The sequence below is a fragment of the Aulostomus chinensis genome, chromosome 1 (genome assembly GCF_037954235.1).
Source record: "Aulostomus chinensis isolate RoL2024-O1b breed Wild chromosome 1, RoL_Achi_v1.0, whole genome shotgun sequence".
In the NCBI taxonomy this organism is placed as follows: domain Eukaryota; kingdom Metazoa; phylum Chordata; class Actinopteri; order Syngnathiformes; family Aulostomidae; genus Aulostomus; species Aulostomus chinensis.
Genome location: NC_141320.1, coordinates 46,980,815 through 47,052,903, shown reverse-complemented (window position 1 = coordinate 47,052,903; position 72,089 = coordinate 46,980,815). Strand labels below are relative to the sequence as shown.

The 72,089-nt window shown below is 39.9% G+C and overlaps 5 non-coding genes across 5 annotated transcripts; 1 reads left to right on the top strand and 4 right to left on the bottom strand.

The window, feature by feature from the left end:
* Positions 1-29,725: 29,725 nt before the first annotated feature.
* trnaa-ugc (transfer RNA alanine (anticodon UGC)) lies at positions 29,726-29,797 on the bottom strand. The gene has a single exon. It is a non-coding gene; the product is annotated as a tRNA-Ala (tRNA).
* A 1,611-nt stretch (positions 29,798-31,408) lies between these two features.
* trnae-uuc (transfer RNA glutamic acid (anticodon UUC)) lies at positions 31,409-31,480 on the top strand. The gene has a single exon. It is a non-coding gene; the product is annotated as a tRNA-Glu (tRNA).
* Positions 31,481-33,607: 2,127 nt separating this feature from the next.
* On the bottom strand, positions 33,608-33,689 carry trnal-aag (transfer RNA leucine (anticodon AAG)). Its single transcript has one exon. It is a non-coding gene; the product is annotated as a tRNA-Leu (tRNA).
* A 2,028-nt stretch (positions 33,690-35,717) lies between these two features.
* Positions 35,718-35,790, bottom strand: trnak-cuu (transfer RNA lysine (anticodon CUU)). The gene has a single exon. It is a non-coding gene; the product is annotated as a tRNA-Lys (tRNA).
* Positions 35,791-39,561: 3,771 nt separating this feature from the next.
* On the bottom strand, positions 39,562-39,643 carry trnas-gcu (transfer RNA serine (anticodon GCU)). The gene has a single exon. It is a non-coding gene; the product is annotated as a tRNA-Ser (tRNA).
* Between the last annotated feature and the right edge of the window lie 32,446 nt (positions 39,644-72,089).

The window sequence follows — 72,089 nt, the reverse complement described above, 5'->3', positions numbered from 1 at the left end:
GTTCCCTTGACCAGAAGCCAGTGGGATCGTTCCATTCTGACATCTTGATTGACATTTGTCCTTCTCTTAGCTAAATAGCTGGCAATCATTTGAAAAAAACCTTGATTTACTTTTTGTATTTTGATCTTCAGCTCATTTGCATACTTTTGTTAAAATTCTGCCCTTTTTGTCTTTTTTTTCTGCTGTTTTTCGCACAAAGTCCACCTGGTGCCTAAAGACCAGTTCAGCATGGACTACGTTGAACCTTCAGTCCGCTGCATCAGCACCCATGGACGGTTCCCCCCTGACAGGAGGATTCTGGTGAGGAACATTAGTGGGACAGCGCTCTTGTTAGAAGGGTTCTGATCCACCTTCCCTCCCCCTGTAGCTCCTCCTGTGTCCCCTCAGAGCTCTTGTTAGAACGGTTCTGATCCACCTTCCCTCCCCCTGTAGCTCCTCCTGTGTCCCCTCAGTGCTCTTGTTAGAACGTTTCTGATCCACCTTCCCTCCCCCTGTAGCTCCTCCTGTGTCCCCTCAGTGCTCTTGTTAGAACGTTTCTGATCCACCTTCCCTCCCCCTGTAGCTCCTCCTGTGTCCCCTCAGCGCTCTTGTTAGAAGGGTTCTGATCCACCTTCCCTCCCCCTGTAGCTCCTCCTGTGTCCCCTCAGCGCTCTTGTTAGAACGGTTCTGATCCACCTCCCCTCCCCCTGTAGCTCCTCCTGTGTCCCCTCAGCGCTCTTGTTAGAAGGGTTCTGATCCACCTTCCCTCCCCCTGTAGCTCCTCCTGTGTCCCCTCAGCGCTCTTGTTAGAAGGGTTCTGATCCACCTTCCCTCCCCCTGTAGCTCCTCCTGTGTCCCCTCAGTGCTCTTGTTAGAAGGGTTCTGATCCACCTTCCCTCCCCCTGTAGCTCCTCCTGTGTCCCCTCACGTTTCCAAACTCCCTCCCACTGGCTGGTGCTGAAGGAGGGCCAGAGCTCCTCCTACAGGAGCCCATCCTGGCCTCCCCCGCTGCAGCTCCTCCACTGACCTCCCACCAGAGAGATGAGCCCCCTGGTTCAGAGGTGACAGACCACCTCTGGGAGCAGACAACAGAGACCACATCAGGCTGGACTCCGTGCAGGTACGGAGGCTGACGGCTGCTGAGTGAGTGAGTTTACGACGCTCCCACCACTGCTGCTGGATTGATTTCACACATCTGGAATATTTAGATTGATTCTGGGTCAACATCTGCATCTGTTGAAGTCCTCAGTCTCCATGCAGGTGGTGTTGTTCCAGATAAAAGGTCTCAATAACAGCATCACTCCAGGTGAAACCATTCCAAAGAAGGCTAAGTGGAGCTGGCATATCAGCCCCCAATGGAAGCCTGCTGCTGCTGCCAAGCTCTCCATGTCATCATGGAAAAGTTGATTGTTCAACTCAATGTTTTTCCCATTGGGAGGAGATTTGTTGTTCCACCATGAAGTCTTTTCTGGTGATGAGTTTGTGTGTTGTAGTAGCATGAAGATATCTTGTTATCATGATCAACTCATCTGGCCTGGTGGAAGAACGCTGCTGTGTTTGGATTCAGACGAGTCAAATCTGAACCAGGGACTTGTAGTTTTATCCTCGGTCTCCGGACTCATAAAATGGAGACCGGCCCAGTTTGACACTTTTGAACTCCTTCATGATGTTCAAATCTCATGACTGAGATTCGTGATTGGAAACATCGGCGGTTCAGGAAAGAAAACATCTACCATTGAACATCGCTCTCATCCTTCTACTCAGAACGCTGCGGTGGACTCCACCGTGTCCAGGCTTTGGGCAGATACGTCTTCATCCTCCACCACCACCAGCCGCTCCACCCCACCCACCCTGTGCAGGTCTACATTACCAGGGTCGGATCTGGCAGGGTGGAGGATCTTTGATTCATCTTAGCTTTCCTGCTCCGGCTGTTTGAGAAACATTCAAATGGAGATGGTTGTTTGTGTCTTTCAGGCCACGCCAACGCCTCCTTCTGTCCCCACGCTTACGGCTGCCGAAACGTGCCGGTGTCTGAAAACCAGATCATTCTGGATGTGCCGGGCCACCAGGTCCTCCTCACCTGCAGGTTCGTGCAGGCAGAGCCCTGTGGTGGTAGGTTTCCTGCTCCTCTGCTGGACTGATACCCTCTCCCTTTCCCCACACGTATCTGCTGTTTCTACTCTGTGCCTCCTTCTCCTCTGTCAGGCCTGGACTTCTTCCTTCTGTCTCTCCAGGATCACGTCCTGGTGGTGCCTGAGAGCAGCTCCAGCTCCAGCTCCCTTAACCAAGAACCACTGGAGAAATCTGACCACTTCATCAGCAACTGTGGCCTCAACAGCTTTCATGTCAAGTCGGTGTCTCTCAGCCTGAGTTGGTCCCTGTTCTGTATCCCTGAATGTTCTAGAGGAACTAAACTGGGCCTGACTGGGACGCTTCTGTCTGCTCAGATTTGGGTTGTGAATGCATTCAGATGTCATTTACAAGCATTGGAACTAAAGACCTGAGCCTCAAGAATATTTAGTTCTTGATTTACTTTCTCTTGCAGGGTTTCATTTTGTGCAATTTTTCTTTTGAAGATCTTTGTTTTTTTGTTGTCCTTCCATTTAGCAAGTTTGGCTAAGAACCGTTTCCCCACTAAACTAATTTTCCTAAAGTGTCTCGCTAACGTTTCCTTTTTCTCTGTCGTCCCTCCTGTCCTTCGTCTACATTCTGTCTCAGCTCAGCTGTGTCTCTTGGGCGCTCTTCACCAATGGCGCCCTGCCTTGTGCCTGCCATGAGGTTGGAGCTGAGAGTGACACCTGCGAGTCATTTGGTGGTCGGTGCCGCTGCAGGCCCCATGTGATTGGCCGAGACTGCTCCATGTGGGCCGCGGGTTGCTGGGGATTCCCCACTGCAGACGTGAGTGTCAGATTGGATGAATGATGAGTAATAAGGGCTTTTAATGATGAGTGACAGGACGGACCAAAGCAACCTGTCCAAACATCAGAGGACAGTTTGTTGTTCTCGTTTCAACTCTTACTACATTACTGTCAGCATCACTTTGAGTTTATTATCAATTCTTAATGCATCACTGTCAGCATCATTTTTGAATTCATTAACAATTCTTCCTACATCACTGTAGCATTATTTTGAGGTTTTTAGCAGCTCTTACTAAATTACTGTCATCATTTTGAGGTTACTCGCAACTTTCACTACATTACTGTTAGCATCATTTTGAGTTCATTTGCAATTCTTACTACATCACTGTCGCATCATTTTGAGATCATTAGCAGTTCTTCTGACATCACTGTCACATTATTTTGAGGTTCGTAGCAACTCTTACTACATTATTGTTGCATTATTTAAAGGTTCGTAGCAACTCTTACTACATTACTGTCAGCATCACTTTGAGTTTATTAGCAACTATCACGACATTACTGTTAGCATCATTTTGAGTTTATTAGCAATTCTTACGACATCACTGTAGCATTAAATTGACTTCATTAGCAACTCTTACTACATGACTGTCAGCATCACTTTGAAGTTGTTCGAAACACTTACTATATTACGATCAGCATCACTTTGAGTTAATTAGCAACTATCACTACATTACTGTTAGCATCATTTTGACGTTAGAAGCAACTCTTACTACATGACTGTCAGCATCACTTTGAGGTTATTCAAAACGTTCACTCCATTACTGCTAGCATCATTTTGTGTTCATTAGCAATTCTTACTAAATCACTGTCGCATCATTTTGAGATCTTTAGCAATTCTTCTGACATCACTGTCGCATTATTTTGAGGGTCGTAGCAACTCTTACTACATGACTGTCACCATCACTTTGAGGTTATTCGAAACACTTACTACATTACTGCAAGCATCACTGAGTTGATTAGCAACTATCACTAGATTACTGTTAGCATCATTTTGAGTTCATTATCAATTCTTACTACATCACTGTCGCATCATTTTGAGATCATTAGCAATTCTTCCGACATCACTGTCGCAATATTTTGAGGTACGTAGCAACTTTTACTACATTACTGTCGCATTATTATGAGGTTCGTAGCAACTCTTAGGACATGACTGTCAGCATCACTTTGAGGTTATTCGAAACGTTCACTCCATTACTGTTAGCATCATCTTGAGTTCATTAGCAATTCTTCTGACATCACTGTCGAAATATTTTGAGGTTCGTAGCAACTTTTACTACATTACTGTCGCATTATTTTGAGGTTCGTAGCAACTGTTTGTACATGACTGTCAGCATCACTTTGAGGTTATTCGAAACGTTCACTCCATTACTGTTAGAATCATTTTGAGTTCATTAGCAATTATTACTAAATCACTGTCGCATCATTTTGAGATCTTTAGCAATTCTTCTGACATCATTGTCGCATCATTTTGAGGTTAGTAGCAACTCTTACTACATGATTGTCAGCATCACTTTGAGGTTATTCGAAACGTTCACTCCATTACTGTTAGCATCATTTTGTGTTCATTGGCAATTCTTGCTTAATCACTGGCGCATCATTTTGAGATCTTTAGCAATTCTTCTGATATCATTGTCGCATCATTTTGAGGTTCGTAGCAACTCTTACTACATGACTGTCAGCATCACTTTGAGGTTGTTCGAAACTCTTACTACATTATTGTAAGCATCACTGAGTTTATTAGCAACTATCACTACATTACTGTTAGCATCATTTTGAGTTCATTAGCAATTCTTACTACATCACTGTCGCATCATTTTGAGATCATTAGCAATTCTTCTGACATCACTGTCGCATTATTTTGAGGTTCGTAGCAACATTTACTACATGACTGTCAGCATTACTTTGAGGTTATTCGAAAGTTTCACTCCATTACTTTTAGCATCATTTTAAGGTCATTAGCAATTCTTACTCCATTACTGTAACATCACTTTGAGATCATGAGCAATTCTTCCGACATCACTGTCGCATTATTTGGAGGTTCGTAGCAACTCTTCGTATATTACTGTTGCATTGTTTTGAGGTTAGTAGCAACTCTCACTACATGACATTCAGCATTACTTTGAGGTTATTCGAAACTTTCACTTCATTACTGACAGCATCACTGAGTTTATTAGCAACTATCACTCCATTACTGTTAGCATCATTTTGAGTTCAGTAGCAATTCTTACTACATCACTGTCGCATCATTTTGAGATCAGTAGCAATTCTTCCGACATCACTGTCGCAATATTTTGAGGTACGTAGCAACTTTTACTACATTACTGTCGCATTATTTTGAGGTTCGTAGCAACTGTTTGTACATGACTGTCAGCATCACTTTGAGGTTATTCGAAACGTTCACTCCATTACTGTTAGAATCATTTTGAGTTCATTAGCAATTATTACTAAATCACTGTCGCATCATTTTGAGATCTTTAGCAATTCTTCTGACATCATTGTCGCATCATTTTGAGGTTAGTAGCAACTCTTACTACATGATTGTCAGCATCACTTTGAGGTTATTCGAAACGTTCACTCCATTACTGTTAGCATCATTTTGAGTTCATTGGCAATTCTTGCTTAATCACTGGCGCATCATTTTGAGATCTTTAGCAATTCTTCTGACATCATTGTCGCATCATTTTGAGGTTCGTAGCAACTCTTACTACATGACTGTCAGCATCACTTTGAGGTTGTTCGAAACTCTTACTACATTATTGTAAGCATCACTGAGTTTATTAGCAACTATCACTACATTACTGTTAGCATCATTTTGAGTTCATTAGCAATTCTTACTACATCACTGTCGCATCATTTTGAGATCATTAGCAATTCTTCTGACATCACTGTCGCATTATTTTGAGGTTCGTAGCAACAATTACTACATGACTGTCAGCATTACTTTGAGGTTATTCGAAAGTTTCACTTCATTACTGACAGCATCACTGAGTTTATTAGCAACTATCACTCCATTACTGTTAGCATCATTTTGAGTTCAGTAGCAATTCTTACTACATCACTGTCGCATCATTTTGAGATCAGTAGCAATTCTTCCGACATCACTGTTGCAATATTTTGAGGTTCGTCGCAACTTTTACTACATTACTGTCGCATTATTTTGAGGTTCGTAGCAACTCTTACTACATGACTGTCAGCATCACTTTGAAGTTTTTCGAAAGTTTCACTCCATTACTGTTAGCATCACTGAGTTTCTTAGCAACTATTACTACATTACTGTTAGCATCATCTTGAGTTCATGAGCAATTCTTCCGACATCACTGTCGCAATATTTTGAGGTTCGTAGCAACTCTTACTACATTATTGTTGCATTATTTTAAGGTTCGTAGCAACTCTTACTACATTACTGTCAGCATCACTTTGAGTTTATTTGCAACTATCACTACATTACTGTTAGCATCATTTTGAGTTGTTGAGCAATTCTCATGACATCACTGTAGCATTAAATTGACTTCATTAGCAACTCTTATTAAATGACTGTCAGCATCACTTTGAGGTTATTCGAAACTCTTACTACATTACTGTAAGCATCACTGAGTTTCTAAGCAACTATCACTACATTACTGTTAGCATCATCTTGAGTTCATTAGCAATTCTTCCGACATCACTGTCGCAATATTTTGAGGTTCGTAACAACTTTTACTACATTACTGTCGCATTATTTTGAGGTTCGTAGCAACACTTACTACATGACTGTAAGCATCACTTTGAGGTTATTCGAAAGTTTCACTCCATTACTGTTAGCATCATTTTGAGTTCATGAGCAATTCTTTCTGAATCACTGTCGCATCATTTTGAGATCATTAGCAATTCTTCCGACATCACTGTCGCAATATTTTGAGGTTCGTAGCAACTTTTACTACATTACTGTCGCATTATTTTGAGGTTCGGAGCAACTCTTCCTACATGACTGTCAGCATCAGTTTGAGGTTAATCGAAACGTTCACTCCATTACTGTTAGCATCATTTTGAGTTCATGAGCAATTCTTCCGACATCACTGTCGCAATATTTTGAGGTTCGTAGCAACTCTTAGTACATGACTGTCAGCATCACTTTGAGGTTATTCGAAACGTTCACTCCATTACTGTTAGCATCATTTTGAGTTCATGAGCAATTCTTTCTGAATCACTGTCGCATCATTTTGAGATCTTTAGCAATTCTTCTGACATCACTGTCGCAATATTTTGAGGTTCGTAGCAACACTTACTACATGACTGTCAGCATCACTTTGAGGTTATTCGAAAGTTTCACTCCATTACTGTTAGCATCATTTTGAGTTCATTAGCAATTCTTACTATATTACTGTTGCATTATTTTAAGGTTCGTAGCAACTCCTACTACATGACTTTCAGCATCACTTTGAGGTTGTTCGAAACACTTACTACATTACTGTCAGCATCACTGACTTGATTAGCAAGTATCACTTCATTACTGTCGCATTATTTTGAGATCTTTAGAAATTCTTCTGACATCACTGTCGCATTATTTTGAGGTTCGTAGCAACTCCTACTACATGACTTTCAGCATCACTTTGAGGTTGTTCGAAACACTTACTACATTACTGTAAGCATCACTGACTTGATTAGCAAGTATCACTTCATTACTGTCGCATCCTTTTGAGATCATTAGCAATTCTTCTGACATCACTGTCGCAATATTTTGAGGTTTGGAGCAACTTTTACTACATTACTGTCGCATTATTTTGAGGTTCGTAGCAACTGTTACTACATGACTGTCAGCATCACTTTGAGGTTATTCGAAACACTTACTGCATTACTGTAAGCATCCCTGATTTGATTAGCAACTATCACTACATGACTGTCAGCATCACTTTGAGGTTATTCGAAAGTTTCACTCCATTACTGTTAGCATCATTTTGAGTTCATTTGCAATTCTTCCGACATCACTGTCGCAATATTTTGAGGTTCGTAGCAACTTTTACTACATTACTGTCGCATTATTTTGAGGTTCGGAGCAACTCTTCCTACATGACTGTCAGCATCAGTTTGAGGTTAATCGAAACGTTCACTCCATTACTGTTAGCATCATTTTGAGATCCTTTCCAATTCTTCTGACATCACTGTCGCATCATTTTGACGTTCGTAGCAACTCTTACTACATGACTGTCAGCATCACTTTGAGGTTGTTCGAAACACTTACTACATTACTGTAAGCATCACTGACTTGATTAGCAAGTATCACTTCATTACTGTCGCATCCTTTTGAGATCATTAGCAATTCTTCTGACATCACTGTCGCAATATTTTGAGGTTTGGAGCAACTTTTACTACATTACTGTCGCATTATTTTGAGGTTCGTAGCAACTGTTACTACATGACTGTCAGCATCACTTTGAGGTTATTCGAAACACTTACTGCATTACTGTAAGCATCCCTGATTTGATTAGCAACTATCACTACATGACTGTCAGCATCACTTTGAAGTTATTCGAAAGTTTCACTCCATTACTTTAGCATCATTTTGAGTTCATTAGCAATTCTTACTACATTACTGTTGCATTATTTTAAGGTTCGTAGCAACTCCTACTACATGACTTTCAGCATCACTTTGAGATTGTTCGAAACACTTACTACATTACTGTCAGCATCACTGACTTGATTAGCAAGTATCACTTCATTACTGTCGCATTATTTTGAGATCTTTAGAAATTCTTCTGACATCACTGTCGCATTATTTTGAGGTTCGTAGCAACTCCTACTACATGACTTTCAGCATCACTTTGAGGTTGTTCGAAACACTTACTACATTACTGTAAGCATCACTGACTTGATTAGCAAGTATCACTTCATTACTGTCGCATCCTTTTGAGATCATTAGCAATTCTTCTGACATCACTGTCGCAATATTTTGAGGTTTGGAGCAACTTTTACTACATTACTGTTGCATTATTTTGAGGTTCGTAGCAACTGTTACTACATGACTGTCAGCATCACTTTGAGGTTATTCGAAACACTTACTGCATTACTGTAAGCATCCCTGATTTGATTAGCAACTATCACTACATTACTGTTAGCATCATTTTGAGTTCATTTGCAATTCTTCCGACATCACTGTCGCAATATTTTGAGGTTCGTAGCAACTTTTACTACATTACTGTCGCATTATTTTGAGGTTCGGAGCAACTCTTCCTACATGACTGTCAGCATCAGTTTGAGGTTAATCGAAACGTTCACTCCATTACTGTTAGCATCATTTTGAGTTCATGAGCAATTCTTCCGACATCACTGTCGCAATATTTTGAGGTTCGTAGCAACTCTTAGTACATGACTGTCAGCATCACTTTGAGGTTATTCGAAACGTTCACTCCATTACTGTTAGCATCATTTTGAGTTCATGAGCAATTCTTTCTGAATCACTGTCGCATCATTTTGAGATCTTTAGCAATTCTTCTGACATCACTGTCGCAATATTTTGAGGTTCGTAGCAACACTTACTACATGACTGTCAGCATCACTTTGAGGTTATTCGAAAGTTTCACTCCATTACTGTTAGCATCATTTTGAGTTCATTAGCAATTCTTACTATATTACTGTTGCATTATTTTAAGGTTCGTAGCAACTCCTACTACATGACTTTCAGCATCACTTTGAGGTTGTTCGAAACACTTACTACATTACTGTCAGCATCACTGACTTGATTAGCAAGTATCACTTCATTACTGTCGCATTATTTTGAGATCTTTAGAAATTCTTCTGACATCACTGTCGCATTATTTTGAGGTTCGTAGCAACTCCTACTACATGACTTTCAGCATCACTTTGAGGTTGTTCGAAACACTTACTACATTACTGTAAGCATCACTGACTTGATTAGCAAGTATCACTTCATTACTGTCGCATCCTTTTGAGATCATTAGCAATTCTTCTGACATCACTGTCGCAATATTTTGAGGTTTGGAGCAACTTTTACTACATTACTGTCGCATTATTTTGAGGTTCGTAGCAACTGTTACTACATGACTGTCAGCATCACTTTGAGGTTATTCGAAACACTTACTGCATTACTGTAAGCATCCCTGATTTGATTAGCAACTATCACTACATGACTGTCAGCATCACTTTGAGGTTATTCGAAAGTTTCACTCCATTACTGTTAGCATCATTTTGAGTTCATTAGCAATTCTTACTACATTACTGTTGCATTATTTTAAGGTTCGTAGCAACTCCTACTACATGACTTTCAGCATCACTTTGAGATTGTTCGAAACACTTACTACATTACTGTCAGCATCACTGACTTGATTAGCAAGTATCACTTCATTACTGTCGCATTATTTTGAGATCTTTAGAAATTCTTCTGACATCACTGTCGCATTATTTTGAGGTTCGTAGCAACTCCTACTACATGACTTTCAGCATCACTTTGAGGTTGTTCGAAACACTTACTACATTACTGTAAGCATCACTGACTTGATTAGCAAGTATCACTTCATTACTGTCGCATCCTTTTGAGATCATTAGCAATTCTTCTGACATCACTGTCGCAATATTTTGAGGTTTGGAGCAACTTTTACTACATTACTGTCGCATTATTTTGAGGTTCGTAGCAACTGTTACTACATGACTGTCAGCATCACTTTGAGGTTATTCGAAACACTTACTGCATTACTGTAAGCATCCCTGATTTGATTAGCAACTATCACTACATTACTGTTAGCATCATTTTGAGTTCATTTGCAATTCTTCCGACATCACTGTCGCAATATTTTGAGGTTCGTAGCAACTTTTACTACATTACTGTCGCATTATTTTGAGGTTCGGAGCAACTCTTCCTACATGACTGTCAGCATCAGTTTGAGGTTAATCGAAACGTTCACTCCATTACTGTTAGCATCATTTTGAGATCCTTTCCAATTCTTCTGACATCACTGTCGCATCATTTTGACGTTCGTAGCAACTCTTACTACATGACTGTCAGCATCACTTTGAGGTTGTTCGAAACACTTACTACATTACTGTAAGCATCACTGACTTGATTAGCAAGTATCACTTCATTACTGTTAGCAACATTTTGAGTTCATTAGCAATTCTTCCGACATCACTCGAAATATTTTGAGGTTCGTAGCAACTTTTACTACATTACTGTCGCATTATTTTGAGATCTTTAGCAATTCTTCTGACATCACTGTCGCATTATTTTGAGGTTCGTAGCAACTCCTACTACATGACTGTCAGCATCACTTTGAGGTTCTTCGAAACTTTCACTCCATTACTGTTAGCATCATTATGAGTTCATTAGCAATTCTTACTACATCACTGTCGCGTCATTTTGGGATCATTAGCAATTCTTCCGACATCACTGTCACATTATTTTGAGGTTCGTAGCAACACTTACTACATGACTGTCAGCATCACTTTGAGGTTATTCGAAACTTTCACTCCATTACTGTTAGCATCATTTTTTGTTCATTAGCAATTCTTACTACATCACTGTCGCATCATTTTGAGATCATTAGCAATTCTTCCGACATCACTGTCGCATTATTTTGAGGTTCGTAGCAACTGTTACTACATGACTGTCAGCATCACTTTGAGGTTATTCGAAACACTTACTACATTACTGCAAGCATCACTGAGTTGATTAGCAACTATCACTCTATTACTGTTAGCATCATTTTAAGTTCAGTAGCAATTCTTCCGACATCACTGTCGCAATATTTTGAGGTTTGTAGCAACTTTTACGACATTACTGTCGTGTTATTTTGAGGTTCGTAGCAACTCTTACGACATGACTGTCAGCATCACTTTGAGTTTATTGGCAAATATCACGACATTACTGATAGCATCATTTTGAGTGAATGAGCAATCTCACGACATCACTGTAGCATTAAATTGAGTTCATTAGCAACTCTTACTAAATGACTGTCAGCATCACTTTGAGGTTGTTCGAAACACTTCCTACATCACTGTCAGCATCACTGAGTTTATTAGCAACTATCACTACATTACTGTTAGCATCATTTTGAGGTTCGAAGCAACTTTTACTACATGACTGACAGCATCACTTTTAGGTTATTCGAAACACTTTCTACATTACTGTCAGCATCACTTTGAGTTTATTAGCAACTATCACTCCATTACTGTTAGCATCATTTTGAGATCATTAACAATTCTTCTGACATCACTGTCGCATCATTTTGACATCTTTAGCAATTCTTCTGACATCACTGTCGCATTATTTTGAGGTTCGTAGCAACTCTTACTACATGACTGTCAGCATCGCTTTGAGGTTGTTCGAAACTCTTACTTCATTACTGTAAGCATCACTGAGTTTCTTAGCAACTATCACTCCATTACTGTTAGCATCATCTTGAGTTCATTAGCAATTTTTCCGACATCACTGTCGCAATATTTTGAGGTTCGTAGCAACTTTTCTACATTACTGTCGCATTATTTTGAGGTTCGTAGCAACTCTTACTACATGACTGTCAGCATCACTTTGAGGTTATTCGAAAGTTTCACTCCATTACATTTAGCATCATCTTGAGTTCATTAGCAATTCTTCCGACATCACTGTCGCATCATTTTGAGATCTTAAGCAATTCTTCCGACATCACTGTCGCAATATTTTGAGGTTCATAGCAACTTTTACTACATTACTGTCGCATTATTCTGAGGTTCGTAGCAACTCTTAGTACATGACTGTCAGCATCACTTTGAGGTTATTCGAAACACTTACTACATTACTGTAAGCATCACTGAGTTTCTTAGCAACTATCACTACATTACTGTTAGCATCATTTTGAGTTCATTAGCAATTCTTCCGACATCACTGTCGCAATATTTTGAGGTTCGTAGCAAATTTTACTACATTACTATCGCATTATTTTGAGGTTCGTAGAAAAACTTACTACATGACTGTAAGCATCACTTTGAGGTTATTCGAAAATTTCACTCCATTACTGTTAGCATCATTTTGAGATCATTACCAATTCTTCTGACATCACTGTCGCATCATTTTGAGATCTTTAGCAATTCTTCCGACATCACTGTCGCATTATTTTGAGGTTCGTCGCAACTCTTAGTACATGACTGTCAGCATCGCTTTGAGGTTATTCGAAACGTTCACTCCATTACTGTTAGCATCATTTTGAGTTCATGAGCAATTCTTACGAAATCACTGTCGCATCATTTTGAGATCTTCAGCAATTCTTCTGACATCACTGTCGCATTATTTTGAGGTTCGTAGCAACTCTTCCTAATGACTGTCACCATCACTTTAAGGTTATTCAAAACTCTTACTACATTACTGTAAGCATCAATGAGTTTCTTAGCAACTATCACTACATTACTGTTAGCATCATCTTGAGTTCATTAGCAATTCTTCCGACATCACTGTCGCAATATTTTGAGGTTTGTAGCGACTTTTACTACATTACTGTCGCATTATATTGAGATTCGTAGCAACTCTTGCTACATTACTGTCAGCATCACTTTGAGTTCATTCGCAACAATCACTACATTTCTGTTAGCATCATTTTGAGTTGTTGAGCAATTCTCACGACATCACTGTAGCATTAAATTGAGTTCATTCGCAACTCTTACGAAATGACCATCAGCATCACTTTGAGGTATTTCGAAACTCTTACTACATTACTGTAAACATCACTGAGTTTCTTAGCAACTATCACTACATTACTGTTAGCATCATCTTGAGTTCATTAGCAATTTCTCCGACATCACTGTCGCAATATTTTGAGGTTCGTAGCAACTTTTACTACATTACTGTCACATTATTTTGAGGTTCGTAGCAACTTTTACTACATTACTGTTGCATTATTTTGAGGTTCGTAGCAACTCTTAGTCCATGACTGTCAGCATCACTTTGAGGTTATTCAAAGTTTCACTCCATTACTGTTAGCATCATTTTGAGTTCATTATCAATTCTTACTACATCACTGTCGCATCAGTTTGAGATTATTAGCAATTCTTCCGATATCACTGTCGCAATATTTTAAGGTTCGTTGCAACTCTTACTACATTACTGTCAGCATCACTTTGAGTTTATTAGCAACTATCACTACATTACTGTTAGCATCATTTTGCGTTGTTGAGCAATTCTCACGACATCACTGTAGCATTAAATTGAGTTCATTAACAACTCTTACTAAATGACTGTCAGCATGACTTTGAGGTTGTTCGAAACTCTTACTACATTACTGTAAGCATCACTGAGTTTCTTAGCAACTATCACTGCATTACTGTTAGCATCATTTTAAGTTCATTAGCAATTCTTCCGACATCACTTTTGCAATATTTTGAGGTTCGTAGCAACACTTACTACATGACTGTCAGCATCACTTTGAGGTTATTCGAAACTTTCACTCCATTACTGTTAGCATCATTTTGAGTTCAGTAGCAATTCTTACTACATCACTGTCGCATCATTTTGAGATCATTAGCAATTATTCTTACGTCACGGTCGCATTATTTTGAGGTTCGTAGCAACTTTTACTACATTACTGTCGCATTATTTTGAGGTTCGTAGCAACTCTTAGTACATCACTCTCAGCATCACTTTGAGGTTATTCGAAACGTTCACTCCATTACTGTTAGCATCATTTTGAGTTCAGTAGCAATTCTTACTACATCACTGTCGCATCATTTTGAGATCATTAGCAATTATTCTTACGTCACGGTCGCATTATTTTGAGGTTCGTAGCAACTTTTACTACATTACTGTCGCATTATTTTGAGGTTCGTAGCAACTCTTAGTACATCACTCTCAGCATCACTTTGAGGTTATTCGAAACGTTCACTCCATTACTGTTAGCATCATTTTGAGTTCATTAGCAATTCTTCTGACATCACTGTCACATTATTTTGAGGTTCGTAGCAACTTTTACTACATTACTGTCACATTATTTTAAGGTTCGTAGCAACTCTTAGTACATGACTGTAAGCATCACTTTGAGGTTATTCGAAACGTTCACTCCATGACTGTTAGCATCATTTTGAGATCATTACCAATTCTTTTGACATCACTGTCGCATCATTTTGAGATCTTTAGCAATTCTTCTGACATCACTGTCGCATTATTTTGAGGTTCGTACCAACTCCTACTACATGACTGTAAGCATCACTGACTTAATTAGCAACTATCACTACATTACTGTCGCATCATTTTGAGATCATGAGCAATTCTTCTGACATCACTGTCGCAATATTTTGAGGTTTGTAGCAACTTTTACTACATAACTGTCGCATTATTTTAAGGTTCGTAGCAACTCTTAGTACATGACTGTCAGCATCACTTTGAGGTTATTCGAAACACTTTCTACATTACTGTTAGCATCATTTTGAGTTCATTAGGAACTCTTCCGACATTACTGTCGCAATATTTTGAGGTTCGTAGCAACTTTTACTACATTACTGTCGCATTATTTTGAGGTTTGTAGCAACTCTTAGTACATGACTGTCAGCATCACTTTGAGGTTATTCAAAGTTTCACTCCATTACTGTTAGCATCATTTTGAGTTCATTAGCAATTCTTACTACATCACTGTCGCATCAGTTTGAGATTATTAGCAATTCTTCCGACATCACTGTCGCAATATTTCTAAGGTTCGTAGCAACTCTTACTACATTACTGTCAGCATCACTTTGAATTTATTAGCAACTATCACTACATTACTGTTAGCATCATTTTGCGTTGTTGAGCAATTCTCACGACATCACTGTAGCATTAAATTGAGTTCATTAACAACTCTTACTAAATGACTGTCAGCATGACTTTGAGGTTGTTCGAAACTCTTACTACATTACTGTAAGCATCACTGAGTTTCTTAGCAACTATCACTGCATTACTGTTAGCATCATTTTAAGTTCATTAGCAATTCTTCCGACATCACTTTTGCAATATTTTGAGGTTCGTAGCAACACTTACTACAGGACTGTAAGCATCACTTTGAGGTTATTCGAAAGTTTCACTCCATTACTGTTAGCATCATTTTGAGTTCATTAGCAATTCTTACTACATCACTGTCGCATCAGTTTGAGATCATTAACAATTCTTTTGACATCACTGTCGCATTACTTTGAGGTTCGAAGCAACTCTTACTACATTACTGTCAGCATCATTTTGAGCTTAGAAGCAACTCTCACTACATGACTGTCAGCGTCACTTTGAGTTCGTTCGAAACACTTACTACATTACTGCTAGCATCACTGAGTTGATTAGCAACTATCACTACATTACTTTTAGCATCATTTTGAATTTATTAGCAACTATCACTACATTACTGTTAGCGTCATTTTGAGTTTATTAGCAATTCATAGACATCACTGTCGCATTAAATTGAGGTTAGTAGCAACTCTTACTACATGACTGTCAGCATCACTTTGAGGTTGTTTGAAACACTTACTACATTACTGTAAGCATCACTGAGTTAATTAGCAACTATCACTACATTACTGTTAGCATCATTTTGACTTCATTAGCAATTCTTCCGACGTCACTGTCGCAATATTTTGAGGTTCGTAGCAACTCTTACCACATGACTGTCAGCATCACTTTGAGGTTATTCGAAATTTTCACTCCATTACTGTTAGCATCATTTTTTGTTCATTAGCAATTCTAACTACATCACTGTCGCATCATTTGGAGATCATTCGCAATTCTTCCGACATCACTTTCGCATTATTTTGAGGTTCGTCGCAACTGTTACTACATGACTGTCAGCATCACTTTGAGGTTATTCGAAACACTTACTACATTACTGTAAACATCACTGAGTTTATGAGCAACTATCACTACATTACTGTTAGCATCATTTTAAGTTCATTAGCAATTCTTCCGACATCACTGTCGCAATATTTTGACGTTCGTATCAACTTTTACTACGTTACTTTCGCATTATTTTGAGGTTCGTAGCAACTCTTAGTACATGACTGTCAGCATCACTTTGAGGTTATTCGAAACGTTCACTCCATTACTGTTAGAATCATTTTGAGATCATTACCAATTCTTCTGACATCACTGTCGCATCATTTTGAGATCTTTAGCAATTCTTCTGACATCACTGTCGCATTATTTTGAGGTTCGTACCAACTCCTACTACATGACTGTCAGCATCACTTTGAGGTTGTTCAAAACACTTACTACATTACTGTAAGCATCACTGAGTTGATTAGCAACTATCACTACATTACTGTTAGCATCGTTTTGAGATCATTAGCAATTCTTCCGACATCACTGTCGCAATATTTTGAGGTTCGTAGCAACTTTTACTACATTACTGTCGCATTATTTTGAGGTTCGTAGCAACTCTTAGTACATGACTGTCAGCATCACTTTGAGGTTATTCAAAGTTTCACTCCATTACTGTTAGCATCATTTTGAGTTCATTAGCAATTCTTACTACATCACTGTCGCATCAGTTTGAGATTATTAGCAATTCTTCTGACATCACTGTCGCAATATTTTAAGGTTCGTAGCAACTCTTACTACATTACTGTCAGCATTACTTTGAGTTTATTAGCAACTATCACTACATTACTGTTAGCATCATTTTGAGTTTATGAGCAATTCTCACGACATCACTGTAGCATTGAATTGAGTTCATTAGCAACTCTGACGAAATGACTGTCAGCATCACTTTGAGGTTGTTCGAAACACTTACTACATTACTGTAAGCATGACTGACTTGATTAGCAACTATCACTACATTACTGTTAGCATCATTTTGAGTTCATTAGCAATTCTTCCGACATCACTGTCGCAATATTTTGAGGTTCGTAGCAACTTTTACTACATTACTGTCGCATTATTTTGAGGTTTGTAGCAACACTTTCTACATGACTGTAAGCATCACTTTGAGGTTATTCGAAACGTTTACTCCATTACTGTTAGCATCATTTTGAGTTCATTAGCAATTCTTACTAAATCACTGTCGCATCATTTTGAGATCATTTGCAATTCTTCTGACATCACTGTCACATTATTTTGAGGTTCGTAGCAACTCATACGACATTATTTTTGCATTATTTTAAGGTTCGTAGCAACTCTTACTACATTACTGTCAGCATAACTTTGAGTTTATTAGCAACTATCACTACATTACTGTTAGCATCATTTTGAGTTTAGGAGCAATTCTCACGACATCACTGTAGCATTGAATTGAGTTCATTAGCAACTCTTACTAAATGACTGTCAGCATCACTTTGAGGTTGTTCGAAACTCTTACTACATTACATTTAGCATCACTGAGTTTCTTTGCAACTATCACTACATTACTGTTTGCATCATCTTGAGTTCATGAGCAATTCTTCTGACATCACTGTCGTATTTATTTTTAGGTTCGTAGCAACTTTAACTACATTACTGTCGCATTATTTTGAGGTTCGGAGCAACTCTTAGTACATGACTGTCAGCATCACTTTGAGGTCATTCGAAACGTTCACTCCATTACTGTTAGCATCATTTTGAGTTCATTAGCAATTCTTACTAAATCACTGTCGCATCATTTTGAGATCATTAGCAATTCTTCTGACGTCAGTGTCACATTATTTTGAGGTTCATAGCAACTCTTACTACATGATTGTTGCATTATTTTAAGTTTCCTGGCAACTCTTACTACATTACTGTCATCATCACTTTGAGATTATTAGCAACTTTCACTACATTATTGTTGCATCCTTTTGAGTTTATCAGCAATTTTCACGACATCACTGTAGCATTGAATTGAGTTCATTGGCAACTCTTACTAAATGACTGTCAGCATCACTGTGAGGTTGTTCGAAACTCTTCCTACATTACTGTAAGCATCACTGAGTTTCTTAGCAACTATCACTACATTACTGTTAGCATCATTTTAAGTTCATTAGCAATTCTTACCTCATCACTGTTGCAATATTTTGAGGTTCGTTGCAACTTTTACCACATGACTGTCAGCATCACTTTGAGGTTATTCGAAACACTTACGACATTACTGTAAGCATGACTGAGTTGATTAGCAACTATCACTACATTACTGTTAGCATCATTTTGAGTTCATTAGCAATTCTTCCGACATCACTGTCGCAATATTTTGAGGTTCGTAGCAACTTTTACTACATTACTGTCGCATTATTTTGAGGTTCGTAGCAACACTTACTACATGACTGTAAGCATCACTTTGAGGTTATTTGAAAGTTTCACTGCATTACTGTTAGCATCATTTTGAGTTCATTAGCAATTCTTACTACATCACTGTCGCAACATTTTGAGATCATTAGCAATTCTTCTGACATCACTGTCACATTATTTTGAGGTTCGTAGCAACTCTTAGTACATGACTGTCAGCATCACTTTGAGGTTATTCGAAACACTTACTACATTACTGTTAGCATCATTTTGAGTTCATTAGCAATTCTTACTAAATCACTGTCGCATCATTTTGAGATCATTAGCAATTCTTCTGACATCACTGTCACATTATTTTGAGGTTCGTAGCAACTCTTACTACATTATTTTTGCATTATTTTGAGGTTCGTAGCAACTCTTACTACATTCCTGTCAGCATCACTTTGAGTTTATTAGCAACTTTCACTACATTACTGTTAGCATCATTTTGAGTTCATGAGCAATTCTCACGACATCACTGTAGCATTGAATTGCGTTCATTAGCAACTCTTACTTAATGACTGTCAGCATCACTTTGAGGTTGTTCGAAACACTTACTACATTACTGTAAGCATCACTGAGTTGATTAGCAACTATCACTACATTACTATTAGCATCATTTTGAGTTCATGAGCAATTCTCACGACATCACTGTAGCATTGAATTGCGTTCATTAGCAACTCTTACTAAATGACTGTCAGCATCACTTTGAGGTTGTTCGAAACTCTTACTACATTACTGTAAGCATCACTGAGTTTCTTCGCACCTATCACTACATGACTGTTAGCATCATCTTGAGTTCATTAGCAATTCTTCCGACATCACTGTCGTATTTATTTTTAGGTTTGTAGCAACTTTAACTACATTACTGTCGCATTATTTTGAGGTTCGTAGGAACTCTTAGTACATGACTGTCAGCATCACTTTGAGGTTATTCGAAACGTTCACTCCATTACTGTTAGCATCATTTTGAGTTCATTCGCAATTCTTACTAAATCACTGTCGCATCATTTTGAGATCATTAGCAATTCTTCTGACATCACTGTCACATTATTTTGAGGTTCGTAGCAAGTCTTACTATATGACTGTCACCATCACTTTGAGGTTGTTCGAAACACTTACTACATTACTGTTAGCATCACTGAGTTGATTAGCAACTATCACTACATTACTGTTAGCATCATTTTGAGTTTATTAGCAATTCTTACTCCATCACTGTCGCAACATTTTGAGATCATTAGCAATTCTTCCAACATCACTGTCGCATTATTTTTAGGTCAGTAGCAACTTTTACTACATGACTGTCAGCATCAATTTGAGGTTATTCGAAACTTTCACTTCATTACTGAAAGCATCACTGATTTTATTAGCAACTATCACTACATTACTGTTAGCATCATTTTGAGTTCATTAGCAATTCTTATGACGTCACTGTAGCATTATTTTGAGGTTATTAGTAACTCTTACTACATTACTCTCAGCATCACTGAGTTTATTAGCAACTCTCACTACATTACTGTTAGCATCATTTTGAGTTTATGAGCAATTCTCACGACATCACTGTCACAATATTTTGAGGTTCGTAGCAACTTTTACTACATGACTTTCAGCATCATTTGAAATTGTTCGAAACACTTACGACATTACTGTAAGCATCACTGAGTTTATTCGCAACTATCACTACATTACTGTTAGCATCATTTTGAGTTCATTAGCAATTCTGACTCCATCACTGTCACATCATTTTGAGATCATTAGCAATTCTTCCGACATCACTGTCGCATTTTTTGGAGGTTCGTAGCAACTCTTACTACATTACAATTGCATTGTTTTGAGGTTAGTAGCAACACTTACTACATGACTGTCAGCATCACTTTGAGGTTGTTCGAAACTTTCACTTCATTACTGAAAGAATCACTGAGTTTATAGCAACTATCACTGCATTACTGTTAGCATCATTTTGAGATCATTAGCAATTCTTCTGACATCACTGTCGCATTATTTTGAGGTTGGTAGCAACTTTTACTACATTAGTGTCAGCATCACTTTGAGTTTATTAGCAACTATCACTACATTACTGTTAGCATCATTTTGAGTTCTATAGCAATTCTTCCGAAATCACTGTCGCATTTTTTGGAGGTTGGTAGCAACTCTTACTACATTAGTGTCAGCTTCACTTTGAGTTTATTAGCAACTATCACTACATTACTGTGAGCATCATTTTGAGTTCATTAGCAATTCTTCTGACATCACTGTTGCATCATTTTGAGATCATTAGCAATTCTTCTGACATCACTGTAGCATTATTTTGAGGTTCGTAGCAACTCTTACTACATGACTGTCAGCATCACTTTGAGGTTATTCGAAACTTTCACTACATTACTGTTAGCATCATTTTGAGTTCAATTGCAATTTTTACAACATCATTGTAGCATTATTTTGAGGTTATTAGCAACTCTTCTTCCATTACTGTCGCATCATTTTGAGATCATGAGCAATTCTTCCGACATCACTGTAGCATTATTTTGAGGTTTTGATGTACCTTTGTTTGTAACCTCGTCCCCACTGATCCTGGATCTGCTCGACGTTCCTGCCTTTTAAAAGGAAGGTTTTTATCACCACTGTTGCAGGATGTGCTGCTGATGGAGAATTGTTGGGTGGAGGTTCATTGAAGGAGTTTGGTGCTGGACCTGCTCTACTAGTAAAGAGTCAGGAGAGAACTTTGTTGTGATTTGGCGCAATACAAATAAAATTAACTTGACCAGTTTCATTTATGGTCTTTTGTTAATTGCATGCCACATGAAATTATTGTTGGTCACTTTTCTAGCAACAGTCTCACAGCGTCAAGACAAGAACACTTCTACTTTTGATGATGACAGTTTGTTCAACACTGAACTTCATCCAGTACCATGTTGTCAAACAGTGGAACCTCCACAGCACCTGAACAGGGACTTGAACCCTGGACCCTCACATTAAAAGTCTGATGCTCTACCCTCTGAGCTCCTCAGGCTCTTTCTACAGCATTGAGACAGGAACAGAAACACCTGTGAAGGTCAAACTGATGCTTTCTTGACTTGTTCAGTCCTCCATGTTGAAGTCCACCATGCTTTTGATTGGCTCTGATTCTCTGTGGCAAAATCCAACAAGAGGCTCCAAAAATGTCCTGAATGTCACAAGAATGCACAGGACAAGATGTTAGTTTCCTTCATGTCTGCAGTTCCTCCACTGGAAAGTAAAGTCAATGCTGCTCCTCTGCTGAAACCTGGGATCGGACCAGGGACCTTTAGATCTTCAGTCTAAGGCTCTCCCAACTGAGCTGGTTCAGTTCTGAGTGAGGGCCCTGCTTCTCTCATTTATAATCTCTTCCACTCTCACTGGACCTTAGAGAGGATTGGAGCTTCTGAAGTCATGACACATTGAACAGTTCTACAGGACCAAACTGAACGAACTGAAGAAGCTTCTTGGAACTCTAAACTTCTTAACTCTCTTTCTCCAAGAACTGTGCCTGGACGAAGGCCGTTTCCAGCTGTCCTTCAAGCTGACGAGGGCCAAGTTTGATGACCTGTTTGTGAGGATATCAAGGATGGACACCAACTACAGGCCCCAGGTCCGTTGACATGACTTCCCTGACACCAGGGGAATGTCAGCGCTGACAGGCTCTCTGGACTCATTGTCATGAGAATTTGTCACATCAGTTGAATATCTTCACATACGTGAATTCATTGAAGGAGTGTGGTTCTGGACCTGCTCTACCTGTCAAGTGTCTTGAGAGAACTTTTGTTGTGATGTGGCACAATATAAATAACACTGACTCGACAATAAATCGACTCTTTCCCCAACCATTTAAAGCAAACAGCCGTTCCCACTGATCCTGGATCTGCGCAACGTTCCTGCTTTTCAAAAGGAAAATTGTCATCATTGCTTTTGCAGGATGTGCTGGCTGATGGAGAATTGTTGGCTATAAACTCACTGAACTCAGTCCAAGTCAGTAGTTTTGAGCAAACTCATGACTCCTGATGTTTAACTCAATTGTTTATTAAACACAGAGATCCAGGTGTAGTTCCTCTATGTTCATCCACTAAACTAGAATAGAGTTCTCCTCTTTCCATGGTGGAACAAAGAAGGGGGAGGGTCAATAAGAATATGATCTTTGGACGTTACAGCATCTAAAGACTCAAATCTATATTTAAGGATACATATTTGAGAGGGAGGAAACAGTGATGGGAGGCTGGAGGCTTGAAGGGCTTGATTTCTAGCGGCCAGTGAAGCCACCTTTTGCTGGCTGAGTCCCAGAGACTCATGGAGGCTCTTTGTGGAGGATTTCCACGAGAGAGTCCAGCATGGAAACTTGTTAGTTTCCTGTCAACCGAGTCCAGGATGTCCCCGAGGTCCTTATTGGGTGATGAGGGTGCGCTGGACGGTCGGCTTCTTTTGGGAAGTGGGGTCGCCACGTTACCGGTCCTCCCCACGACGGGTCGGTGGCAGCACTCGTCTACGTTCTCCTGCAGACTTTCTGCGGTTCCTTCTTCCAGATTTTATTGATGAGGATTGTTGTGGATGAGAGAATTGAAAATTCTTACTGCAGTTTGAGGTTTTGATGATTCAAACTGTGTAGATTGGCGTTAAGAAGTTAGCTTGTTAGGATAAATTCAGGTGTGAGCCACCACACTGAATCAGGCACAGGTAGGACGTTCACCCTGACATAGAACATCAACAGCTTAACGTTGTTGGCAGGACTCCAACCTGAGCAGGGACACCCCAATGGATTTCTAGTCCATCGCCTTCACCACTCGGCCACAACGACCACATTCACACACACATTTGAAGAGGATGGATATCCACAAAATGATCTTAATTTCTGTCACAAGCCCATTTGTGTGAGGTCCTATTTTCTCTTTTTCAGCATTCCTTTGTTTCCAGGTCTCTAATAAGTGCAGAATTACAAAGACAAGCAAGCTGGATCCATCCTGGGCAGGTGATATGAGCCACTGACCACTGGCCAGAGACCCTGGCACAGACGTTGGGGGTGGTGAGAGACAGCATTTCTACAATTATATTCTACATTGATAGAAGTCTACAATCCTACAATTTCATTGAGCAGACGCTTTTGTCCACAGCCACGTACGTACATCACATGTATAGAATATATATGTTCCTCTTTCATCTACTGATTAACCACAAAATGCAGTCAAATGCCAGTAAATTCTGAGTATTTATTCATTATTCATGATTATTCATTATTTTTGAATCCATTTTCACTGTCACTCTTCTGTTCATTTTCAGTTTGATTCATAAAAATGAACAAACTTTGACGTGTTTTCTTCTCTTGTGTGTCAACAACTTTGGATTGGGAATCTCCTGACAAACAGACCACATGACCAGGAGGAAGTGTTGTTGGTGAGTTTGGCCCCTGAGCTCAAGACAGTTGGGACCAATAAAGGACAGCTTCAAATGCAGCTGTGAAGCCTCATTGTCAGCTGGGAGGAACGACAGGTGTCTCCCTCTAGTGGCTCCTCACAGCAACACCAGCCTCATTTCAAACACATGCATCCACCACCTCACTACCAAAGGCCAGTTGGGCCTGGACAGACAGGTGAGTTTCAAGTGTTGGACAAAGGTCTTTAAGATGTTCTTATTAATTCTATAACATCTGAGATTAAAATCTATGGAATTACAACCAACAAGCAGCCAAACACCTGATCAGATGCTCCTTCATGAGGCTGAGAAGAATCAATCTAAACTGGGATGAAGAAAATTAACTGAGAGGAGAAACCTCCTGATTGGATGACATGGACCCACCTGATCCATGTCAGCCTTGTTGGAGCAGAAAGAGGTGGATCAGAGGAATCAGTGGATCAAGACTCAGGTGGCAGATGAAGAATCTCTGTATTCACAATGGAGTCAGAGAAATCTTCCAACGTGAGAGAACGTGACAGACCATTTTATACTGAAGACAGGCTGTGTGTGTGTGTGTGTGCGTGTGTGTGTGTGTGTGTGTGTGTGTGTGTGTGTGTGTGTGTGTGTGTGTGTGTGCGTGTGTGTGTGTGTGTGTTTATGTGCAGACTTTTCCCTGGAACAACGTTTTTTATTTGAAGCAAGAAAGCAAGAGCCTCCAGATCAAAGTCAGAATTGATGATGATGTCATCAGGGGGCTTTGATAGTGTATTTATTTGTACCTAGAATTCTCTCTTTGATCTCAGGAGGACATGAAAGGAACTCAACTTTAAAAAGTATATGAGAGCATTCAGCTTGGTTAGAAAACATTTTGACTGTTGAACAGCAGAGTTTGTTAGAAACAGTTTCCAACACTTTGAATTAAATTGAAGACAAAAAAACCTTCCACACTTAAATCCTGTCTCGAACTTCAAACTGGGGATGAACATTTTTATAATCAATCTGTCTCTATGTGTTGGCCCTGCCATGGACTGGTGACCTGTCCAGGATAAACCCCGCCCCTCACCTGAGGGCTGCTGGGATAGGCTCCACCCCCACGAACCATTGCAGATCATCAATAACCAAAGCTACTAAGGAGGATTACAGAGTTTGGGAGTCAGTGACTTAATAGAGTCTAACAAAGGGTTGAACCTGAATGAGACAGTCACCCTTCAACGTGGGGCCATGGCAGAGTGAACCAAGAACACTACAATGGGGGTGAGAGTGGAGCCATGATGGATTCACAGTTCATCACCTCCACCATCATGTGGACCACCTGACCACCTCTCCCTCAACCTCTAAATAACTCATTCCCTGACCGGGAATCGAACCCGGTCCGCAGCGGTGAGAGCGCCGAATCCTAGCCTCTAGACCAGGGACCACACTGAGCTCTCCAACAACAGAGACTATAGACAATGACTCAAGAACACAGGACTCTGTGGTCTCAGCTTGAGATGCAGAGGGTCCACCAAGACCACCAGACACCTCAGCCCCCTAAAGACAGTCCACCCCCAGGATCCTGCCCCCTCTGCTCCAACTCAGCCCTCCATTCATAACGTGACTTTCGCTACATCCAAATTGCCAAGCGGAAACCTACGTCCTCCTGCTACGACCTAAACATGGCGGCACCACTCAGACACCCTAGAAGATTGGTGGTGAAGCACGACCTCTGCTGGCAGAGCACAGACACCGCAATTAGGTAGACAGCACCAAAGAAAGCCCCACCTGCTGGCCTGACTGTGGTACTGCACTCCACTCTGAACGCACCCTTCATTCATTCTCTATTATTAAGCACGTTAACGCACCTGTACAGGTGTGTTCACATTATATACATATTATATATTTATGCTTGGCCGTTTTTGATGAACTTGGGCGGTACTCTGGTGCAGGGATGAGGTCATGGAGCTGATCTGGGAGCAGTCCTGATGTTAAATGCTGTGATGAAGGACAGTGTGGAGGAAAAATGAGTCAATTTTAAATTGTCAACAGTTCAACGTTGTTGGCAGGACTCCAACCTGAGCAGGGAGACCCCAATGGATTTCTAGTCCATCGCCTTCACCACTCGGCCACAACGACCACATTCACACACTTTTGTAGGAGACTGAAATTAGACAATGAAAGTTCATGTCAGCACAGTCAAACATTTTTTGGCCTCTCTCAAAGACAAACTATTTGTGTGTGTGTGTGTGTGTGTGTGTGTGTGTGTGTGTGTGTGTCAGTGTTGTGACTGAGCGGTGAAGAAGACGACCTTCTGACTCCATTTTCTTTGTTGCTCTTCTATCAGTTCCTCAGTTTCTCTCATCAAGTGAAGCAGCTTTGACAGGTTTACTTCTCTGTGTGCTCACAACTTTGGTCTTTAAACTCCTGACAAACTCACCACGTCACACATTTGGTGAATTAAAGCAACAAATAATGACATCATGATGATTCAGGTTCGGGGGGCACGGCCTGGAGGAAGAGTGGCCGTCTAGCAGAGTTGCTGGTTCAGTTCTCACTTCAGCTGGTGACCATGTTGAAGTGTCCTTGAGCAAGACACTGAGCCCCTCATTGCTCCTGATGACCAGCATCCAAGACCAACAAGCTTTTGATTGGCTCTGATTCTCTGAGCCAAAGTCCAACACAGGAAACAGAAACTCTTGAGTTTGTCTCACTTTTTTTTAAAGAAACTCAGCACAGGACAGTGATAGGAGGCTTTTTTCCTTGATGTGGGCTTCACCTCCACTGTTGTCCACATTTAAATGCTGGCTGATGCTGGTCCCCTGTTGAAACCTGGACCAGACCAGGGACCTTCAGACCTACAGTCTAACGCTGTTCCAGCATTGGATGAAAGAGACTGGTGCTCTCATCTTCTTCAACACTGACTTGTTCTACCAGGACAAGAGAATCTGAGCTTGGATGTCATTTAGCAGTCAAAGGCTTGTTAAACTGGTCAACATCAGCTGGTGTTCACTCTGATGATGTAGCGATGGTCTGGATTCTTCCTTCTGGAGCACCAAGCTGCTGGGAAGAAGCCTGATGATGTCAGAGTTGTGTTCAGTGGCTCCTGCTGGGTCCATTTCTGACAAATGGGCTCCAAAGAGTTCAGCTGTTTCAAAGGCTCAGAGAAAGCAGCACATCATGGTGGTCAGGAGACGAGGTGGCCGAGTGGTTAAGGCGATGGACTGCTGATCCATTGAGCTCTGCAGGCGTGGGTTCCAATCCCATCCTCGTCGTAGGAGACTTTGGTTTCTGCTCCTAGATTCTGGAACGACTCTGAACTGTGAGGCTTTTCAAGAGGAGATCCTGCAGCACCAGAGAGCTGCAGTTCCAGGACCCCACAGCAGCACCAGAGAGCTGCAGTTCCAGGACCCCACAGCAGCACCAGAGAGCTGCAGTTCCAGGACCCCACAGCACCCCCTACTGAATTGGATGATAAAATGCATTTGTTGGACTTTTGTTTTTTGGTGACAGCGCCACCTATCGAATTAGATGATAGCAAATGACTCCTTTCTCACTGTAGTATTAAAGGTTTATTCCACCAAAATACTACCTCCTGTCCTTTAATTTCTGACAACTGTATAAAAGGTTTATTCCAATTCCTCCTAAATACTTTTTTTTATAGTTTTAAAGGTTCATTCCGCCAAAATACTTTCTAATTTATAGTTTTAAAGGTTCGTTCCACCAAAATACTTTATAATTTATAGTTTTAAAGGTTCGTTCCACCAAAATACTTTCTAATTTATAGTTTTAAAGGTTCATTCCACCAAAATACTTTATAATTTATAGTTTTAAAGGTTCGTTCCACCAAAATACTTTCTAATTTATAGTTTTAAAGGTTCATTCCACCAAAATACTTTCTAATTTATAGTTTTAAAGGTTCGTTCCACCAAAATACTGCTTTCTGTCCAACTTCTCAGTTTTAAAGGTTCCTTCAGTTGAGGGCTCCTGGTTCTGTGTGAGGGGTTGAGGGTCGATATGGGATGATGAGGAAGATTTCATGTCCCGATGGTCCTGCTAAAGGAACTGAGAGTCATGACATCAAACAATGTCATCAAAATATGCTTGAACTCTTAAAATGGCAATAAAATCTACGGAATCATTTTACCACAAACACTTTTATTGTGTTTTTGTGAGCATCATTTTTCAAACATTATAACATAAACTTTAAAAAGGGTCCATTCACTAACACTCTTACTTGAAGGTAGTCACTGATATCAGTAAACAGCTGATAAAGATTTGTGTTCATGTTTTAATTCTCTACTCTGACCTGTGCTGAGACACTGGACCAGAGAGGAAGACCTGCTCAGCCTCCTGCATGGACCAGTTCTGCAGCTCAGTGATGACGACGAGGGATTCAGCATTGAGTTCATTTTTAAAGTTTTTGGAGGAAACAACTGTAAATTAACCAGCAGTTACTGGTGATGCTTCACAGTTTCCAAGCTCAAACGGCCTCCTGCTTGTTGGACTCACAATTTCCAAAAAATGTAGACATCAAAAGCCAAATCATGTTTTTGTTTGGTTTTGTGTTGTTTTGTTTTTTACTGGAGGAAAACTTCAAATTGTGATGATGTGTCTGACTTAGAAACTGAACCCCCAAAAATCAAAAAGTCTCCTTCTTCTGTGCCGTGATCTCTGAGCTGATCATGATTGATCTCATCAATAATCCTTGGCAGCCGACCAGTCACACACAGCCCCCCCCCCCACACACACACACACTGAGACATGCAGCAGCTCACAGTAACTGCCTCAGTCACACAGCAGATAGACTCCTTTCTATAACAAGATAAGCAGTAGAAATGGATGGAAGTGATGATGAACTGATGAACAGGTGATTTGTCCAAAAGTCAACATCAGATTCATTTCCAATCTGTGGAAGCAGTTTCATCTTGAGGTTCCAGGTAAGAACAGCCAGCTGTGGGCTGACACACATCTCTTCAGGAGCACTTCTATGCTCCAAACTTGCCAGGTTGAATTGTGTCTGTATTCTGAGGGCAGCAGGAGGACGGAGGAGTGAGGACACACACATTTGGAACCGAGAGCAGCTGTGTGTGGGATTTCCCCAGCAAAGATAAAACCAGCTCCTTCATGCTGGCTATGAAGGCTCACAGTCACACTGACCCAGCTACAAATACTTTGATATGCAACAGACTGGTTTCTCTTCTGCTAATTTGTTACCAACTGTTGTCACATTTATGGATCAATTTAGCTGATAAGATGAAGGCTCCAAAGGACCAGCTGGAGATGCCGGGGACTGAACCCGGGGCCTCATACATGCAAAGCATGCGCTCTACCACTGAGCTACATCCCCTCTGTCAGAGTCACTGTTTAACTGATGCAGCAACACAAACACAGACACAACATTTTTATTCTTCATTTTAGGGATAAAAAGGAAGTCAGCCTGTGATCTCAAAGGCTCTGTGATCTCAGTAGTTTCACTGTGATGTCAGCCCACACAACCTTAGACCACAGAGGCAAGTCAGGCTCCAGGAAGCTGAGGCTGCTCCGTTCTCAGTCCTGTCCAGAGTGAAGGTTTTCCTCTCAGAAGCTTTCCAATCCAGCCCAGATCCTCTCTGACTAGCAGGAGTCTTTAACCAGGAAATGAGAATTATATTGAACGTCTGCTCATCCTCTGAATGAAGTAAAAGTATTTGTGTTCCTAAAATAATCTCCAGATGCTAAGATCAATTATTAACATTGATTGACAGCTCTCAACTGAGCCACCATCACTATACAGTTGCAACTGAAATATTTAGAAATATTTCAAGGAAGCAGCAGGCCCTCATCCGCCCCGGTCCACCCGACTGTGTCCCCTGAGACAGATGACAGCTCACTTCTGGCAGAGGACCGTTGCTGTTGTCATCAACTGATGTCTCCATCACCAAAGGTGACAGACAGGATGGTCATGGACATAAAATAGAGGCCGAAGAATGAGAAAGAATGGTTGTCCTGACTGAAGTTTAGCTTGAGCTTTTTAATTTGTTACTAAAGGAAGTATTGGTACAAGTAAAGGCAGGCGAACTTTCCACAAATATTCAGAATTAACTTTGACAACCAAAACATGAACCAAGACAACAAAATAGTGAACATGAAAAAGGAACCAGTCCCACCTTCTTGTGTGTTCCTGCTGAAGTAAATGTTTATGAAGATTTGTTGTGTTCTTTTTCCAAAGGTCCAGCCAGCATTGCAGGTCTCAGGAGGAGGAGCCACTTCAGCAGGATCTGTGGGACAAATCCCCCCACGGTGAGACCTGTCCAGCTCCCTGCAGCTCTGCAAGTGTTACCAACTCTTCATTCCAGCTGTTTGGTTGAATCCCATTTTTTCACCTTTGAACCTTTTGAACACTGATGAGGAGGTGAGGCTGGAGGCAAAACCACAACCTCACGTCAGCTCACAGGATGAACCAAAATGCCAGACACTTCCTGTCACTGCTCCAGCACCACCTGTCTCCCCTCCATGTCTTTACCATCTGTGCAGCTTCCTGCTGTCCCTGGACCCTCACAGGTGATCGCTCCACCTGGAGCCTCACAGATGGGTTCTAACCTCCCAATACCTGCAGCCCAGCCTCGACCCACTCAGACACAGTCACCCATTCAAGCTGGGCCTGGTACCACACTCCAGTACAGACAGAGAGAAAGAAGACACACGGGATCCTTTGAAGAAAATGTAATAAAGACAGGAAGCCCCCATCACATTGTCAGTGTTTCAGTGACTGGCATTGTGAAGAGACTGAGACAAAGTCAGTTATGAATGGAGGGCTGAGTTGGAGCAGAGGGGGGCAGGATCCTGGGGGTGGACTGTCTTTAGGAGGCTGAGGTGTCTGGTGGTCTTGGTGGACCCTCTGCATCTCAAGCTGAGACAACAGAGTCCTGTGTTCTTGAGTCATTGTCTGTAGTCTCTGTTGTTGGAGAGCTCAGTGTGGTCCCTGATGGTCTAGTGGCTAGGATTCGGCGCTTTCACCGCCGCAGCCCGGGTTCGATTCCCGGTCAGGGAATGAGTTATTTAGAGGTTGAGGGAGAGGTGATCAGGTGGTCCACATGATGGTGGAGGTGATGAACTGTGAATCCATCATGGCTCCACTCTCACCCCCATTGTAGTGTTCTTGGTTCACTCTGCCATGGCCCCATGTTGAAGGGTGACTGTCTCATTCAGGTTCAACCCTTTGTTAGACACTATTAAGTCACTGACTCCCAAACTCTGTAATCCTCCTTAGTAGCTTTGGTTCCTTGCAGCACAGAAAGTCTGTTCACTGATGTAGGAACTGAAAATCTTAGAGCTCCGGTCCTTCGTTCCTTCCTACACTGAGCAGAACAAACACAGAACAGAGAGCAGTTCCTCCTACAGTTCTCAGAAAGTCTGAGGGCACCAAAGAAAGGAGGGAAATGCAATCAATGTTGAATTATTTTACATTTCTTATATTTGATCAAAGATAGAACTTAATAAGCGTCCATCAACCTGCAGGACAAACTCCTTCACTGTGTGTGGTTCAGAGTCCCTGGTTTGATTGCAGCTTTGACCTGAGCAGGTGTTCATCCTCATCTCAGTAACAGGGGGACACTTTATCACACCAGTGGACAAACATCAGCATTCATCACCCAGCAGCTCCTCTGATCAACAGAACAAGCTGAAGTATTCTGAGAATGAGGGCATGGATCCCTCTACCTCTCACATGCTAAGCTAGCACTCTACCATTGGAGCTAAGTCCCCTTTTGAGCTTCCATTTGAGTTTTCTGTTCCCATCTCTATGGTAACGGTCAGTTTTGACCCACATCTTCAATCAGCTGTAAAATTCACTAAAAACAATTTTCTATCATCCAAGTTGTTTCCATCTCTTGGTTTCCTTGGTAGGCTTCCTTATCCATGGAAATATTGATTTGAATATTTTGTTGTGGGCCTCTGGACCTTTTTTTAGTCAGTAAACCCTCGATTTCAATTAAAAAAATGATAAAATGAACCTTTGGGTTTGGCATAAAAGTCTTTTTTTCAGCAACAGAACTTTAATATAAACACTAAATGAAAAGCAGAACAGGCCAGAACACAAACTCTGCTCTGCCGTCCTTCCTGGTTACTGGGCATTGACTGCTGGAAGGGGCATTTTCCTCAGAAAGGGACAAGACGTTCATCCACTCTCACCGCTGGCCCTGGGTTGAATGTTGGTGCAAGGAGCTGCACCCATCTTTCCCAGACATCCCCAATGGGGGCAAGCTTGTCAGTTCTTGCTCCGGTGTCTCTGTCGTCAAATCTGAGGACTCTTGATGTTCGTTGAAAGTTCTGAAGTGGCCTTGTGGCCGGGAAAATATTTCTGCCTGTCGATGCGTCCCAGAGACGATCAGTGGCCTCACTGCAGGATCTGAACACTCCAGGAAGAAGAAGAACACCAACAGAAGCATCCAGGTGTCCCTCATCAATGTCTTTCCACTTGTCACCATGGACTTCTTTTCCTTTGAGGTTTGTCACAGCAATGCTGACTCTTTTTAGTGACAGTGGCATGAACAGAACCATCAACCATAAACAGCTCCAAACATGTCTTGATGTCACTGCCTCTCGTCACAGCAAACCTTGTGATTCCAGGGCTCATTTTGATGACATCAGCAGCTTCCCTGCCATGTACATCAGGAGATACTGAGCTCCAGCCAATGTTCCCTCTAGTGTCTGGTTATCCTCACAAGCTCCCTGAGCTCACTGAGGACCACTGTGAGCACTGAAACTGGGAGACGGTTCCACAGGAGGGGAGCCTGATAGCTGAAGGCTCTGGCTCCATTCTACTTTTAGAACTCTAGGAACCACCAGTAACCCTGCATCCTGGGAGCAAAGGGTTCTAGCTGGATAATAGGGGACTAGGAGCTCTGTCAGGTAGGAAGGAGCCTGACTGTTGAGGACTTTGATGGTAGAAGGAGAATTTAGAATTCTATTCTGAATGTGACATGCAGAGAAGCCAGTACAGGAGAGACATGGTCTCTTCTACTAGTTCTAGTCAACACGCGGGCCACAGTGTTCTGGACCAGCTGGAGAGTTTTCAGGACCTACTTCTTCTTTTGGTCACAGGTTTGAAGATACCTGTGGAAGTGAAAGGAAAGGCTGCGAGAGACCTGCCACACCTCTCCAGCGACCTGGGACATGATGGCAGTGGTGGGATTTGAACCCACGCCTCCTCAGAGACTGGAGCCTTAATCCAGCGCCTTAGACCACTCGGCCACACTACCTCACTGAGCTGTTCACTGAGTTGGTCTGCTAAAGGCATGTTGAAGAGGAAGTAACATAATGATATAAAACTTATTCTGAAGGGGGACTCCTTCCCTCCACGGTCACAGGAAGTGACGACAGCGCCGCTAGAAGCAGGAAAGAAATGGTAAAAGGACTCAGTTTGTACAGAGCCTTTCTACCTCAGCAGCACTCAAGGAGCTGAACAATGTCCTCTCATTCACACACTCACACACTGATGCTGAAGGCTGCCATGCAAGGAGCCAACCTACTCATCAGAAGTATTTAGGGGTTCAGTCTCTCACTCAAGGACACTTTGACATGGTCACTGGAGAAAGTGAGGATCAAACCAGCCACCCTTTGGTTGCCAGACGGCCATGCTACTCCTGAGTCATGTGACCTGGATAAGATGGTGAACTACAGCTGATCGCCATGCTAGCAAACCCCTTTTGTTTGGTTTGGTTGTTGTTTAGTGACTGTGGATGAATACACAGGAGAAGTTGAGCATAAATTTGTGTTCCCTGTTCACTTGAATATCTGCAGGAGTGTGAGATGGAAATAATAGTTGGAGGAGAATGAGAGTTCAGTCTCAGCGCTATGACCTGTGCTGACACTAAAACATGTCAGCCCACAGAACAAAGATGGCAGTCCTCTGGGAAAGCAAGTACACCACACATACATGAAGAAACCCTACAGGAAACAAATATGTTGCCAGAGACTTTTACTCTGTTTTTGTTGTTTACCCAAGTACAGGATTGGAGGGAGACTGATGGTCACTGTTTGGGTCATGTGACTGAAGTCATCCAGTCACGTGACTGAAGTCATCCATTCATGTCAGTGATGTCACTTGGCAGGACTCTCATTACCAAATCGGCCGCTCTGCAGCACAATACACAATCATTAGCTCAGTGCTACGTGAGCCAAGAGCAGCAGGTGAGCAGACAAGCCGCGTTACCTGTCCGAAGCAAAACATCCGGCGCGGAAATGACGTCACCCGTCAGGAGCAGCGAGAGAGAGAGAGAGAGAGAGATGGGGCAGGGAGGGAATCGCCTCTTATGAGTGAGGGCGCCTCCGGTGGGTGGCTGTGCAATTGCCAATTAGGGATGACAGCTCACAACTGTCTGTGCTGCCACACACCGATTCAGGCCTGGACTCCTGTCTCGCTGCCAAACTCCGCCTGACTCCGTAGAGCTGGTCAGCCTCCACTCAGTCCTCTTCATTTGGTTGGAGGTCACCATCGTTCATCCTACACACCTTTCCACCTGCCTCTTAGCCGTCTACTTGAAGCTCAGATAAATCCAGGCTAATTCATACCTGCTACTCAATATGGGCCTTAATTACTCTGCTGGAATTATCACTCTGTCTTAAGGGTTTTCTTAATTGTATTAAATCCTCTTTAATTTCCAAGAAGTCTTCCAACTCATTCATTCATGCAAGCCACTGATCCACAAGACCTCATTGATGAGCTTCAACCTGAGACTGAGTGTTTCTCATTGGACGAGACACCCATTCAATGAGACTCATTGTCAGTCCATTGAAATCTACTGGTGTTCCTGGTGAGTTGATTTAACAACATGAGCTGACAGAATCTACATTCAGGTAGGAACCACCACATCCAGGGGTCTGGACCTTTGAGCAGGCAGAGCCATCAAAGTAGCAGACTAAGCTAGCAGACGTTAGCATTGAGAAGAAACTGATACCTGAGCCTACTTTTGGGTCTGGTCAGGTGATGACATTATAATATGACATCATTGTCAGACTGACGCCTGCTCAACACTGACCAAACACTATGGCATTGTGGGAAATTTCTGCTTGGCTCGCGTCCATCAATACATATGAAGAAATTTCTCCAGAATCAGGATTGACAGTGGATACAATTGAGAACACACTGGTTTTTTCATTCTGAGTCGGGTGCAGGTGTGGAACTTCAGACACAGTCTGTGTTTGTGTTGTTTATTCAGTGATTTTTCTTACAATTCCCAATCACAGCTGCAGAAAGTGAGAGAACAAGCAGGGATGTTCAAGATGAACGCCCAACGTGGGGCTTGAACCCACGGCCCTGAGATTAAGAGTCTCATGCTCTACCGACTGAGCTAGTCAGGCTACATCAGAGTAGCTTCAATAGCCTGAAGTGATCACAGTGAGAGACGCTACAAGGTCTTCATCAGACTCACAGTCACATGAGCCATCACATGATTGGTGAATGACCACAAACACCTTCATCTTTGACAAAGAAGTCAAATAAAAGGTGAACCACAGATGAGACACCAGTGGTAAAAACACTTAAGTGCTGTCAAGGAGAAACATGATTCGAGCAAACACACACACAAGTTACAGAGAGAGAACTCTCCCAGAGGGAACCACTCAAAGGAGAACCTAGAGATCATCAGGCTGGATGACCTCATCAACATGAGACAGGTGGATAGGAAACAAGCTCAGAGATGTCAGGAACATGAGATCCAAGTGGTGAGAGAGCAAGAACTGGTGAGGTTCCAGAACCAGGAGTGAGGTGAAGCCTGCATCACCTACTGGGAGCTTTTAGTCTAAGGTTCAACTTGGACTTGAATGATTTCTGGAGAGACAACGTGCAGGGAGGGAATTTGGAGATGAAGAACAAGTTCCTCTCAGGCTTTAATGGAGTTTCCAGGAGTCAAACAGACCCTCCTCTGATTGGTTGTCAGATGTGTTCTCATTGCACCACAGCCTCCAGGTTGAGGGTTCTGATCCTAGTCAGACACATTGACTCTGATGCTGCTGAGCCTGAAGGGAGGATGAAGAAAGGAGTGTCTGAGAGAGCTTCACCAGACAAACTGTCCAGTTGAACAACAAACACTAGTCAGTAGGAATGTTGCTGCTGGGACCCTGATTCAAACCAGGGTTGCTGCAGCCACAACACAGAGGACTGACCACTAGAGGATCAGGGCCTCCTGGAGGCTGAGGTTGGAGCTGCTCTGTCTTTGTCTCACTGAGAGATCAAAGACAATTGGAGTCCACAAAGAAATCATTGAGAAATCAAGGAGAGATCAAAGAAAGAATTCTAAGATCAAACACAGAACTCTGTTCAACTTCAGTTTTAGCTCAGACCCTCTTTAATATCTCTGTACTGCCACTTGTCGTCAGGAGACTCAGTATAAACCTCCACAGTCCTGCTGATGTCACTCAGCTGGACATCGCCGTGTCTCCTGGTGACTCAGGACCAGTTGATGTCCATTAACCTGTCATGGAGGCAGAGAACAAAACTGAGGTCTTAATTAAAGCTGGAGGCAGTGTTGTTAGGGCCTGAGCCTCCTTCTGTCCACTGCAGAAAAGTAGCAGGAGTCGTCCTGAATCCAAGGATGTATTTTATGAGAGCGGTGGGACTTGTAGTTTAGGAGGTAGAAGCCTCAGTGTGACACCAAGTGAGAATCAGAGCTGAGCCTATAAGAGTCCCTCCCCCGCTGCTCTCTGTCAGAGTGGAGAGGAGAGAGGATTTTTGGAGAGTTTGTTGTTTGAAAAAGGCTCATCAATCCCCAGATTGTGGTCAAAAGTTGAATGTAACATATTTTAGTAGGCATTTTTGTCAGGAATGTAGTGAAGTTATTTGTGAAGTGGAGAGAGTTACAGTGTAGACGAGAGAAGCGTCAGTTTGAGGCTATGTGTGTCTGAGGAGACAGCCTCCCATTGGTTTACATTGTAGGGTGAAAAGTGGGCCCTGGACTTTGTCATGACTCAAACAATTTGTAGTTGGTTTCTGTTGGTTTGGTTTGCTTGACTGGTTGTTGTTTGTTGACCTTACAAATCCATATTTTGGGTTCTGGCTTGTTCTGCTTTTCATTTTGTGTTTGTATTAAAGTTCTGTTGCTGAAAAAATAAATCCAGGGTTTAGTGACAAAAAAAAGGTCCAGAGGCCCACAACTAAATCTTCAAACCAATATTTCCATGATAAGGAAGCCTAACAAGGTCACCAAGAGATGGAAACAACTTGGAGGATAGAAAACTGTTTTAGTTTATTTGACAGCTGATTGAAGACGTGGGTCAAAACCGACCGTTACCATAGAGATGGGAACAGAAAGCTGACACAAGAGGAAGGTTCCAGCTCTGAAAAAGGAGTTTGATCAAAATCTTCAACTGCCAGTAGAAATATCCTTTTGTATGTTGACCTTTGTTGACAGAAGTCACTTTAGCTTGGCAGTGACAAGAATGGCTGCTAGCTTGACAAAGAACTGCACAAACCAGGTTCAAGCTGGACTTTGGACCCTGGTATCTGCAACGACTCCATCAACTCCTAATCTAGCAGCTCTGCTGGGTCCAACTATTTTACAGAACATTTGACAGACCTGTGGAGCAGTGAGGACACACATGAGTGGACCTTTGCTATCTGGGTGTCCTCCAGATGTCCTCCTGACTGGTAGGCACCAGTGTGCACTGTTTGGCACTGAAGTCATGTGACTGAAGTCATCCAGTCATGTGACTGAAGTCATCCAGTCATGTGACTGAAGTCATGCAGTCACATGACTGAAGTCATCCTGTCATGTCAGTGATGTCACTTGGCAGGACTGTCACTGCCGTCTCATTCTAGAAAAGAATCCAGACTCCACCTGTGGCTCCATGATAACTGATGGATCTCTGGTTGGAGGCTGGACGATGATGTTTGGACTTGAAGGAAAACTCCTTGTCCAAATTCCATTGTGTTCAAATTTAAAGTCCCACAATCAGAAGTAGCTGAATCTGACAGGTGGAGGTTTGGAACTACAAGATGGTTGATGTTTTCTTGACTTGATGCTCTGACTGTCAGGGTGGATGACAGCTTCTTCTGCTGCTGCATCTGAGTGGCTAGGATTGGAGGTTTTACCCTCCAAGGTTGTCTGGTTCCAGGGGAAATTTTAGAATTCCAGTCCCCAACCTTGGCTGTTCTGAACCTCTTCTCCTGAATCACTCCTGAGCTGCAGCAAGAACAAATACCAGTGCCCAACCAGATCAACTTAATGGCTGCTAACAGCCTCAGACACTTGTTTTCCATCAATCTGGAGCCAAGAAGGCCCTCACCTGTGGTTCTCCTCCAGGAGGGTCCAGGTTCTGCCATTGTGGCTCCTGGTGCCACTGCCAGAGAGCCTCAGCTGCACACTGCAACATTTCAACAGGAGATTGACATTCCTTCAAATGTCCTGACATCTGATTCCAATGGTTCTGTTCCATCTTTATATTTTAAAATCAATCACACAATGAAAGCTGCCTCAGCAGGTTTAAGAGAGAACAAGCTAAGAGATCTGAAACCAGTAAAATATGCTTTTCTGTGTGCAAACTAGTGAGGGGCATGGAAGGATGTTTACCACCAATACAGAACCCAGACTTTAGTCATGTGATGAGATGGCGACTCTGATTATGAAGTTAATGGACAAAATGTGACTTGAAAGAAAACACATTAAAAAATACTAACTAAACTAAATAAATGAATAAAGAAGCAGCACAAATAACGTTTTCTTCTGCACAAATTTACTGGAATTAGACTGCATTTTTGGTTAATGAGTAGATGAAAGAGTGTCACATATATATTATATACATGTGATACATGAACATGGCTTTGGACAAAAGCTCAATGAAACTGTAGGATTGTAGAATTATTTAAACGTTCCAAGTGGACTGTTTCAGGTTTCTAGAAGACGCTTCAGCTCTCATCCAAGAGGCGTCTTCAGTTTTCTTCACTGATGGGAGGATTTATGGCTCTAAGGGGGCAGGACCTTCTCCAGAGGTGATTGACACATGTGAGCTCTGGGTGTCAGAGTTGTTTTGGTCAGGTTGTGAAAGGGAAGTTGACTCAACTGGTATCTGTGTCAGTTAAAAGCCTCACAGTTCAGAGTCTTTCCATAATCTAGGAGCAGAAACTAGAGACACTTGCGACGAGGATGGGATTCGAACCCACGCGTGCAGAGCACAATGGATTAGCAGTCCATCGCCTTAACCACTCGGCCACCTCGTCTGCTAACAGCAACCCTGACCTTTGAAACAGCTGAACTCTTTGGAGCCCATTTCTCAGAAATGGACCCAGCAGGAGCCACTGAACACAACTCTGACATCATCAGGCTTCTTCCCAGCAGCTTGGTGCTCCAGAAGGAAGAATCCAGACCATCGCTACATCATCAGAGTGAACACCAGCTGATGTTGACCAGTTTAACAAGCCTTTGACTGCTAAATGACATCCAAGCTCAGATTCTCTTGTCCTGGTAGAACAAGTCAGTGTTGAAGAAGATGAGAGCACCAGTCTCTTTCATCCAATGCTGGAACAGCGTTAGACTGAAGGTTAAAGGCAAGTTTTGAACTGAAGAAGCTTCTTGGACCTCTAAACTTCTTAACTCTCTTTCTCCAAGAACTGCGCCTGGACGACGGCCGTTTCCAGCGCTACTTCAGGCTGACGAGGTTCCTGTTCGATGACCTGTTTGTGAGGATCGGTGCCAGGATATCAAGGTCCAACACCAACTCCAGGCTCCAGGACCGTTGACATGACTTCCCTGACGCCAGGGGAATCTCAACGCTGACAGGCTCTCTGGACTCCTTGTCATGAGAATTTGTCACAAAAGTTGAATACTTTCAAATGCATGAATACGCGTCACTCACGTTGCCGGCGAGTACACACACCAGTTCAGCTCTCTACATGGACTTTACATGTGAACTTGTTGCACGAAAATTTGTGTCACGATTGATGTGAACACGCCTTCAGACTGTGAGGGCTGACATCACAGTGAAATGACAGAGATCACAGAGCCTTTGAGATCACAGGCTCAGTTACGTCCAGTTGACCAGATTTTACTTCGCTTTGATCTACGATGACCTGGATGAATGAGAACCTACACAGACATCTTGCCGAACACTATGGGAAGGACATCCTTAGTGTGGTGCGGGAATGCGAAAGGACTGCAAGGAAAATCGCAGACTACAGGAACCATCTACGTTCCAACCTCCGATGCCGCCAACACAACCTCATTCCCACTAGCCTACTACTAGGATCCACCGTGAGGGGCCACAGGGCCAGCAAGATTTTGGAACGGGCACAAAATCAGCTTCTCAACGAGAGAGTGAGACAGGTCCATTTCACCATCGAGGGACTAAAGACCAAGCTAGATCACCTTAATCAAGAGTTATCGCCATTTTTGCCACCCGCCATCTTGGACAAGGTCACCTCCTTCGTTGGGACAGCCCAACTATCTCAACATCAGAAGAGCAAGGAGAGGCAGAAAAGGACATTCGCTCGCCTCCAGTCTCGCCTCGACCGGGAACGAGAAGCAGAAGGCCCAACCCCAGCGGACTCGCAGGACAGGTGGATAAGGAACTTATCCAACAGGGAGCTCACCAGTCCTGAGAAACGCGTCCTTGCCAAAGGAATGAACTTTGCTGTCACCCCGAAACATCTCCCGACGGTGGACCTCATCACTGCCACAGAATCCGCCATCAAGAAGAACAACCTCTCCACCACAAAAGCAGATGAACTACGACTCAAGGTCACAGCGGCCCTCTCCGAAGCGAAGGTCCCCTCTGCCAACCTCTCGGTCCAGGAAAGGAAGGCCTTGAATGCACTGAGCAAAGATGAGAACATCACCATCCTTCCGGCTGACAAAGGAAGATGCATGGTGGTCCTTGACACAACTGACTACCAGGACAAGATCAGTTCTCTTCTCAGTGACATTCACACATATGAGACCTTAAAACGCGACTGAGTTGCTGCTGCCAGCACAGTCCATTAGCATCTGAGTGGTCGGTGAATCTCCCTGACACCGCACAACGACTGTCGTTTGGGGAGGCCAGGTGAGTCTCGGGAGGGTCGTTTCCACCACAATAGCACTGACCACTCCCACATAGGTTTATAAGCTGGAGTTTCCACACTCTTCACTAGAACTGAAGAAGCCTCTTGGATGAGAGGTGAAACGTCTTCAAGATAAACTTACGTCCATTTGACCAGATTTTACTTCGCTTCGATCTACGATGACCTGGATGAATGAGAACCTACACAGACATCCCTAAAATGAAGAAAATAAATGTTGTGTCTGTGTTTGTGTTCCTGCATCAGTTAAACAGTGACTCTACCAGAGGGGGTGTAGCTCAGTGGTAGAGCGCATGCTGAGCATGTATGAGGCCCTGGGTTCAATCCCTGGAATCTCCAGCTGGTCCTGTGTAGCCTTCATCTTATCAGCTCAAGTGATCCTTAAATGTGACAACAGTCGATTCACTATCAGAAGACATCTTCTCCATGTTCAAGTTGGGCTAACTTTCCACAAATATTCAAAATTACTTTTGAAAATGAAAACATAGATCAAACCTGCCCTGTCAATCACCCACAATGGGCGGGTCATCCCACTCCCTATCAGGTTCCCCACTCCGTGACCCAGGAGGCTCCCTCTCCCTATCAGGACTAGAAATCCATTGGGGTCTCCCTGCTCAGGTAGGAGTCCTGCCCACAACGTTAAGCTGTTGATGTTCTAGAGGAGACAACATCTGATCTTTGTTAGATCCACCAGTCAAAGGTTTTCTTTAAAGGCTGTAGCAGCTGAGAATGAGGGAGAGAGAGAATTAATAACCATCTTAGTGAGGACATTTTGAAAAATGATGACATTTTATTGACTTGTAGCACTGCAAAAATCATCTCCCCTCCAAAAACCCTCTTCTCCAACTCTGTACTCAAGTTGTCTCCTCATCAGGCACCACAGGATCCAGGACGTTCAGTCAAAAAATCATTAGTGATTTTAAAAATGTCCATCAAACACAAAATAAGACTTCAAACAGGTTTACAATTTTATTTTATGTTAACACATTTTGTCCATTTTGCCTCCACACTGTCCTTCATCTCATCATTTAACATCAGGACTGCTCCCAGATCAGCTCCATGACCTCATCCCAGCACCACAGTACCGCCCAAGTTCATCAAGGATGGCCAACATGAGAGGGTCTAGATTCACCTCCATCTTTGGAGGTTGTTGGATTTCCTCCTGAGGACCGTCAGGCTGTTTCCTTACTTTGCTGTGACCCAACAGCAGACAGCAACAAGGACTGTGGTGCACTTGGTAAAATCACCATCTGGAGTCTGGACCAAGATGCTGATGTGATCCTTTGATGAGTTTAGAATCAGTCAGAGATCAAAGACTGGAGCAGGAATTCAATGCACAGAACCCAGAGATCAAAGACAGAAATCAGACATCAAACACAGAATTCAACGATCAATCAATTTGAGGAACCAGCATCTCATGTGAAGATGCTTCTGAACTCATGAAGTGAAATCCTACCATATAGAGATGAATGAGTCCAACTGGGACTGGCGACCTGTCCAGGGTGTACCCCGCCTCTTGCCCGTAGATGCTGGGATAGGCTCCAGCCCCCCCGCGACCCTTAATAGTAAGGAATAAGCGGAAGATGATGATGGATGGAGTCCAACTGGACCTGAACAGGAGAGAAATAAAGGAGTTGTTATGTAATTGTTATTGATTTCCAGGCCAGGTGAGGGTTGGATTTTGTTCGTCCATGTTGAAGTGAACTGACAGTGGGACTGAGGACCTGGGCTGAAGTCCAGCTCACTGCTGGTTTAATAAAACCACCTGATTGTTTTTCCTATCAGCTCTGATCTGATGGAAGAAACAAAAAGCCAAACTTCATTCGTCCGTGTCCAAACACCAAGTCTGTTGATGTGCAGCACTCCAGTTATTTGTTTCTTTCCAGACAGAAGCAGGTTGGTGGAGGAATAAAACCTCAACAGTGAACAAACAGCAATGAGAGAAGTGAACCCTGCACTCAGAGAAGTTGTGTCTGCACTCGCCAACCAGGAAACGCGTCTATCTTCTGTGTGACTGAGGCAGCTGCTCAGAGCTGCGTTTCTCAGCTGTGTGGGGGCGGGACTCTGTGTGCCCCGGCTCAACCACGAGACCTCTGTGTACACTGTCAAGAAAAAAAACTATAAAAAAACGGTAAAAAGTCTGGCAGCAGAGTTTCCAGACGAATACCGTCAAATTACAGTGATGAACTGTTCCACAAAATTACATGGAATAAACTGTAAAAATACACAGCAGCTTTCACAGTCCCAACTCATTAAATTACAGTACATTAAAGGTGCCATAGAGAGGTTGAAGGGATATTAATTCTTGTTCTGTGGTGTGATATGTAACCCCACAAAAAATGGTTGGGTCTGTGATGGCTCAGAAGCTTCCTAAAAGGCTCTCTGAAACCGCTATGTTACCATGTTGGGTTTAGAATGCCTCATTTGTCCCTATTGGGGTCGTTTCTGACCTCATCTGGCAACCTCATTATTTATGCAAGTGCATGAGTTGACGGCGATCAGTTGCCGTTGTTTATCTGGCAACCTCATTTAACTACTACTCGGTGATTGGCTGCCCTCACTGTCACTGAAAAGAAAGTACTCCCACTTTCTCGGCTAACTGTCGCCAGTGCTAAGTGTGACGGCTACTGTCAATTGACAACATTCCATATAATACAACAACATTCGTAAGATAAGATACCAAGTAGCCACGGCCCATTCGCAGATCCAGCCGTATATGCAGCGGCGGGGTGACCGTCGGGACAACTGGGAGTTTTCCTGGTGGCCTGGCCCCTTGGTAGCCTGCCTGGCTGGCGAGATTCCTTCCCCCTCAAGCCAGGCCAGGCCAGCTAGCGACAGACAGCGCAGATAAAACAAAGGTCTCAATTCTATCGAGGCCATTCCTTCAATCAATCTGCTCAGTCAGTGCTGCTGCTGCAGGCTCCAGTTGCGACACAAGAGCGCTGCACTCACTCGGCTCGCTCGCATAATCGCCCCCGCCCCCGAAATATGTCAAAGGGGTGTGTGTGAGTGGGGGGGGGGGGGGGCACTGACTGAACTGTGACGTAACACTTCAGCCAAAATCGCATTGGTCCATTTTCCCACGGCGATTCAAAAAAGGGGAGATCCTTCAAACAGAGGTTATGACACTGCCTCACACTTGGTGTGTGTTCCCCACAGCTGGGGGACGTTGAAGAAACACCAAAAACACAAAAACAATGATTTTCATTCTAGGTGCCCTTTAATTGTTGATAAATGTGAATTAAACTGCAGGAAAAAAGGCCCATCACGTAAAAACACATGAAGAACAAGGACCTTTCAGGTTCTTCTCTAAGTTCAGGGCTCTTACTGGTTCATGTATGAAACAAACCAGTCTATGAGCAGGAATTTCCCATTAAAAAGTTCATTTGACAGTGGAAAAGCAAGCATAGTGATTAAAATTGCCAAGTTTAAGGTCAATCACTGTCAATTGAAGCTATTTAGTTGTTACTTTATGAAACTGAGCCAACTTTCTACAGTGATTTCCTGTTAGATTCTGGTTTCTCCAAGTATAAAAACTACAACAATGTATAAACACAAAATCTGTACTTTGAACAATAGAGAATTTCTACATATTTACAGTATCACTCCATCACTTTAGAGGATTGGAATGTAAAATAATCATTGGACAATGGAAATCATTTATCCTTTAACGAAACAACTTCAGTGCAGAGTTGATAACTGCACTTCAAACTTTGAACTGGTGTCCACATCAATGTGGAATTTGAGGAGGCCACAGCCACCAAATTTCCCAGAGTTCTTGACTATTTGCAGTCTCTTCCCTTGGAGAAGTCAAGTGGAACTACAAGACAAGGAGCAGAAATCCAAGCTGCTGGTGGACCACGTGGTGCTGTGTTGATGCTACTTTCCCACTCAAAGGGGATCGTGCAGGAATGTTCCACACGGTTGACCAAACTTCCATTGCAGAAGAGATTCAGGCAGTTCCACCCACGCCATGCATCCTTGTATGCTGTAAGTGTGAGGCAATACAATACAGTATGTTTCAGTGACATACATTGAGACAGAAGACCTTGGTTTATTGGGTGATGTTTATTGACATGCCAATTGGATTGTGGTGCCAATATGGCTGACTTGGTCGGTGTAAATCTTATCATCACAAAACAAAGTACACACAAATGTTCAAATTACTTTTCTAGACTTTAGTCCCCAAAGGAATTTCAGGCACCTGAAAGTGACTTTCATAAATCTGTGTGTCTGTGTACAGTACATGTCCCAAAAATGGAAAATAAAATTATTGGTCCCCAATCTCAAGGATAAAATTACGCTACAGTGATGTAGTGAGAGTTGCTACAAACCTCAAAATGATGCTACAGTGATGTAGTGAGAGTTTCTACTAAACTTAAAATAATGCAACAGTATTGTAGTAAGAGTTGCTACGAACCTCAAAATAATGCGACAGTCATGTAGTGAGAGTTGCTACTAACCTCAAAATAATGCGACAGTGATGTCGGAAGAATTGCTAATGATCTCAAAATGATGCTAACAGTAATGTAGTGAAAGTTTCGAATAACCTCAAAGTGATGTTGACAGTCATGTGGTTAGAGTTGCGAGTAACCTAAAAATGATGCTGACAGTGATGTAGTAAGAGTTGCTAATAACCTCAAAATGATGCTACAGTGATGTCGTAAGAATTGCTAATGATCTCCAAATGATGCTACAGTGATGTAGTAAGAATTGCTAATGAACTCAAAATGATGCTAACAGTAATGTAGTGATAGTTGCTAATAAACTCAGTGATGCTGAATGTAATGTAGTAAGAGTTGATACAAACCTAAAAATGCGACAGTGATGTGGGAAGAATTGCTAATGATCTCAAAATGATGCGACAGTGCTGTAGTAAGAATTGCTAATAAACTCAAAATGATGCTAACAGTAATGGAGTGATAGTTGCTAATAAACTCAGTGATGCTGATAGTAATGTAGTAAGGGTTGCAACAAACCTTAAAATAATGACACAGTAATGTGGTAAGAGTTGCTACGAACCTCAAAATAATGCGACAGTGATGTCAGAAGAATTGCTAATGATCTCAAAATGAGGTGACAGTGATATTCTTAAGACTTGCTAATAAAGTCAAAATGGTACTGACGGTAATGTAGTGATAGTTGCTAATAAACTCAGTGATGCTTACAGTAATGTAGTAAGTGTTTCGAACAACCTCAAAGTGATGCTGACAGTCATGTAGTAAGAGTTGCTACGAACCTCAAAATAATGCGACAGTGATGTCGGAAGAATTGCGAAAGCTCTCAAAATGATGCGACAGTGATGTAGTAAGAATTGATACCAATCTCAAAATAATGCAACAGTGATGTCGTAAGAATTGCTAATGAACTAAAAATGAGGCTAAAAGTAATGTAGTGAGAGTTGCTAATAAACTCAGGGATGCTTACAGTAATGTAGTAAGTGTTTACAACAACCTCAAAGTGATGCTGACAGTCACGTAGTAAGAGTTGGTACGAACCTTAAAATAATGCAACAATAATGTAGTAAGAGTTGCTACGAATATCAAAATAATGCGACAGTGATGTCAGAAGAATTGCTAATGAACTCAAAATGATGCTAACAGTAATGTAGTGAAAGTTTTGAATAACCTCAAAGTGATGTTGACACTCATGCGGTTAGAGTTGCGAGTAACCTAAAAATGATGCTGACAGTAAGATAGTAAGAGTTGCTAATAACCTCAAAATAATGCTACAGTGATGTCTAAAGAATTGCTAATGATCTCAAAATGATGCGACAGTGATCTAGTAAGAATTGCTAATGAACTCAAAATGATGCCAACAGTAATGGAGTGAAAGTTTCGAATAACCTCAAAGTGATGCTGAAAGTCATGTAGTAAGAGTTGCTACGAACCTCAAAATAATGCGAAAGTGACATCGGAAGAATTGGTAATGATCTCAAAATGATGCTACAGTGATGTCGTAAGAATTGCGAATGACCTCAAAATGATGCGACAGTGGTGTTGTAAGAATTGCTAATGAACTCAGTGATGCTTACAATAATGTAGTAAGTGTTTCTAACAACCTCAAAGTGATGCTGACAGTGATGTAGTAAGAGTTGCTACTAAACTCAAAATAATGCAACAGTAATGTAGTAAGAGTAGATACGAACCTCAAAAAATGCGAAAGTGATGTAAGAAGAATTGCTAATGATCTCAAAATGATGCGACAGTGATGTAGTAAGAATTGTTAATGAACTCAAAATGATGCTAACAGTAATGTAGTGAAAGTTTCGAATAACCTCAAAGTGATGCTGACAGTCATGTGGTTAGAGTTGCGAGTAACCTAAAAATGATGCTGACAGTGATGTCGTAAGAATTGCTATTAAACTCAAAACGATGCTAACAGTAACGAAGTGATAGTTGCTAAAAAACTCAGTGATGCTTACAGTAATGTGGATAGAGTTGCTCCGAACCTTAAAATAATGCGACAGTGATGTCGGAAGAATTGCTAATGATCCCAAAATGATGCGACAGTGATGTAGTAAATATTGCTAATGAACTCAAAATGATGCTAACAGTAATGGAGTAAAGTTTCGAATAACCTCAAAGTGATGCTGACAGTCATGTAGTAAGAGTTGCTAAAAACCTCAAAATAATGCTACAGTGATGTAGTCAGAGTTGCTACGAACCTCAAAATAATGCGACAGTGATGTCAGAAGAATTGATAATTATCTCAAAATGATGCTAACTGTAATGTAGTGAAAGTTTCGAATAACCTCAAAGTGATGCTGACAGTCATGTGGTTTGAGTTGCGAGTAACCTAAAAATTATGCTGACAGTGATGTAGTAAGAATTGCTTATCATCTCAAAAGGATGCTAACTGTAATGTAGTGAAAGTTTCGAATAACCTCAAAGTGATGCTGACAGTCATGTAGTAAGAGTTGCTACGAACCTCAAAATGATGCTGACAGTCATGTAGTAAGAATTGCTAATGAACTCAAAATGATGTTAACATTGACGTAGTGATAGTTGATAAACTCAGTGAAGCTTACAGTAATGTAGTAAGTGTTTCGAAAAACCTCAAAATGATGCTGACAGTCATGTAGTAAGTGTTGCTAATGAACTCAAAATGATGCTAACAGTCATGTAGTGATGGTTACTAATAAACTCAGTGATGCTTACAGTAATGTACTAAGTGTTTCGAACAACCTCAAAGTGATGCTGACAGTCATGTAGTAAGAGTTGGTACGAACCTCAAAATAATGTGACAGTGATGTCGGAAAAATTGCTAAAGCTCTCAAAATGATGCGACAGTGATGTAGTAAGAATTGCTAATGAACTAAAAATGACGCTAAAAGTAATGTATTGAGGGTTGCTAAAAAACTCAGGGATGCTTACAGTAATGTAGAAAGTGTTTACAACAACCTCAAAGTGATGCTGACAGTCACGTAGTAACAGTTGGTACGAACCTTAAAATGATGCAAAAATAATGTAGTAAGAGTTGCGACGAATATCAAAATAATGCGACAGTGATGTCAGAAGAATTGCTAATGAACTCAAAATGATGGTAACAGTAATGTAGTGAAAGTTTTGAATAACCTCAAAGTGATGTTGACAGTCATGTACTAAGAGTTGCTACGAACATCAAAATAATGCGACAGTAATGTCGTAAAAGTTGCTACGAACCTCAAAATATTGCGACAGTGATGTCGGAAGAATTGCTAATGAACTCAAAATGATGATAACAGTTATGTAGTGATAGTTGCTAATCAACTCAGTGATGCTTACAGTAATGTACTAAGAGTTTCGAACAACCTCAAAGTGATGCTGACAGTCATGCAGTAAGAGTTGCTACGAACCTCAAAATAATGCGACAGTGATGTCAGAAGAATTGCTAATGATCTCAAAATGATGCTACAGTGATTTAGTAAGAATTGCTAATGAACTCAAAATGATGCTAACAGTAACGGAGTGAACGTTTCGAATAACCTCAAAGTGATGCTGACAGTCATGAAGTAAGAGTTGCTATTGAACTCAAAACGATGCTAACAGTAATGTAGTGATAGTTGCTATAAACTCAAGTGATGCTTACAGTAATGTAATAAGTGTTTCGAACAACCTCAAAGTGATGCTGAAAGTCATGCAGTAAGAGTTGCTACTAACCTCAATTTAATGCTACAGTGATGTCTTTAAATAGATAAAAAACTCAAAGTGATGCTGAATGTATTGTAGTAAGAGTTGCTACGAACCTTTAAATAATGCAACAGTAATGTAGTAAAAGTTGCTACGAACCTCAAAATAATGCGACAGTGATGTCAGAAGAATTGCTAATTAACTAAAAATGATGCGACAGTGATGTAGTAAGAATTGCTAATGAACTCAAAATGATGCAAACAGTAATGTAGTGATAGTTGCTCATCAACTCAGTGATGCTGACGGTAATGTAGTAAGTGTTTCGAACAACCTCAAAGTGATTCTGACAGTCATGTAGTAAGAGTTGCTACGAACCTTAAAATAATGCGACAGTGATGTCAGAAGAATTGGTAATGATCTCAAACTGATGGGACAGTGATGTTGTAAGAATTGCTAATGAACTCAAAATGATGCTAAAAGTAATGTAGCGATAGTTGCTATAATCTCAGTGATACTTACAGTAATGTAGTAAGAGTTTCGAACAACCTCAAAGTGATGCTGTCATTTAGTAAGAGTTGCAAATGAACTGAATTTAATGCTACAGTGATGTCGTAAGAATTGCTAATGAACTCAAAATGATGCTAACAGTAATGTAGTGATAGTTGCTAATAAACTCAAAGTGATGCTGACAGTAATGTAGTTTGAGTTGCTGCGAACCTTAAAATAATGCAACAATAATGTAGTAAGAGTTGCTACGAACCTCAAAATAATGTGACAGTGACGTCAGAAGAATTGCTAATGATCTAATAATGATGCTGACAGTGATGTAGTAAGAATTGCTAATGAACTCAAAAGGGTGCTAACAGTAATGGAGTGAAAGTTTCGAATAACCTCAAAGTGATTCTGAAAGACATGTGGTTTGAGTTGCGAGTAAATAAAAAATGATGCTGACAGTGATGTCGTAAGAATTGCTCTTGAACTCAAAACGATGCTAACAGTAATGTAGTGATAGTGGCTAATCAACTCAGTGATGCTTACAGTAATTTAGTAAGTGTTTCGAACAACCTCAAAATGATGCTGACAGTCATGGAGTAAGAGTTGCTACGAATCTCAAAATAATGCGACAGTAGTGTCGTAAAAGTTGCTACGAACCTCAAAATATTGCAACAGTGATGTAGTAAGAATTGCTAATGAACTCAAAATGATGATAACAGTAATGTAGTGATAGTTGCTAATCAACTCAGTGATGCTTACAGTAATGTAGTAAGAGTTGCTACGAACCTCAAAATAATGCGACAGTGATGTTGTAAGAATTGCTAATGAACTCAAAAAGATGCTTACAGTAATGGAGTGAAAGTTTCGAATAACCTCAAAGTGATGCTGACGGTCATGTAGTAAGAGTTGCTACGAACCTCAAAATAATGCGACAGTAATGTAGAAAAAGTTGCTACAAACCTCAAATTATTGCGACAGTGATGTCAGAAGAATAGCTAATGATCTCAAAATCATGCGACAGTGATATCGGAAGAATTACCAATGAACTCAAGATGATGCTAAAAGTAATGTAGTGATAGTTGCTAATAAACTCAGTGATGCTTACAGTAATGTAGTAAGAGTTTCGAAAAACCTCAAAGTGATACTGACAGTCATGTAGTAAGAGTTGCTAATGAACTCAATTTAATGCTACTTTGATATCGTAAGAATTGCTAATGAACTCAAAATGATGCTAACAGTAATGGAGTGAAAGTTTCGAATAACCTCAAAGTGATGCTGACAGTCATGTAGTAAGAGTTGCTACGAACCTCAAAATAATGCGACAGTAATGTAGTAAAAGTTGTTACGAACCTCAAAATATTGCGACAGTGATGTCGGAAGAATTGCTAAAGATCTCAAAATGATGCGACAGTGATTTAGTAAGAATTGCTAATGATCTCAAAATGATGCTAACAGTAATGGAGTGAACATTTCGAACAACCTCAAAGTGATGCTGACAGTCATGTAGTCAGAGTTGCTACGAACCTAAAAAAATAATGCGACAGTGATGTCAGAAGAATTGCTAATGATGTCAAAATGATGCTACAGTGATTTAGTAAGAATTGCTAATGATGTCAAAATGATGCTACAGTGATTTAGTAAGAAATGCTAATGAACTCAAAATGATGCTCACAGTAATGTAGTGATAGTTGCAAATCAACTCAGTGATGCTTACAGTAATGTACTAAGTGTTTCGAACAACCTCAAAGTGATGCCGACAGTCATGCAGTAAGAGTTGCTACGAACCTCAAAATAATGTTACAGTGATGTCGGAAGAATTGCTAAAGATCTCAAAATGATGCGACAGTGATGTAGTAAGAATTGCGAATGAACTCAAAATGATGCTAACGGTAATGGAGTGAACGTTTCGAACAACCTCAAACTGATGCTGACAGTAATGTAGTAAAAGTTGCTACGAACCTCAAAATAATGCGACAGTGATGTCAGAAGAATTGCTAATGATCTCAAAATGATGCGACAGTGATTTAGTAAGAATTGCTAATGATCTCAAAATGATGTTAACGTTAATGGAGTGAAAGTTTCGAATAACCTCAAAGTGATGCTGACAGTCATTTAGTAAGAGTTAATACGAACATCAAAATATTGCAACAGTGATGTCGGAAGAATTGCTAATGATCTCAAAATGATGCGACAGTGATGTAGTAAGAATTGCTAATGAACTCAAAAGGGCGCTAACAGTAATGGAGTTAAAATTTCGAATAACCTCAAAGTGATGCTGACAGTCATGTGGTTTGAGTTGGGAGTAAATAAAAAATTATGCTGACAGTGATGTCGTAAGAATTGCTATTGAACTCAAAATGATGCTAACAGTAATGTAGTGATAGTTGCTAATCAACTCAGTGATGCTTACAGTAATGTAGTAAGAGTTTCGAACAACCTCAAAGTGATGCTGACGGTCATGTAGTAAGAGTTGCTACGAACCTCAAAATAATGCGACAGTGATGTCAGAAGAATTGAAAAAGATCTCAAAATGATGCGACAGTGATTTCGTAAGAATTGCTAATGAACTCAAAATGATGCTAACATTAATGGAGTGAACGTTTCGAATAACTTCAAAGTGATGCTGACAGTCATGTAGTAAGAGTTTCTACGAACCTCAAAATAATGCGACAGTGATGTCGGAAGAATTGCTAATGAACTCAAAATGATGCTAACAGCATTGGAGTGAACGTTTCGAACAACCTCAAAGTGATGCTTACATTAATGTAGTAAGAGTTGCGACGAACCTCAAAATAATGCGACAGTGATGTCAGAAGAATTGCTAATGATCTCAAAATGATGCGACAGTGATTTAGTAAGAATTGCTAATGAACTCAAAATGATGCTAACATTAATGGAGTGAACGTTTCGAATAACCTCAAAGTGATGTTGACAGTCATGTAGTAAGAGTTAATATGAACCTCAAAATGTTGCGACAGTGATGTCGGAAGAATTGCTAATGATCTCAAAATGATGCGACAGTGATTTAGTAAGAATTGCTAATGAACTCAAAAGGGTGCTAACAGTAATGGAGTGCAAGTTTCGAATAACCTCAAAGTGATGCTGACAGTCATGTTGTTTGAGTTGCGAGTAAATAAAAAATGATGCTGACAGTGATGTCGAAAGAATTGCAAAAGATCTCAAAATGATGCGACAGTGATTTAGTAAGAATTGCTAATGAACTCAAAACGATGCTAACAGTAATGTAGTGATAGTTGCTAATCAACTCAGTGATGCTTACAGTAATGCAGTAAGAGTTTCGAACAACCTCAAAGTGATGGTGACAGTCATGTAGTAAGAGTTGCTATGAACCTCAAAATAATGCGACAGTGATGTCAGAAAAAATTGCAAAAGATCTCAAAATGATGCGACAGTGATTTAGTAAGAATTGCTAATGAACTCAAAATGATGCTAAAATTAATGGAGTGAAAGTTTCGAATAACCTCAAAGTGATACTGACAGTCATGTAGTAAGAGTTAATACGAACCTCAAAATAGTGCGACAGTGATGTCGGAAGAATTGCTAAAGATCTCAAAATGATGCGACAGTGATTTAATAAGAATTGCTAATGATCTCAAAATGATGCTAACAGTCATGGAGTGAACATTTCGAACAACCTTAAAGTGATGCTGACAGTCATGTAGTAAGAGTTTCTACGAACCTCAAAATAATGCGACAGTGATGTCGGAAGAATTGCTAATGAACTCAAAATGATGCTAACAGCATTGGAGTGAACGTTTCGAACAACCTCAAAGTGATGCTTACATTAATGTAGTAAGAGTTGCGACGAACCTCAAAATAATGCGACAGTGATGTCAGAAGAATTGCTAATGATCTCAAAATGATGCGACAGTGATTTAGTAAGAATTGCTAATGAACTCAAAATGATGCTAACATTAATGGAGTGAACGTTTCGAATAACCTCAAAGTGATGTTGACAGTCATGTAGTAAGAGTTAATATGAACCTCAAAATGTTGCGACAGTGATGTCGGAAGAATTGCTAATGATCTCAAAATGATGCGACAGTGATTTAGTAAGAATTGCTAATGAACTCAAAAGGGTGCTAACAGTAATGGAGTGCAAGTTTCGAATAACCTCAAAGTGATGCTGACAGTCATGTTGTTTGAGTTGCGAGTAAATAAAAAATGATGCTGACAGTGATGTCGAAAGAATTGCAAAAGATCTCAAAATGATGCGACAGTGATTTAGTAAGAATTGCTAATGAACTCAAAACGATGCTAACAGTAATGTAGTGATAGTTGCTAATCAACTCAGTGATGCTTACAGTAATGCAGTAAGAGTTTCGAACAACCTCAAAGTGATGGTGACAGTCATGTAGTAAGAGTTGCTATGAACCTCAAAATAATGCGACAGTGATGTCAGAAAAAATTGCAAAAGATCTCAAAATGATGCGACAGTGATTTAGTAAGAATTGCTAATGAACTCAAAATGATGCTAAAATTAATGGAGTGAAAGTTTCGAATAACCTCAAAGTGATACTGACAGTCATGTAGTAAGAGTTAATACGAACCTCAAAATAGTGCGACAGTGATGTCGGAAGAATTGCTAAAGATCTCAAAATGATGCGACAGTGATTTAATAAGAATTGCTAATGATCTCAAAATGATGCTAACAGTCATGGAGTGAACATTTCGAACAACCTTAAAGTGATGCTGACAGTCATGTAGTAAGAGTTGCTACGAACCTCAAAATAATGCGACAGTAATGTAGTAAAACTTGCTACGAACCTCAAAATAATGTTACAGTGATGTCGTAAGAATTTCTAATGATCTCAAAATGATGCGACAGTGATGTAGTAAGAATTGCTAATGAACTCAAAATAATGCTAACAGTAATGGAGTGAGCATTTCGAACAACCTCAAACTGATGCTGACATTAATGTAGTAAGAGTTGCTACGAACCTCAAAATAATGCGACAGTGATGTCAGAAGAATTGCTAATGATCTCAAAATGATGCGACAGTGATTTAGTAAGAATTGCTAATGAACTCAAAATGATGCTAACATTAATGGAGTGAAAGTTTCGAATAACCTCAAAGTGATGCTGACAGTCATGTAGTCAGAGTTATTCCGAACCTCAAAATATTGCGACAATGATGTCAGAAGAATTGCTAATGATCTCAAAATGATGCGACAGTGATGTAGTAAGAATTGCTAATGAACTCAAAAGGGTGCTAACAGTAATGGAGTGAAAGTTTCGAACAACCTCAAAGTGATGCTGACAGTCATGTAGTAAGAGTTGCTATGAACCTCAAAATAATGCTACAGTGATGTCAGAAGAATTGCTAATGATCTCAAAATGATGCGACAGTGATTTAGTAAGAATTGCTAATGAACTCAAAATTATGCTAACATTCATGGAGTGAAAGTTTCGAATAACCTCAAAGTGATGCTGACAGTCATGTAGTAAGAGTTAATACGAACCTCAAAATATTACGACAGTGATGTCGGAAGAATTGCTAATTAACTCAAAATGATGCGTCAGTGATGTTGTAAGAATTGCTCATGAACTCATAAGGGTGCTAACAGTAATGGAGTGAAAGTTTCGAATAACCTCAAAGTGATGCTGACAGTCATGTGGTTTGAGTTGCGAGTAAATAAAAAATGATGCTGAAAGTGATGTCGTAAGAATTGCTATTGAACTCAAAACGATGCTAACAGTAATGTAGTGATAGTTGCTCATCAACTCAGTGATGCTTACAGTAATGTAGTAAGAGTTTCGAACAACCTCAAAGTGATGCTGACAGTCATGTAGTCAGAGTTGCTACGAACCTCAAAAATAATGCGACAGTGATATCAGAAGAATTGCTAATGATCTCAAAATGATGCTACAGTGATTTAGTAAGAATTTCTTATGATCTCAAAATGATGCTACAGTGATTTAGTAAGAATTGCTAATGAACTCAAAATGATGCTAACATTAATGGAGTGAAAGTTTAGAATAACCTCAAAGTGATGCTGACGGACATGTAGTAAGAGTTAATACGAACCTCATAATATTGCGATAGTGATGTCGGAAGAATTGCTAATGATCTCAAAATGATGCGACAGTGATGTCAGAAGAATTGCTAATGAACTCAAGATGTTGCAAACAGTAATGTAGTGATAGTTGCTAAAAAACTCAGTGATGCTTACAGTTATGAAGTAAGAGTTTCGAACAACCTCAAAGTGATGCTGACAATCATGTAGTAAGTGTTTCGAACAACTTCAAAGTGATACTGACAGTCATGTAGTAAGAGTTGCTAATGAACTCAATTTAATGCTACTGTGATGTCGTAAGAATTGCTACTGAACTCAAAATGATGCTAACAGTAATGGAGTGAAAGTTTCGAATAACCTCAAAGTGATGCTGACGGTCATGTAGTAGGAGTTGCTACGAACCTCAAAATAATGCGACAGTAATGTAGTAAAAGTTGATACGAACCTCAAAATATTGCGACAGTGATGTCGGAAGAATTGCTAATGATCTCAAAATGATGCTACAGTGATTTAGTAAGAATTGCTAATGAACTCAAAATGATGCTAACATTAATGGAGTGAAAGTTTCGAATAGCCTCAAAGTGATGCTGACAGACATGTAGTAAGAGTTGCTACGAACCTCAAAATATTGCGACAGTGATGTCGGAAGAATTGCTAATGATCTCAAAATGATGCGACAGTGATGTCGTAAGAATTGCTAATGAACTCAAAATGATGCTAACAGTAATGTAGTGATAGTTGCTAATCAACTCAGTGATGCTTACAGTAATGTACTAAGTGTTTCGAACAACCTCAAAGTGATGCTGACAGTCATGCAGTAAGAGTTGCTACGAACCTCAAAATAATGAGACAGTGATGTCAGAAGAATTGCTCATGATCTCAAAATGATGCTACAGTGATTTAGTAAGAATTGCTAATGAACTCAACATGATGCTAACAGTAATGGAGTGAACGTTTCAAATAACCTCAAATTGATGCTGACAGTCATGTAGTAAGAGTTGCAACGAACCTCAAAATAATGCGACAGTAATGTAGTAAAAGTTGCTACGAACCTCAAAAAATTTCGACAGTGATGTCGGAGGAATTTTTAATGAACTCAAGATGATGCTAACAGTAATGTAGTGATAGTTGCTAATCAACTCAGTGATGCTTTCAGTAATGTAGTAAGTGTTTCGAAAAACCTCAAAGTGATGCTGACAGTCATGTAGTAAGAGTTTCTACGAACCTCAAAATAATGAAACATTGATGTCGGAAGAATTGCTAATGATCTAAAAATGATGCGACAGTGATGTCGTAAGAATTGCTAATGAACTCAAAATGATGCTAACAGTAATGGAGTGAACGTTTCAAATAACCTCAAAGTGATGCTGACAGTCATGTAGTAAGAGTTGCTACGAACCTCAAAATAATGCGACAGTAATGTAGTAAAAGTTGCTAGGAACCTCAAAATATTTCGACAGTGATGTCGGAGGAATTTTTAATGAACTCAAGATGATGCTAACAGTAATGTAGTGATAGTTGCTAATCAACTCAGTGATGCTTACAGTAATGTAGTAAGTGTTTCGAACAACCTCAAAGTGATGCTGACAGTCATGTAGTAAGAGTTTCTACGAACCTCAAAATAATGCAACAGTGATGTCGGAAGAATTGCTAATGATCTAAAAATGATGCGACAGTGATGTAGTAAGAATTGCTAATGAACTCAAAATGATGCTAACAGTAATGGAGTGAACGTTTCAAATAACCTCAAAGTGATGCTGACAGTCATGTAGTAAGAGTTGCAACGAACCTCAAAATAATGCGACAGTAATGTAGTAAAAGTTGCTACGAACCTCAAAATATTTCGACAGTGAGGTCGGAGGAATTTTTAATGAACTCAAGATGATGCTAACAGTAATGTAGTGATAGTTGCTAATCAACTCAGTGATGCTTACAGTAATGTAGTAAGTGTTTCGAACAACCTCAAAGTGATGCTGACAGTCATGTAGTAAGAGTTGCTATGAACCTCAAAATAATGCTACAGTGATGTAGGAAGAGTTGCCACGAGCCTCAAAAAAATGCGACAGTGATGTCAGAAGAATTTCTTATGATCTCAAAATGATGCTACAGTGATTTAGTAAGAATTGCTAATGAACTCAAAATGATGCGAACATTAATGGAGTGAAAGTTTAGAATAACCTCAAAGTGATGCTGACAGACATGTAGTAAGAGTTAATACGAACCTCAAAATATTGCGATAGTGATGTCGTAAGAATTGCAAATGATCTCAAAATGATGCGAAAGTGATGTCGTAAGAATTGCTAATGAACTCAAGATGTTGCAAACAGTAATGTAGTGATAGTTGCTAAAAAACTCAGTGATGCTTACAGTTATGAAGTAAGAGTTTCGAACAACCTCAAAGTGATGCTGACAGTCATGTAGTAAGCGTTTCGAACAACTTCAAAGTGATACTGACAGTCATGTAGTAAGAGTTGCTAATGAACTCAATTTAATGCTACTGTGATGTCGAAAGAATTGCTAATGAACTCAAAATGATGCGAACAGTAATGGAGTGAAAGTTTCGAATAACCTCAAAGTGATGCTGACGGTCATGTAGTAGGAGTTGCTACGAACCTCAAAATAATGCGACAGTAATGTAGTAAAAGTTGATACGAACCTCAAAATATTGCGACAGTGATGTCGGAAGAATTGCTAATGTTCTCAAAATGATTCTACAGTGATTTAGTAAGAATTGCTAATGATCTCAAAATGATGCTACAGTGATTTAGTAAGAATTGCTAATGAACTCAAAATGATGCTAACATTAATGGAGTGAAAGTTTCGAATAACCTCAAAGTGATGCTGACAGACATGTAGTAAGAGTTGCTACGAACCTCAAAATATTGCGACAGTGATGTCGGAAGAATTGCTAATGAACTCAAAATGATCCTAACAGTAATGGAGTGAACGTTTCAAATAACCTCAAAGTGATGCTGACAGTCATGTGGTTTGAGTTGGGAGTAAATAAAAAATGATGCTGACAGTGATGTCGTAAGAATTGCTATTGAACTCAAAATGATTCTAACAGTAATGTAGTGATAGTTGCTAATCAACTCAGTGATGCTTACAGTAATGTACTAAGTGTTTCGAACAACCTCAAAGTGATGCTGACAGTCATGCAGTCAGAGTTTCTATGAACCTAAAAATAATGCGACAGTGATGTCAGAAGAATTGCTAAACATCTCAAAATGATGCGACAGTGATTTAGTAAGAATTGCTAATGATCTCAAAATGATGCTAACAGTAATGGAGTGAACGTTTCAAATAACCTCAAAGTGATGCTGACAGTCATGTAGTAAGAGTTTCTACGAACCTCAAAAAAATGCGACAGTAATGTAGTAAAAGTTGCTACGAACCTCAAAATATTGCGACAGTGATGTCGGAAGAATCGCTAACGAAGTCAAGATGATGCGAACAGTAATGTAGTGAAAGTTGCTAAGAAACTAAGTGATGCTTACAGTAATGTAGTAAGAGTTTCGAAAAACCTCAAAGTGATGCTGATTGTCATTTAGTAAGACTTGCTAATGAACTCAATTCAATGCTGCAGTGATGTCGTGAGAATTGCTCATGAACTCAAAATGATGCTAACAGTAATGTAGTGATAGTTGCTAATGAACTCAAAGTGATGCTGACAGTAATGTAGTAAGAGTTGCTACGAACCTGAAAATAATGCGACAGTGATGTCAAAAGAATTGTTCATGATCTCAAACTGATGCGACAGTGATGTAGTAAGAATTGCTAATGAACTCAAAATGATGCTAACAGTAATGGAGTGAAAGTTTCGAATAACCTCAAAGTGATGCTGACAGTCATGTAGTAAGTGTTGCTACGAACCTCAAAATATTGCAAAAGTGATGTCGGAAGAATTCCTAATGAACTCAAAATGATGCTAACAGTAATGTAGTGATAGTTGCTAATCAACTCAGTGATGCTTACAGTAATGTAGTAAGTGTTTCGAATAACCTCAAAGTGATGCTGACAGTCATGTACTAAGAGCTGCTTCGAACCTCAAAATAATGCGACAGTGTTGTCAGAAGAATTGGTAATGATCTCAAAATGATGCTAACAGTAATGGAGTGAACGTTTCGAATAACCTCAAAGTGATGCTGACAGTCATGTACTAAGAGTTGCTACGAACCTCAAAATAATGCGACAGTAATGTAGTAAAAGTTGCTACAAACCTCAAAATAATGCGACAATCATGTATTTAAGTTGCTACGAACCTCAAAATATTGCGACAGTGATGTCGGAAGAATTGCTAATGAACTCAAGATGATGCTAACAGTAATGTAGCGATAGTTGCTAAGAAACTCAGTGATGCTTAAAGTAATGAAGTAAGAGTTTCGAATAACCTCAAAGTGATGCTGACAGTCATGTAGCAAGAGTTGCTACGAACCTCAAAATAATGCGACAGTGATGTCGGAAGAATTGCTAATGATCTCAAAATGATGCGACAGTGATGTAGTAAGAATCGCTAATGAACTCAAAATGATGCTAACAGTAATGGAGTGAAACTTTCGAATAACCTCAAAGTGATGCTGACAGTCACGTACTAAGAGTTGCTAATGAACTCAATTCAATGCTACAGTGATGTCGTGAGAATTGCTCATTAACTCAAAATGATGCTAACAGTAATGTAGTGATAGTTGCTAATAAACTCAATGTGATGCTGACAGTCATGTAGTAAGAGTTGCTACGAACCTCAAAATAATGCGACAGTAATGTAGTAAAAGTTGCGACAAACCTCAAAATATTGCGACAGTGATGTCAGAAGAATTGCTAATGATCTCAAAATGATGCGACAGTGATTTAGTAAGAATTGCTAATGATCTCAAAATGATGCTAACTTTAATGGAGTGAAAGTTTCGAATAACCTCAAAGTGATGCTGACAGTCATTTAGTAAGAGTTGCTACGAACCTCAAAATAATGCGACAGTAATGTAGTAAAAGTTGCTACAAACCTCAAAATAATGCGACAATCATGTACTTAAGTTGCTACGAACCTTAAAATATTGCGACAGTGATGTCGGAAGAATTGCTAATGAACTCAAGATGATGCTAACAGTAATGTAGCGATAGTTGCGAAGAAACTCAGTGATGCTTAAAGTAATGTAGTAAGAGTTTCAAATAACCTCAAAGTGATGCTGACAGTCATGTAGCAAGAGTTGCTACGAACCTCAAAATAATGCGACAGTGATGTCGGAAGAATTGCTAATGATCTCAAAATGATGCGACAGTGATGTATTAAGAATCGCTAATGAACTCAAAATGATGCTAACAGTAATGGAGTGAAACTTTCGAATAACCTCAAAGTGATGCTGACAGTCACGTACTAAGAGTTGCTAATGAACTCAATTCAATGCTACAGTGATGTCGTGAGAATTGCTCATTAACTCAAAATGATGCTAACAGTTATGTAGTGATAATTGCTAATAAACTCAAAGTGATGCTGACAGTCATGTAGTAAGAGTTGCTACGAACCTCAAAATAATGCGACAGTAATGTAGTAAAAGTTGCGACAAACCTCAAAATATTGCGACAGTGATGTCAGAAGAATTGCTAATGATCTCAAAATGATGCGACAGTGATGTAGTAAGAATTGCTAATGAACTCAAAAGGGTGCTAACAGTAATGGAGTGAAAGTTTCGAATAACCTCAAAGTGATGCTGACAGTCATTTAGTAAGAGTTGCTCCGAACCTAAAAAATAATGCCACAGTGATGTCAGAAGAGTTGCTAATGATCTCAAAATGATGCTACAGGGATTTAGTAAGAATTGCTAATGATCTCAAAATTATGCTACAGTGATTTAGTAAGAATTGCTAATGAACTCAAAATGATGCTAACATTAATGGAGTGAAAGTTTCGAATAACCTCAAAGTGATGCTGACAGACATGTAGTAAGAGTTAATACGAACCTCAAAATATTGCGACAGTGATGTCGGAAGAATTGCTAATGATCTCAAAATGATGCGACAGTGATGTCGTAAGAATTGCTAATGAACTCAAAATGATGCTAACAGTAATGGAGTGAACGTTTCAAATAACCTCAAAGTGATACTGACAGTCATGCAGTCAGAGTTTCTATGAACCTAAAAATAATGCGACAGTGATGTCAGAAGAATTGCTAAACATCTCAAAATGATGCGACAGTGATTTAGTAAGAATTGCTAATGATCTCAAAATGATGCTAACAGTAATGGAGTGAACGTTTCAAATAACCTCAAAGTGATGCTGACAGTCATGTAGTAAGAGTTTCTACGAACCTCAAAAAAATGCGACAGTAATGTAGTAAAAGTTGCTACGAACCTCAAAATATTGCGACAGTGATGTCGGAAGAATCGCTAACGAAGTCAAGATGATGCGAACAGTAATGTAGTGAAAGTTGCTAAGAAACTAAGTGATGCTTACAGTAATGTAGTAAGAGTTTCGAACAACCTCAAAGTGATGCTGATTGTCATTTAGTAAGACTTGCTAATGAACTCAATTCAATGCTGCAGTGATGTCGTGAGAATTGCTCATGAACTCAAAATGATGCTAACAGTAATGTAGTGATAGTTGCGAATGAACTCAAAGTGATGCTGACAGTAATGTAGTAAGAGCTGCTTCGAACCTCAAAATAATGCGACAGTGATGTCAAAAGAATTGTTCATGATCTCAAACTGATGCGACAGTGATGTAGTAAGAATTGCTAATGAACTCAAAATGATGCTAACAGTAATGGAGTGAAAGTTTCGAATAACCTCAAAGTGATGCTGACAGTCATGTAGTAAGTGTTGCTACGAACCTCAAAATATTGCAAAAGTGATGTCGGAAGAATTCCTAATGAACTCAAAATGATGCTAACAGTAATGTAGTGATAGTTGCTAATCAACTCAGTGATGCTTACAGTAATGTAGTAAGTGTTTCGAATAACCTCAAAGTGATGCTGACAGTCATGTACTAAGAGCTGCTTCGAACCTCAAAATAATGCGACAGTGATGTCAGAAGAATTGGTAATGATCTCAAAATGATGCTAACAGTAATGGAGTGAACGTTTCGAATAACCTCAAAGTGATGCTGACAGTCATGTACTAAGAGTTGCTACGAACCTCAAAATAATGCGACAGTAATGTAGTAAAAGTTGCTACAAACCTCAAAATAATGCGACAATAATGTATTTAAGTTGCTACGAACCTCAAAATAATGCGACAGTAATGTAGTAAAAGTTGCTACAAACCTCAAAATAATGCGACAATCATGTACTTAAGTTGCTACGAACCTTAAAATATTGCGACAGTGATGTCGGAAGAATTGCTAATGAACTCAAGATGATGCTAACAGTAATGTAGCGATAGTTGCGAAGAAACTCAGTGATGCTTAAAGTAATGTAGTAAGAGTTTCAAATAACCTCAAAGTGATGCTGACAGTCATGTAGCAAGAGTTGCTACGAACCTCAAAATAATGCGACAGTGATGTCGGAAGAATTGCTAATGATCTCAAAATGATGCGACAGTGATGTAGTAAGAATCGCTAATGAACTCAAAATGATGCTAACAGTAATGGAGTGAAACTTTCGAATAACCTCAAAGTGATGCTGACAGTCACGTACTAAGAGTTGCTAATGAACTCAATTCAATGCTACAGTGATGTCGTGAGAATTGCTCATTAACTCAAAATGATGCTAACAGTTATGTAGTGATAATTGCTAATAAACTCAAAGTGATGCTGACAATAATGTAGTAAGAGTTGCTACGAACCTCAAAATAATGCGACAGTAATGTAGTAAAAGTTGCGACAAACCTCAAAATATTGCGACAGTGATGTCAGAAGAATTGCTAATGATCTCAAAATGATGCGACAGTGATGTAGTAAGAATTGCTAATGAACTCAAAAGGGTGCTAACAGTAATGGAGTGAAAGTTTCGAATAACCTCAAAGTGATGCTGACAGTCATTTAGTAAGAGTTGCTCCGAACCTAAAAAATAATGCCACAGTGATGTCAGAAGAGTTGCTAATGATCTCAAAATGATGCTACAGGGATTTAGTAAGAATTGCTAATGATCTCAAAATTATGCTACAGTGATTTAGTAAGAATTGCTAATGAACTCAAAATAATGCTAACATTAATGGAGTGAAAGTTTCGAATAACCTCAAAGTGATGCTGACAGACATGTAGTAAGAGTTAATACGAACCTCAAAATATTGCGACAGTGATGTCGGAAGAATTGCTAATGATCTCAAAATGATGCGACAGTGATGTCGTAAGAATTGCTAATGAACTCAAAATGATGCTAACAGTAATGGAGTGAACGTTTCAAATAACCTCAAAGTGATACTGACAGTCATGTAGTAAGAGTTTCTACGAACCTCAAAATAATGCAACAGTGATGTCGGAAGAATTGCTAATGATCTCAAAATGATGCGACAGTGATGTAGTAAGAATTGCTAATGAACTCAAAATGATGCTAACAGTAATGGAGTGAACGTTTCAAATAACCTCAAAGTGATGCTGACAGTCATGTAGTAAGAGTTGCAACGTACCTCAAAATAATGCGACAGTAATGTAGTAAAAGTTGCTACGAACCTCAAAATATTTCGACAGTGATGTCGGAAGAATTTTTAATGAACTCAAGATGATGCTAACAGTAATGTAGTGATAGTTGCTAATCAACTCAGTGATGCTTACAGTAATGTAGTAAGTGTTTCGAACAACCTCAAAGTGATGCTGACAGTCATGTAGTAAGAGTTGCTATGAACCTCAAAATAATGCTACAGTTATGTAGTAAGAGTTGCTACGAACCTCAAAATAATGCGACAGTGATGTCAGAAGAATTGCTAATGATCTCAAAATGATGCGACAGTGATTTAGTAAGAATTGCTAATGAACTCAAAATTATGCTAACATTCATGGAGTGAAAGTTTCGAATAACCTCAAAGTGATGCTGACAGTCATGTAGTAACAGTTAATACGAACCTCAAAATATTGCGACAGTGATGTCGGAAGAATTGCTAATGAACTCAAAATGATGCGACAGTGATGTAGTAAGAATTGCTCATGAACTCATAAGGGTGCTAAAAGTAATGGAGTGAGAGTTTCGAATAACCTCAAAGTGATGCTGACAGTCATGTGGTTTGAGTTGCGAGTAAATAAAAAATGATGCTGAAAGTGATGTCGTAAGAATTGCTATTGAACTCAAAACGATGCTAACAGTAATGTAGTGATAGTTGCTCATCAACTCAGTGATGCTTACAGTAATGTAGTAAGAGTTTCGAACAACCTCAAAGTGATGCTGACAGTCATGTGGTAAGAGTTGCTACGAACCTCAAAAATAATGCGACAGTGATGTCAGAAGAATTGCTAATGATCTCAAAATGATGCTACAGTGATTTAGTAAGAATTTCTTATGATCTCAAAATGATGCAACAGTGATTTAGTAAGAATTGCTAATGAACTCAAAATGATGCTAACATTAATGGAGTGAAAGTTTAGAATAACCTCAAAGTGATGCTGACAGACATGTAGTAAGAGTAAATACGAACCTCAAAATATTTCGATAGTGATGTCGGAAGAATTGCTAATGATCTCAAAATGATGCGACAGTGATGTCGTAAGAATTGCTAATGAACTCAAGATGATGCAAACAGTAATGTAGTGATAGTTGCTAAAAAACTCAGTGATGCTTACAGTTATGAAGTAAGAGTTTAGAACAACCTCAAAGTGATGCTGACAGGCATGTACTAAGTGTTTCGAACAACTTCAAAGTGATATTGACAGTCATGTAGTAAGAGTTGCTAATGAACTCAATTTAATGCTACTGTGATGTCGTAAGAATTGCTAATGAACTCAAAATGATGCTAACAGTAATGGAGTGAAAGTTTCGAATAACCTCAAAGTGATGCTGACGGGCATGTGTTAGGAGTTGCTACGAACCTCAAAATAATGCGACAGTAATGTAGTAAAAGTTGATACGAACCTCAAAATATTGCGACAGTGATGTCGGAAGAATTGCTAATGTTCTCAAAATGATTCTACAGTGATTTAGTAAGAATTGCTAATGATCTCAAAATGATGCTACAGTGATTTAGTAAGAATTGCTAATGAACTCAAAATGATGCTAACATTAATGGAGTGAAAGTTTCGAATAACCTCAAAGTGATGCTGACAGACATGTAGTAAGAGTTGCTACGAACCTCAAAATATTGCGACAGTGATGTCGGAAGAATTGCTAATGAACTCAAAATGATCCTAACAGTAATGGAGTGAACGTTTCAAATAACCTCAAAGTGATGCTGACAGTCATGTCGTAAGAATTGCTATTGAACTCAAAATGATGCTAACAGTAATGTAGTGATAGTTGCTAATGAACTCAAAGTGATGCTGACAGTAATGTAGTAAGAGCTGCTTCGAACCTCAAAATAATGCGACAGTGATGTCAAAAGAATTGTTCATGAGCTCAAACTGATGCGACAGTGATGTAGTAGGAATTGCTAATGAACTCAAAATGATGCTAACAGTAATGGAGTGAAAGTTTCGAATAACCTCAAAGTGATACTGACAGTCATGTAGTAAGTGTTGCTACGAACCTCAAAATATTGCAAAAGTGATGTCGGAAGAATTCCTAATGAACTCAAAATGATGCTAACAGTAATGGAGTGAAAGTTTCGAATAACCTCAAAGTGATGCTGACGGGCATGTGTTAGGAGTTGCTACAAACCTCAAAATAATGCGACAGTAATGTAGTAAAAGTTGATACGAACCTCAAAATATTGCGACAGTGATGTCGGAAGAATTGCTAATGTTCTCAAAATGATTCTACAGTGATTTAGTAAGAATTGCTAATGATCTCAAAATGATGCTACAGTGATTTAGTAAGAATTGCTAATGAACTCAAAATGATGCTAACATTAATGGAGTGAAAGTTTCGAATAACCTCAAAGTGATGCTGACAGACATGTAGTAAGAGTTGCTACGAACCTCAAAATATTGCGACAGTGATGTCGGAAGAATTGCTAATGAACTCAAAATGATCCTAACAGTAATGGAGTGAACGTTTCAAATAACCTCAAAGTGATGCTGACAGTCATGTCGTAAGAATTGCTATTGAACTCAAAATGATGCTAACAGTAATGTAGTGATAGTTGCTAATGAACTCAAAGTGATGCTGACAGTAATGTAGTAAGAGCTGCTTCGAACCTCAAAATAATGCGACAGTGATGTCAAAAGAATTGTTCATGAGCTCAAACTGATGCGACAGTGATGTAGTAGGAATTGCTAATGAACTCAAAATGATGCTAACAGTAATGGAGTGAAAGTTTCGAATAACCTCAAAGTGATGCTGACAGTCATGTAGTAAGTGTTGCTACGAACCTCAAAATATTGCAAAAGTGATGTCGGAAGAATTCCTAATGAACTCAAAATGATGCTAACAGTAATGTAGTGATAGTTGCTAATCAACTCAGTGATGCTTCCAGTAATGTAGTAAGTGTTTCGAATAACCTCAAAGTGATGCTGACAGTCATGTACTAAGAGCTGCTTCGAACCTCAAAATAATGCGACAGTGATGTCAGAAGAATTGGTAATGATCTCAAAATGATGCTAACAGTAATGGAGTGAACGTTTCGAATAACCTCAAAGTGATGCTGACAGTCATGTACTAAGAGTTGCTACGAACCTCAAAATAATGCGACAGTAATGTAGTAAAAGTTGCTACAAACCTCAAAATAATGCGACAATCATGTATTTAAGTTGCTACGAACCTCAAAATATTGCGACAGTGATGTCGGAAGAATTGCTAATGAACTCAAGATGATGCTAACAGTAATGTAGCGATAGTTGCTAAGAAACTCAGTGATGCTTAAAGTAATGTAGTAAGAGTTTCGAATAACCTCAAAGTGATGCTGACAGTCATGTAGCAAGAGTTGCTACGAACCTCAAAATAATGCGACAGTGATGTCGGAAGAATTGCTAATGATCTCAAAATGATGCGACAGTGATGTAGTAAGAATCGCTAATGAACTCAAAATGATGCTAACAGTAATGGAGTGAAACTTTCGAACAACCTCAAAGTGATGCTGACAGTCACGTACTAAGAGTTGCTAATGAACTCAATTCAATGCTACAGTGATGTCGTGAGAATTGCTCATTAACTCAAAATGATGCTAACAGTAATGTAGTGATAGTTGCTAATAAACTCAAAGTGATGCTGACAGTCATGTAGTAAGAGTTGCTACGAACCTCAAAATAATGCGACAGTAATGTAGTAAAAGTTGCGACAAACCTCAAAATATTGCGACAGTGATGTCAGAAGAATTGCTAATGATCTCAAAATGATGCGACAGTGATTTAGTAAGAATTGCTAATGATGTCAAAATGATGCTAACTTTAATGGAGTGAAAGTTTCAAATAACCTCAAAGTGATGCTGACAGTCATTTAGTAAGAGTTAATACGAACATCAAAATATTGTGACAGTGATGTCGGAAGAATTGCTAATGATCTCAAAATGATGCGACAGTGATGTAGTAAGAATTGCTAATGAACTCAAAAGGGTGCTAACAGTAATGGAGTGAAAGTTTCGAATAACCTCAAAGTGATGCTGACAGTCATGTGGTTTGAGTTGCGAGTGAATAAAAAATGATGCTGACAGTGATGTCGTAAGAATTGCTATTGAACTCAAAACGATGCTAACAGTAATGTAGTGATAGTTGGTAATCAACTCAGTGATGCTAACAGTAATGTAGTAAGTGTTTCGAATAACCTCAAAGTGACGCTGACAGTCATGTAGTAAGAGTTGCTATGAATCTCAAAATAATGCGACAGTGATGTCAGAAGAATTGCAAAAGATCTCAAAATGATGCGACAGTGATTTAGTAAGAATTGCTCATGAACTCAAAATGATGCTAACAGTAATGGAGTGAACATTTCGAACAACCTCAAAGTGATGCCGACAGTCATGTAGTAAGAGTTGCTACGAACCTAAAAAATAATGCGACAGTGATGTCAGAAGAATTGCTAATGATCTCAAAATGATGCTACAGTGATTTAGTAAGAATTGCTAATGATCTAAAAATGATGCTACAGTGATTTCGTAAGAATTGCTAATGAACTCAAAATGATGCGAACAGTAATGTAGTGATAGTTGCTAATCAACTAAGTGATGCTTACAGTAATGTACTAAGTGTTTCGAACAACCTCAAAGTGATGCTGACAGTCATGCAGTAAGAGTTGCTACGAACCTCAAAATAATGCGACAGTGATGTCAGAAGAATTGCTAAAGATCTCAAAATGATGCGACAGTGATTTCGTAAGAATTGCTAATGATCTCAAAATTATGCTACAGTGACTTAGTAAGAATTGCTACTGAACTCAAAATGATGCTAAAATTAATGGAGTGAAAGTTTCGAACAACCTCAAAGTGATACTGACAGTCATGTAGTAAGAGTTAATACGAACCTCAAAATATTGCGACAGTGATGTCGGAAGAATTGCTAAAGATCTCAAAATGATGCGATAGTGATTTAGTAAGAATTGCTAATGATCTCAAAATGATGCTAACAGTAATGGAGTGAACATTTCGAACAACCTCAAAGTGATGCTGACAGTCATGTAGTAAGAGTTGCTACGAACCTAAAAAAATAATGCGACAGTGATGTAGTAAGAATTGGTAATGATCTCAAAATGATGCGACAGTTATGTAGTAAGAATTGCTAATGAACTCAAAATGATGCGTACAGTAATGGAGTGAACGTTTCAAATAACCTCAAAGTGATGCTGACAGTCATGTAGTAAGAGTTGCAACGAACCTCAAAATAATGCGACAGTAATGTAGTAAAAGTTGCTACAAACCTCAAAATATTTCGACAGTGAGGTCGGAGGAATTTTTAATGAACTCAAGATGATGCTAACAGTAATGTAGTGATAGTTGCTAATCAACTCAGTGATGCTTACAGTAATGTAGTAAGTGTTTCGAACAACCTCAAAGTGATGCTGACAGTCATGTAGTATGAGTTGCTATGAACCTCAAAATAATGCTACAGTGATGTAGTAAGAGTTGCTACGAACCTCAAAATAATGCGACAGTGATGTCAGAAGAATTGCTAATGATCTCAAAATGATGCGACAGTGATTTAGTCAGAATTGCTAATGAACTCAAAATTATGCTAACATTCATGGAGTGAAAGTTTCGAATAACCTCAAAGTGATGCTGACAGTCATGTAGTAAGAGTTAATACGAACCTCAAAATATTGCGACAGTGATGTCGGAAGAATTGCTAATGAACTCAAAATGATGCTAACAGTAATGTAGTGATAGTTGCTATTCAACTCAGTGATACTTACAGTAATGTACTAAGTGTTTCGAACAACCTCAAAGTGATGCTGACAGTCATGCAGTAAGAGTTTCTACGAACCTCAAAATAATGCGACAGTGATGTCGGAAGAATTGCTAATGATCTCAAAATGAAGCGACAGTGATGTCGTAAGAACTGCTAATGAACTCAAAATGATGCTAACAGTAATGGAGTGAACGTTTCAAATAACCTCAACCTCATGTAGTAAGAGTTTCTCCGAACCTCAAAATAATGCAACAGTGATGTCGGAAGAATTGCTAATGATCTCAAAATGATGCTACAGTGATTTAGTAAGAATTTCTTATGATCTCAAAATGATGCCACAGTGATTTAGTAAGAATTGCTAATGAACTCAAAATGATGCTAACATTAATGGAGTGAAAGTTTAGAATAACCTCAAAGTGATGCTGACAGACATGTAGTAAGAGTTAATACGAACCTCAAAATATTGCGACAGTGATGTCGGAAGAATTGCTAATGATCTCAAAATGATGCGACAGTGATGTAGTAAGAATTGCTAATGAACTCAAAAGGGTGCTAACAGGAATGGAGTGAAAGTTTCGAACAACCTCAAAGTGATGCTGACAGTCATTTAGGAAGAGTTGCTACGAACCTTTAAATAATGCAACAGTCATGTAGTAAGAGTTGCTACAAACCTAAAAAATAATGCGACAGTGCTGTCAGAAGAGTTGCTAATGATCTCAAAATGATGCTACAGTGATTTAGTAAGAATTGCTAATGATCTCAAAATGATGCTACAGTGATGTCGTAAGAATTGCTAATGAACTCAAAATGATGCTAACATTAATGGAGTGAAAGTTTCGAATAACCTCAAAGTGATGCTGACAGACATGTAGTTAGAGTTAATACGAACCTCAAAATATTGCGACAGTGATGTCGTAAGAATTGCTAATGAACTCAAAATGATGCTAACAGTAATGGAGTGAACGTTTCAAATAACCTCAAAGTGATATTGACAGTCATGTAGTAAGAGTTTCTACGAACCTCAAAATAATGCAACAGTGATGTCGGAAGAATTGCTAATGATCTCAAAATGATGCGACAGTTATGTAGTAAGAATTGCGAATGAACTCAAAATGATGCGTACAGTAATGGAGTGAACGTTTCAAATAACCTCAAAGTGATGCTGACAGTCATGTAGTAAGAGTTGCAACGAACCTCAAAATAATGCGACAGTAATGCAGTAAAAGTTGCTACGAACCTCAAAATATTTCGACAGTGAGGTCGGAGGAATTTTTGATGAACTCAAGATGATGCAAACAGTAATGTAGTGATAGTTGCTAATCAACTCAGTGATGCTTACAGTAATGTAGTAAGTGTTTCGAACAACCTCAAAGTGATGCTGACAGTCATGTAGTAAGAGTTGCTATGAACCTCAAAATAATGCTACAGTGATGTAGTAAGAGTTGCTACGAACCTCAAAATAATGCAACAGTGATGTCAGAAGAATTGCTAATGATCTCAAAATGATGCGACAGTGATTTAGTAAGAATTGCTAATGAACTCAAAATTATGCGAACATTCATGGAGTGAAAGTTTCGAATAACCTCAAAGTGATGCTGACAGTCATGTAGTAAGA